Genomic DNA, 72,089 nt, shown 5'->3' on the forward strand with positions numbered 1-72,089 from the left:
CTTATGGGAGTTGGAAGTAGAGCTCAGTGCAAGTGAAAGGATTCATTCAGGTTTTCTTTTCAAGACCTCTATGAAAATTCAAGATGAGCTTATATCTGGTATGTTCTTTTGATCAAAGGAACCAGATGTGTGAATTGTTTTCTTAACCATACAACAGTTAGTGGTGAAAACTGAATACTGTGTATCGTGCATAGTGAAATCTGAGGTATTTTCAGGAGTTATGTCATAAGTGAATTTGTTCCAGAAACCTTGTTGAGGGAATCTCCTCATGGGGTACAGATTGTGGCATCCATTATCTCAAAGTCAGAAGAGAAGTCTGAAGAAAAGCTTATTGAGATATGGCATATATTATCCCTTAATCATGACTGATGTGTAGCTGAGTTGATGGTGTTGGTCGTGCTTTATTTGTCTTTCCCCATGTGTCATACAGGAGATGTTGAATGAGAAATCCAAAGAGTCTAAATGAATGATGTCATAACAGATGTTGTAACATCATTGTCAATGCTTTCATGTATGAAGAAGAGATCATTTAGAAGGACCTGGTGTGAGCAGCAAATTCTATCTGAGTGACTAATAGGTGCTTTGACGGGAGACTTAGTACTTATTGGATGTACAGCCTGAATACAGATTCATATACTCTGTCGGGAGCTAAGTATGTGTATGAAGTGTCCATGGTCCGATTTGAACTATGCATCAATTATAGTTTTGTGTTATCTTCAATTAAGCATTAAGAAAGGCAATGATTGGCTGGTGAGTTGATTCAAGAAGAAGAAACATATAGGAGATGGTGAGTGTCTTGATGGGAGCTGGATATTTACATCAACTATGTGGAAGAAGAAGAAGATGTATGTGATGCTTTGTTTTGTATGTTACATCACAACACTTGAAGACACCGGTAAAGATTAGGTTCAGACCTATCAGTTGAAGACATGTTCAAGAGCTATTTAGAAGTTTCTTCTACTTCAAGGTACATGAAGTGGCAGTCTGGATCTTGTGTAGCAAGCAAACTAAGGATTCCAAATTTGGAAAGTGTGGCAGTTCCAAATGAAGAATGCTTCAGGTTAAGGACAATTATTCAAAACATCCTTATGTTGTAATTCTCAGGGGGAGTATGAAGTATGACAAGACATCAATCAGTGTAGGTGATGGTAACATGTTCTGGCAATTCGTGTTTACTTTCATGATGAAGACTTTAGTAGTGAGTATGACTATGAAGACAGAAGTTTGGTGAGATGATCAACATAGCTGTAGATAAAAAGGATTCTTCTAATTCTAATTCGAGAGTATGTTAATCATTATGAGAAACATCACATTAAGGAGGATTTCAAATTATCTTGGCAGACCATGATCAGAGTGCAACTCGGTAGGGTTATGATCAACAAGTGGAAGAAGTGGCAGTTCTTTATGTTGAGTCTGTGGCAACCTTTCTATGGAAGCATCAAGTGTCAAAAGGTTATTTGTTAATTATTTCAGGTGGAGATAAGGTGGTAGACTTGAATCTGCTGAAGAAAGAGAAGTGGAGTTAGTTGAATGTACTGAGCTGTTCAACTGTATCTTAATGTTATACAAGATGTTATAACATCTAAATTCTGATGTGAGTATATTTTGTAAAGGAGTTACTTTGTAATAGTGAAGTGTGTCAGCTAGTTAGTTGGGCAGAGGGTGCGCTCTTGAAGATATGAAGATGCGTCTTATATTTTCCATTCATCATTACAAGTTTTCCTGTATGAAGCACAAATTATCTCAGATAGGGGGAGTGTCTTCTTAGTTCAAGATATAATTCTAGAAAACTATCTTGGTCTGTTATACTCTATCATCATAAGGAAGGTGGTCCAAGTCAGCAGGAGCTTTTTCAACTTAGTTAGAGGAAGTTTCTTATGAAAAGGTTTATTTAACAAGATGTATCATTACAGTCAGCTTTTCTGGGAATGGTTGAATCTAATCATGTGCGTCTGGTATCCACAAATCTTGAACTCGTCTAGTGGCTGCATGTCAACAAGTGTTGGAAGGCTCTTCACAGTTGCAATATACAGTCTCAAGGTGGTCATGTCATGAAGAGTAACTTTTAAGGGGGAGATGTCCGTTGCTTTGGCAACATTTATGGCCAAACAGGGGGAGAAGAGAGTGTCACCCCAGATCATATTGAACAAGTTGGTTCTGTTCATGTTATGTGATAGTGTAGCTTGTGGAACTTGTTCAGCACGACTGATGTTTTGATGTGCTTTGCATAACTGGTAGTTTGCTAGTTGTTTTTCTACGATGTTTCTCTAATGTGGTGACAGAATGTTTTAGCCAAAAATTTGCCAAAGGGGGAGATTGTAGATGTTTTGATTGGCTGCATTTTGTGGTAAAACATTCATGTGTATTCTGTTGTCTTGACTAAGGTCATGACATGTGGTGTGTAGTGTTAAAGGTTATGCAGGTTCTGGTTGTGTAAGCTAATACATGCTGTGAGTTGGATGTCATGCTCGACGTCATGACATCAGTGTTTGACAGCAGTAGCTGCTACATTTTCTATTCTATTTCTATTATGTTTCCTTATTTATCTCAGTCTTTTTTTTGGGAAACTAAAGATTGTGCTGATTGTACATCAGTAATAGAACAAATCATGGGCTGTCTTTTTGGCACCCTGATATGTGAGAAGTAGAGAATTAAAGTGAAGAATACTGTTTGCTGTGATTTATGCAGAACAGGTACAACATCAAGATGTTCTATGGAACGTCACGACATGCTCTGTGACATCAGTATTTGACAGCAGTTACTGTTATATTTAGCTGTCACGCGCCTGCTGAGCTAGAATATAAAGATTCAGTAAGTACTCAAAAGATGCAGAATATTCTATGGAATATTATGCAATCCTATGTGGCGCAGGTTTAAAGGTCAAGAGAATCAAGATTAGAATATTCGAGAATAATGCAGTTTCTAATTATGAAGATAAATTAGGAAACTTATGATTGAAGACCTTGTTTTTAGCAGAAAGTTTTCTGTGATTTGTAACAGCAAATAATGTTGTGATTGTAAGCCCAAGTCCAGTTGGGAATAGGTTATAAATAGGAAACTTTGTAACCTAGTTTTGTAAGCTAGCCGAGTATTGACAAGATGTAGTTTTTAGGGTTAGCCGTGTAAGTGAACCACCCAGGTTGTGGGATGGTCACTGATTTGTGCCTCGAAGCCTGTAGGTAAGAGGTTTATTATATTCACTCAGAAGCTGTGAAGCAATGAGTGAAGATTGTGTTCTTGGAACTACTCCATTATGTATATTTAAATTGTTGGTGATTAAGCCGTCGATGCAGTGGCTGAGTTGTTGACTGCTAGACATCATTGCTATGATTGGGAGTGGAATGGAGATATTCCATATCTAGGGAGAACCTAGGTAGAAGGGTCATTGGGTAGTGATTAAGTGAGGAGTTTTAAACTGGGAGTTTAGCTCTGAATTGATACTGCTAATAGTGGACTTCATCCCTGGCTTGGTATGCCCCCAGAGTAGGTTGGTTAGACCGAACTGGGTGAACAATTCTGTGTGTTCGTTACTGTTTGTATGTTGTTCTTTATTTTCTGCACTGGTTTATTAATCTGGTATAAGATGTCGTAACATCCAATATGACATCAGGGAATACTTCCAAAGCTTATTCTTTTACAGAACCACCTCAGATCAAAATCTGGTTGTGATAACTGAGTTATCATTATGCATAAATGGTTCCAGTATTATTATGATAGTTTAGCATACAGGTGTTGAACCAAAATTAAAGATCATCCTATCCTACCATTGCTGCGTTTATAACAGACCAGATGTCACGGCATCGTATATGACATCTGGGTTCTGTCATACCAGAATTTCACATTTGATTCTAGATCTTTGACACTGGATGCTACAGTTGAGGTTCATTAGATTATGTAATTCAGCAAGAATTTTTCATTTACGATTAATCTTTTCCATAGACAGCCCCTCTGATTCTTCCTTACTCTCGATGATGTTGAGTTCTTCTTTTACCGATTTAATTTTCCCGTCCAGGTTTCGAGTGTGTGTAACTGCAGTGAGCATATGTAACTGCCTTATTATAATGGAGGAATAGCATAAATTTGAGGAAGCTGATGTGAAAAATTTGGGTGAAAGATGCTGATGTGGCATCCTATATGATGAGAAAACGGATACTTTTCTTATAGGATAGATAGAGCATTCTCATAAACATCCTTCTAATATTATGTAGTTTCTTGATCTAATATCTTTATTAATTTTTCTTCCATTATTATGTACTATTTTCTGAATCTATTATTTTTATTAATTTTTCTCTATTTCTATTCAATATCCTAATCCTAATATTATAGTCTCATTTTCGGCTTAAATGTATTTTTGGTCCCTGTAAGTTAGCGAGTTTTTGATTTCCGTCCCTTTAAGTTATTTTTTTTGGTTTGAGTACCTATATCTTACTTTTTGTTTGAGTTACTTTTTTGGTTTCCTGCGGATTTTTCTGCGAAATTTCCTGCGAATTTTGATTTTAGAGACTAAAACGAACGCGAAAATGAAATATATGGACTCAAACAAAAAAAACTTACAGGGACGAAAATCAAAAACTCGCTAACTTACCGGGACCAAAAATGCATTTAAGTCTTTATTTTCTTATAATTTTGATATTTATTATTAATCTCTATTTTACATTTCCAGTAAACTGATACAACAAACAGGGTGTAAATTTGAGTGGTGGATGTGAAAAAGGCATTTTTATCATCATGAATAATTGTATATGTTAAAAAGTATCAATTGTAAGGTATACTTATTAACCAAAGGATTTCTTATCTTCACATACTTAATAATTGTATATGCTTTTTTTAGAGTGGACACAATATTTTCACTATTCTTTTTATTGACTTTTGTTCATTTTTTTTATTTTAGTTTTTATGATTCTATATCTATCTATAAAGGGAATAGAGGATTCTGGACTCAGTTATGCATTTGAATTTAAAAACAAAATTTACTTACATATGCAGTTATCACTCTTCCTAACTACTTAAAAACCGCCGCAAAAACACCAATGAAAAAGTTTAAGGGAGAATGAAAGCAAATATAATGAATGAATAGGGAATGTTCTTCCCCTTACCATTAATCAAAGATATAAATATGTAATATATTAAAATTATATGTCAGAAATGTTTATCTAATCACCACCACTAAGCATTGACTATCAAAGCATTTGTCTGATAACCTAAAACGGAGATGAATCAATAACAACAGTTATGAAGTTGTGAAAGAGTATGTTATGTTTCTTTATTTTACTAAGAGTCATTTATCTTTCCTTTTTACCATGGACAAAAATATTAATTTCTCACATTATAATATGTGGCATATTGTTATTGTTAAAGAGATTGTTTTCTTTGACAGTTTAATTTTTAGGGAGATTCTACGGTGCATTCGCCCATTTGACTTCAGTGGTGAAGTCACTGCAATTGACCAATAGAATTAAAGCCCTAATCAACCCTAATTAATTCTAAGTTAATTTAAGCCACATCAGCTCTATGGTAAAAATAACTTTACTGTGGGACCCATTTTAAAAAAAACTTTTGATTATTGCATATAAGTCCCCATTCATTTAATAATATTTTAAACACAAATTATATTTTTTTCTTCAAATTCGTTCATCTTGTTCTTTCTCCCAATTTCCCAATTCTTTCTCCCAACTTCCCAATCGAAGAAATCAATTTGAAACCCTAAATCCTTAAATTTCTCCACTGCGATGTCGCTCTCCTACTCCAACTTCTTCCTCGATGATATCTCTATACAACGAGGAAACCTCCAACATCTTATCCGGAGATTTGCCGGCGGAAAGCTTCTCTGATGTCGATTTGTCTCCGCCGTCGGAGGAAGCGTTCGAGCGGCCGAAATCTACGGGCTTAATGTACTTGCAGAAAGTATCCAGGTACCAATCATTTTCATTTTCTCAGAATCTTCAATTGATTGTTAACAAGAATGCATATGAAAGGTAAGTAATAGGACGTAATAACTTTTTCGATGTCTTTTCCAGGACGATTCAGAAATCATCAGTCGTTATCTTGTGCTTGTAAGGGATCCAATAATTCCAACAGCCAATAAGCCTTTTAAGGTGACAACTCATTTTAACCCTTGACTATATACATTCACAGTTGTAGATTCCCTCGAACCATTATCGTTCTCATTCATTATTTTTCAGACAAGCATTGTGTTTACACTGGATCAAGGTCTTAGGGTTGATAAGATATAGGCTGATATTTGTGACTTGACCCTTTATTCCAGCTCAATGGAAGTCTGGTCATTATTGCTGAAAACGTTATAGACTCAATGAAGATTGATGAGAACAGTGAATCCATACTACATCATGGGCAAAGGTACAGTGCTGCCTAGTAATTCTATCAATGCCGTGATTCTGTAATCCCTCCTGATCCTAGCCATCGGTAACAATAATTATAATTTGCGAGCTTCTTGTTCCATTTGCATTTTACTGATGTTTGTTTGTTTACATCTTCTATTTAAATGACTTTTATGGTTCATTGTTAGTTGCTATTGGTTACTGATAATTTATTTGCCAGTTTCTGTTTTTTATCTTTACTTAGTAGAACCATGTCCATGTTGTCCTGAAACACAAGATCTGTTAATTTCTCACTGTGTTACTGCTATGTGATGTTTATAGAAAAAATTTAGAGAAATAGAATCATGCATCTATAGCCGTTTTCATTTGTTTTAACACGTGATTGGCATATGTATATCAGCTCTGGATATACATCTAGTCGATGTTTGTGACTAATTGTCTAAATCTTTTTAAATAGGATGTGTACATAGTGAAACTCAGTTATGGAAATTTTCTTACCTCCTAGTCTGTCATTTCAGGAATTTCCTAATCATGATGTTGGAAAGCAAGTAAGTGATGTATCAGTTGAAAATCCTGTTTCCCAAATATTTTTTGGACTTTAATGTTGATTTTATGCATTGTTGTAGACTTTGAAAAACATGTTGTGGTATTTGTATGTACAAAAATATATATACTGGAATTAAATAAAAAATTCAAGATAGTTATAAGAAATAAAAACATGTTTAACCTTATTTCTCACTCTTTCGGTCTTTCTTTTTATTTTCACTTCTTGTTAACTAAAAGACCTATCTTCTTGCAGAGCTAATGGAATTGAAAACTGGTTATTTCAGTTTGAGACAACTAAAAATTGCAACCAATAACTTTGATCATCAAAATAAGATTGGTGAAGGAGGATTCGGACCCGTTTACAAGGTAAACTTGGATAATCTGTAAGATAAATGTACTTGAGAAATATAAAGCTTTTGAATGGTTGTCCTAAATTATGATACTGAATGCATTGCCTATCCACAGGGGATAATGCCAGATGGTGATGTGATTGCTGTTAAACAACTCTCATCTAATATATATGCCAGTCCTCCTCAAACCGCCACTAAAGAGACCCTTGAAGCTTTTTTTTCTCAGGTAATTTCTATAACTTTGCTTATGATATTTGAGGTTGTTGTTCAAGGTGTTTTTAACATGGTGGTGTTTGGTAATAGGCAAGAGATGCTTATTATAGAGGAGAGACTTTGATAGTTGATAACATGTTTGATATAGTTAAGGTATATCTTTCTCCCCCAACTCACCACTTGTGCTTCTTACTTCTTAACTTGTTGTTATATTACACTGTTCTTAATCTTACTCATATTATGGAAGCAGTTGAAGCTTAAGTGGTATGGTTCCAAATCAGTTGTTAAGTATCCTTGATGCAGTATCGGGAGGAAATCAACTTATGTTGATGTTGAGGTAATTTTTTTATTGTGAGCATATATACCAGATGTTTGTTCTATTTAAATTGGTCTTAGAGTTTCCGGAGGAAATACCTATTGGATTGGGTGTGTTGAATATTCTGTTTGATGGAATATTGAGTGATAGAATGAAAGGTTTTTACAGAAGGTAACTCTTTTTTCTTTTTAGCCTGTGAATAAGTTAATGACCACATGGACTAAGCAGCAAGGATATCCTGTTGTATCTTTTAAAGTCAATAATCAGAATTTGGAGTTTGCTCAGGTACCATTGCATCCAACCTTTTCATTAGTTCCTTGTCCTAGTTATTTTCAGAGAGAAAACCCTTTTTGTGTATTGTAACTTGGGAGCCTTGTATGTTTATTGGCAGTCACAATTCTTGTCGAGTGGTGCTCAAAAGGGAAGGCCAATGGATTGTTCCAACAACACTATGCTTTGGCTCTATCCGCGTCAGTATCTATATTTTCTGTGTATTTGGCTGTGTCAGACCTTCATATATCAATCTAACGTTGCAGTGACGCACAATTTAAAATTGATGCATTGCACCGTGAACAACATTCCGCTGATGGGGTTATTTCAAATTTAGATGCACATCTTTGACTAGTTTGAAACTAATTTATATACAGGAAGAAGTGTTGGATAGAGCCAAAAAAGCAAAGGAAAAAGCAGCACATGAAGCTACAGAGGCACATCCACAGGGTCTTGTTATTCCTTCCTACTCATACATTGGAAATAATGTTCTGATGTTGATTCTGCTGTTGTGATTGCAGATAGTCTTAGGAGAGAGAAGTCCACAAAAGGCTTTTAAATACACAGGAACTACTTGTTTTAATACCGGATCCTTTTCGATGGATAGCACATTTGTAGCGTACCATCCTTGCTCTCAGGAAGTTGAATTGTCATCCTTGTGAACTAAATATGGTTCTTTTTGGTTCTCATCCTCAAAATATCAGCATGTTGAATGTGCCTGCTTCATGTTATTTTATTTATCACATATAAAATCGATGCAATGAATGGAGTGGGGGATCTGGTATTGCTGCTTTTTGGGAGGGTTGAAGTCACTGCTATCTTGTTTTTTTAGTAGGAATGTACCTAGTCTAGTTGAGGAGGTAGTCTATCTTTAATTTAGATAATATTTACAAGGCTATTCATGTAACATAATATCCGAAACTGTTATTTGGATAGTGCAATCTTCATTGTCATATGCAGTTGAGTTTTATATGATCCATTTTGTGTCCTCTCTTTAACAATAAATCTCAAATTCTCATTAATTATCTACTAAATTCAGAAGTGTATTTGATGTTTGAAGAAGAATTTGCACTTTTGCATTAGCATCCTTACTTGCTTCCACTACCAACACATCTTCTAGCCAATGCATGTTTACAATAACTAGGAGTAACATAAATTTAAGGACATATTCTACATCTTCAATTTCTACATAAAAAACAAGAACACAACTAAGATTAAATTAAGGACATATTCTATATCTTCAATTTCTTCAGAAACAAGAACACAACTAAGAGAATTAACTTCATAAATCCTAACATTATTGACGGCAAGAGAATTAACCTCATAAATCCTAACCAAAAATTTGTTTCTAAATAATAATAAGTGAAAACTTAGAAAATAATAATAATAATAATAATAATAATAATAATAATAATAATAATAATAATAATAATAATAATAATAATAATAATAATTATTACTATTATAATAATAATAATACAAATAATATTATTAATAATAATATTAAAATCAGATCAGATTTTAGTGCTCAAGACTTTTACATAATAATCATTTAACACTAATAAAATCAATTTATTTCTAAATATGATCCACAATCATTTAAAATCTAATTCGTTATTACTCTTTAACAAAATATAGAAAATAAAAATCAAATTATTTATTTAAACTAATAAACTACAAATTTTTATTTAAATAACATAATAATGCATAATTAATGCATACATCTAATTATACTAATCTAAGAGACAAAATTAAATGATAGTCCAATATAGCTTAAATAATTAATTTTCGTCCCATAAAAAAAAACTATTTTTTTTCTTAATTATAATTAATTATACTAGAATTCAACTCTATGTTAGTATTTAGTTGCAAATAAAGGAGACTTGAATTTCTCCTAATAAATTTATTATATAAAACTAATTAAAATATCATAAAAAAAGTTGCATATTAAAATAATTTTAATTCAAATTATTATGCATAGTTTCAATAAAAATAGTAATAAAAAAAAAATCTCACTATCAAAATTTATCAAAACAATTCAAAATCACTACAGATCAAAATTTATATAATAGTTCGTAAGTTTTTTTTATTCTTGTTTTGTGACAACTACAAAAGTTTCTATTTTTTTAATAAATTTTCAAGAACAAACATTAAAATCATATAATACGAAATCAAATTACATATTTAATTATATTAATTGTAAAGGAAAGAGGAAAAACATAATGATATAATAATGAGGTGTTATTAATAACAATTATCAACTTAATTAATTTAGAATTAATTCTGTTATGACTAATAAATTTATCATAAAAATTCAATAACTATTGTATCCTATTTATTGCCATAATTTCAAAAGACAAACGAATTTAATTCATTTAAATTCAAATTGATATTCAAACTAACAGTTAAAATTAAATTCTAAATAAAATAATTAAATTATAAATAATTTAATTAAATTAAATACACGTTAATTTTAGGAAATTAACCAGGAACAATCTAGTGCTTAATAAAATTCTAGGAAAAACATAAAGCCCTTGTGATAAATGTGCATTGATATAATTGCTGATAATCACATTGAATACAAAACAATTACATCTGTAAGATGGAAAAAAAGTCAGGGAGACACAATATCATCTCACCTAACAATGCATACCCAGTAAGAGAATAAAATTGGATACATACTGCCTATGACCTTCAGATGATGATATCAATACTTATCTACAAGCCTATAACATATATGAGGGGAAAAATGAATTTCTTTTGAAGAACTATGTGATTATTACCTGTCTACTTTTTCCAACAATAACAGGATCGATCATGATTTCGAGTGTTATTGGGCATAGAAACTCATAAGGGATGACCAAAGAAGTGCTTCTTACAAACATCTTATTAGGCATGGCAGGATCATTATCAAGAACAACACTGGTTACTGTCTCAACAGGAATAACCTACGACGACAGACAATCCATTGAAAAAGGGCTCTTTTCATCCCAAAACAATACATGTCCGGTCACTAAACAACAACTCTCACTGATCATCAAAATCTCGTTATTCTGACACCAAACCACACTCTTCTTAGACTCATTCAAGCTTAGTGCACCATTAACTCTTCCGATGGTGTTGAAAGGATTCCAACTCCAAAACCTCCAAGAAAAAAAATCCTTATAGAGAAACATCTCAAAGAAGCATCTGATTCTTCAGATTCATCTCATTTGCTTATTCAATCTCTTAGAAAGCTCAAAATAATAGCCTCCGACAGCGAAACGAATCGACTGTGTATTGAATCTGCCGGTGCTATAGAGTTCTTAGCATCAATAGTAACAAAAAACAACTTACATGTACACAACTCTAAGTAAGATATGAGCAATGACGAAGAACTAGAGGAAGCTCGAGATTGTTATCAAGTTTTTCTTCAGCAACTAGCATGTTGGAGAGAGCAACAAGGTCGGTAGGCACATCCAATGTGATCTTGAAAGTGGCCTGCAATATTAATTAATCACAATGAATAGTTGGCCAAACCTCAAGGCATTCATCATTAGATACAGTAGCCATAAACCCAAAAGAAACTTATTGTTTGAATATAGTAGCCAAACCTCAGCCAAACCTCAGCCACAACCTCAGCCATTCAGTAGCCAAACCTCAGCCACAAGCATGTTTGAAGTGTTAGCCACAAGTGTTGTACGCTTCATGACAGATTCTTCACGGCCATCAGGTAATGTCATTGTAAGTTGTGGAAAGTCCATCAGAACCTGAACAATCAATAAAATGATTTCACCAGCCGAATACCAGCAAGCACAAATATTTCATAGAAATAACTTAAAAGGAAGCATACCTAAGCCATTTCATTTCCACGTTCTCCCCAACCAACGTAAATAACAACATCAGAATTTGAATACTGTAGAGGCGAAAAGGGAAGAATTAAGAGGTCTGCTGAATTATTGAAAAAATTTATAATTAAATCACCATTGTGCCTTGACATGGTGTGTTAGCTAGCCCACCTTAGAAAGAGCTTGACTAATGACAGTTTTTCCACAACCGAAAGCTCTGGGTATGGCACAAGTCCCACCAAATACTGAGGGGAAAGGGCATCAAGAACACGCTATACAAAACAGAAGTCATTAGGTACAAAACTATCCGAATTTTATCATACACACGGAACAGAATAAAAATTGAGCTTACTTGACCAGTAAGAAGGGGAGTATCAGCTGCAAGTTTTGATGCAACAGGCCTTGGTGTACGTACAGGCAAACTCTGAAATGGTTACAGTATTTTATGTTATAATGAAGGATAAGGAAGACCAATAATTCAATAAAGCAACAAAAAAAAAGAGATGGCCACAAACCTGAAGCATGGTGAACTTCTTTTTTACACCTTGAAACTCAAGCTCCAACACAGTATCCTGCAAATAATGGAAAAATATTATCATATATCGCAAAAGATAAAGAGAAGCTCGAGAATGCAGGAAAAATGTGTATACATACATTTAAGCTCGGGAAAGTTGTCATAATAAATATATAAATATGAAGCACAAAGAAAGAGAGGCTGCAAACATATTCTAAACATAAAAATGAAATAATGGACTTAAGAAAGATCTTTTAATATAAATAGAGCTAAATAAACAATAGAAAATAAATTTAAATGACAAACCTTAAAGGAATATTGGCCAGCCGGTGCTACGTAGGTAACCTTTCCCATGGCATTAGGAGGAAGTGCAACACGGTATTCCATTAAACTGTTCTCGAAAACAGTCTGCAGTAGTAAATAATGCATACAAAGAATCAAAAAACAAATCTACAAATAACAACTTATAAGCTAACCTAATTAGCTAGAAAACATACAGCGTACAAGTCTCCACCAGTTAATAGGTCTCCTTCACCTGTCACGAATAATAAAATAGAATATCAGAATATGTGGACTTGGTAATATTTGTTTTCTGCATAAAACTTCACCATAAAATGGAACAATATGTACCAATTTTCTTAGGCTGAAATTCCCAAAGTGTATCTTTGTCAAGAGCGGGAACAGAAACACCATGGGGAATATAGACATCAGCAGATATTCTTGCAATGGTTTTCAAAGGCCTCTGTCACAAATAGAAAATATTTAAAATTTGAAAGAACAAACCAGGAAGAGAAAACTTTAAACATCTCACTACAACAGAGTTGAAACGAAAAAGAGAAGCAAAACCCCTAATTCCAATCTAATAGCAACTTACCAGTAACCAACATACATACTCTACAATCACAACATTGAAATATAGGTCGTAATAATAATCAAAGTTAAAAAATCGAAACCTCTTAATCATCAGGTGTGCAAACAGTCTCATTTACTTTCTCTATATTCCCAATTGTACATGGAACCTTCTTTTCGGGAAGCTATAAATACACCCAAAAAAACAAAATCAAAACAAGAAGCAAAACAACAACAACAATGTCAATTAAATTCGATTTGTTAAGAGAAAGAGAACGAGACTGACCTTTTCCCAAACTCGATAGCTCTCTTGACAGCCATCGATTAAGCTTCGCATGAACTTCCGCTTTTCACCCGTAGCCATAGTAGGAGTAAGAGATGTATGGGTTTTGGTGAAATTAGAAAGACAAGTATTCTAATTTGTGTTTGAATAGGTATCCAAGAAAGAGAGGGAGATGAAAATTTTTGAGGGAGGGAAATGTTGGAGCGTTCTAAATTTCTTTAGGATTTGTTGGAAAAGTTGAGGGAATATGAAAAAGTGGGAGAAGTTTGAGTTACGAAAATTTACAAAAGTAATTTTGATTAATTTTAATTAGTTATATATTTGCACTATAACTTTTGATTTTATCCATTTTGCAAACTCATTTGTAATATTTATTATCAATTTTAATTTTAAAATTTATTTTTATATAATCAAATAATTTAATAAATATACATATTTTAGTTAATTTAGTCTAAGAAAATAAAACTAAAAAACTTTGAAATATTAAAAAGTCTTGGTAAATTAAAAAGTCTAGTATTTATATTTTGAAAAACTTATAAGTTTATAGAATCAAATTAAAACTAAAATAAATTTTGAATAAATAAATTGTGAATCTAATTTTAAGAAAAATACATTAGAAACCTAAAATTTAAAAATAAATATTTATTCTTTTATTTATTTATTTAATTGTTATTTTCATTTTTAAAACACAATATATAACCGTCTCATTTTTTAAAATAAATATTTATTATTTTATTTTAATTTAATTAATTGTAAATTTTTGTCTCAATGTCCGTCTCTGTTAGACTGGGATAAAAATTCGTCTCTAACATAGTTTACCATCTTGTGTTGACTATCTTCCATGGTTCACACATAGTTGACTATCATCCATGCATCTCAGACACTGTCGTCTATTGACTATCATGTGTTGAATCTCTAACATAGTTCACACATAGTTTACCATCTTCTATTGACTATCTTACAGGGTTCAGACATAGTTGGACGTTTACAGTTGTCTGCCTGACATGGTTCACACATAATCGACCATCATATATCCATCTGTAACATGGTTCACACATAGATCACCATCTTCTATGAATCTCTGACATGGTTCACAATAGTTGACCATCATCTATCCATCTGTAACATGGTTCACACATAGTTGACTATCATCTGTTAGATGTCTGACATGGTTCACACACAGTTGACCATCATCTATTGAATGTCTTACATGGTGCATACATATTTGACCATCATCTGATGAATCCCTGACATACTTCACACATAATTTACCATCATCTTTTCATCTCTGACATAATTCACACATAGTTAACCACATTCTATTGACTACCTATGATTCACATATAGATGACCATCTTCTATTGGTTGTCTTCCATGGTACACACATTTTTTACCATAATTTATGCATCTCTAACATAGTTCAGACATAGTTTACCATCATTTGTTGACTATTTACTATTGTTCACACATAATTGACTGTCATTTATGTATCTCTGACATAATTCACACATAGTTTACCATCTTCTATTGACTATCTTTATGGGTTCACACATAGTTGACTATCATCTCCGACTAATTCACACACAGTTTACCATCTTCTATTGACTATCTTCTAGGGTTCACACATAGTTGGATGTCATCAGTTGACTATTGTTATACCCCAAAATTTGCCCGCATCTTTTTTCAAGAAAACTCCAATCTGAAAATTAAGAGTCTCATATAATCATGGATTTTTATTTCAAATATCCTGACATATGAAATACTTAGTTTTTAGAATTTTTCTTATACAGTAATTTGGCTTGCAGTTGAATTTATTCTTACGCAAACGCCAAATACTGTTTATTACTTCACACATGCTATTTATTTATTTACAGATAAATAGTACTGACACAATTGGTACAGAGTTAAATCTTTTTTGCAGGCGCAAAATCAGGAAGCTCAGACTGTACTGGTAACAGTATATTAGTTATTTACTATGTCTGTGTTTTTTTAACAAGTCATGTAAATAAACTTTCATTTTTTCACATAAAACAAAAACAAAAACAACAAAAAAAGAAAATTAACTTTGACTGTTGATTTTTCACTCTAACTGCTACGTCAATACCTGAACAGTCAGTTGACAGCCAAACTGCTGGCAGTACAATTCTCAGTGATTTGTACCATTAATAAAATCAATCTTTTACAATTCAAAATTCCAAGATTTTTGTTCTAGAAGTCTTCTGAATATCACGCGATTAGCAGAGACTCAACACTGCACAAAAATCAGGTACGCTTAACTGTCTCCTACATAAACAGTCCCTGACTAGGGTTTTCTTGTTTTTACAGGAGAAACAAGTTTTTGAGAGCTCAAATGGATTTCATACACATCCATATATCTCAAAGTACCATCATACAAATTTTCAAACTTCAATTCACTCAGACGCACCGTCAGCAGCTCAAACAGTCAACAGACGACCCGTTTGACCAAAAAGTCAACAGACAGTCAAAAATGAATTTTTTTGTCAAAATCCATATTTTGTCAAAGGATTCATCATTTGATCATTGGATGATCATAATTCATCAAGGAAAGATCAAAAATCAACAAAACCCTAAGATTCAAAATTAGGGTTTTTGCCTGAAAAGTCAACTCAACTTTGACTGATCATAACTCTCTCATCCTTCATCCAAAAAATTCAAACCAAAGCTTATTTTGAAGGAAATTCAATTATCTTTCAAATGCCATTGATCCCATGGTCACTGGATTCACCATTTGAAAAATATGATCAAAGACATTACAGGTCATTTTCAAAGTCAACAAAAAGACACTTTTTTCAAAAGGACACACAAGGAGCATCAAAAATCATTTTGACATGAGACCAAAGACATTGGTTAGAGGACTCTTTGAGGTTTCCAAAAAGTGCAAGATCTCCTTCATATGACAAAAATTGAGGGATTTACACCTTGTTGAAGTTGGCTAAATTTTGGAAAATGCATAAAACCAACATTGCTCAAAAATGCATTTTTTCCAAATGGGGCCAAATTTTCATGGTTCAAACATCATTTCCATAATATTATGGGCCTCCCACGACCAAGACTAAGCCCATAACATTTTTCATCCATTTTTGCTTGATTTTTTCTTATTTTAAGGTTAAATTAAAAGGAAAAATGAAAGGATAATGGATAGCTTGTATTCCAAGCATGACTCATCAATATGACTCATTCAACTCTGTCTCAAAGCAAAGTACAGCAGAGGAAGAGAAGAAAATCAAGCCCTGACATGGTTCACACATAGTTGACTATCTTCTATCCATCTATAACCTGGTTCAAACATAGTCGAACATCATCAGTGCGTCCCTGAAATGGTTCACACACAATTGAACATCATTAATTGACTCTTTGACATGGTTCACACATAGTTGACCATCTCCTACCCATCTGTAACATGGTTCACACATAGTTGAACATCATTTGTGCATCCCTGGCAGGGTTCACATATAGTCGAACATCGTCAGTTGACTCCTTGACATGGTTCACACACAGTAGAACATCATCAATGCATCTCTGACATGGTTCACCATCATTTACTGACTATTTTCCATGGTTCACGCATAATTGACCATCATTTAGGAATCTCTTACATGGTTCACACATAGTTAACCATCATATATTGACTATCTTCCATGGTCACACATAAATGACCATCAAATATGCATCTCTGACATGGTTAACACATAGTCGAACATCATTAGTGCATCCCTGACATGGTTCACACATAGTCGGACATCATCAATTGACTGTCTGACATGGTTCACGCATAGTTGACCATCATCAATGCATCCCTGACATGGTTCTCACATAGTAGGACATCTTTAGTTGACTGTCTCACATGATTCACACATAGTCGACCATCTTCAGTGCATCCCTGATATGGTTCACACATAGTCGACCATCTTCAGTGCATCCCTGATATATTAATATCTAAACTATTAATATCTTAAATATTTTTTTATTAAGTAATCAATTTATTAAATATTTTAACTATTTAATATCCCAACTATTAAACTTTTAATTATATAGTTTATTAAATAATTTATTTATAAATTAATGAAAAACTCAGTTTATTTTTTAGAAATTTAAAAAAAAATCAATTATTTCGATAATATGAAAAATCGATTTTTTTTAGAAAAAACAATTTTTTTTCCAAAATATAAAAAGTTGACTTTCCAAAAAAAATTGATTTTTTATCGAAAATATAAAAAGTAGACTTTTTTGAAAAAAAACAATTTTTTTCGAAAAATACAAAGTCAATTTTTCCGGTAAAAAAAGTAATTTTTTTGTCAAAAACACAAAAAGTCGATTTTTCTGAAAAAATATAAAAAATTGACTTTTTCAAAAAAAAATTAAGCGTGTAATTTTCGAAAATTAAGAAGTCGACTTTAGTCGAAAATCATCAGTGCATCTCTGACATAGTTCACACATAGTCAAACATCATCAATTGACTCTTTGACATGATTCACACATAGTCGGACATCATCGGTGCATCTTTGACATGGTTCACACGTAGAAGACCATCTCTTATCCATCTGTAACGTGGTTCTTATATATTCGACCATCTACTGTCCATCTATAACATGGTTCACACATAGTCGGACATCATCAGCTGACTCCCTAGCATGCTTCACACATTTCAAGGAAAATTGTCAGAAATGCATCTCCTTGACATAGTTCACGCATAGTTGACCATCATCAATGCATCTCTGACATGGTTCACCATCATCTACTGACAATTTTCCATGGTTCACACATAGTTGACCATCATCAGTGCATTCCTGACATGGTTCACACATAGTTGACCATCATTAATGCATCTGTAACACGGTGAACTGACTTTTTATAATCGAAATGTCGCGGTTAAGCATGAGTCGCCATCGACTTTTATTTTATCCAAATTAATAGAAAGGCTAAAAGAAACCAAAAAAAAACCTTTTAAAAGAAAACGGGTTCGGGGGTAATTTATGCAAAGGGAAGGTGTAAGACACCCTTTACATCCTTGGTTATCCATGGACTCTTAATTGCTTTGCTCGTTGTAGGAAAGAAAAGAAGAAAAGAAACTCAGGGCATAAGAGGGCAGAAAGCCTTTCTTTTGGATGTTAGCGGGTCATCGAAGCATCATTCGCCATAAGACTGTCCCATGCCATAGAGGGGCAAGTAGTCTAAAGGGAAGGATCATAATAGCCTTTCGTAGGCAACCAGAAGATACCTCAGCCTTTCGTAGGCAACTTCCGAGGGACGAGATCATATTGGTGTATCGAAGGCAGCATCTTTAGGGACTTATGACCTTTGTATTTATCGAGGGGCATGGCTATTCTGCAAAAATACAAGGCAACAAGGCAACAGGCAACAGACATCGATTAAAAATCGAAACCTCTTAATCATCTGGCGTGCAAACAGTCTCATTTACTTTCTCTATACTCCCAATTGTACATGGAACCTTCTTTTCGGGAAGCTATAATAACACCCAAAAAAACAAAATCAAAACAAGAAGCAAAACAACAACAACAAAGTCAATTAAATTCGATTTGTTAAGAGAAAGAGAACGAGGCTGACCTTTTCCCAAACTCGATAGCTCTCTTGACAACCATCGATTAAGCTTCGCATGAACTTCCGCTTTTCACCCGTAGCCACAGTAGGAGTAAGAGATGTATGGGTTTTGGTGAAATTAGAAAGACAAGTATTCTAATTTGTGTTTGAATAGGTATCCAAGAAAGAGAGGGAGATGAAAATTTTTGAGCTTTCAAAGGATGAAAATGTTGGAGCGTTCTAACTTTTTTTAGGATTTGTTAGAAAAGGTGAGGGAATATGAAAAAGTGGGAGAAGTTTGAGTTAATTTAAAAAAGTAATTTTGATTAATTTTAATTAGTTATATATTTGCACTATAACTTTTGATTTTATCGATTTTGCAAACTCATTTGTAATATTTATTATCAATTTTAATTTTAAAATATATTTTTATTTAATTAATTATAAATTTTTGTCTCAATGTTCGTCTCTGACATAGTTCACACGTAGTTGACCATCAACAGTTGACTCCCTGACATGGTTCACACATAGTCGATCATCATCAGTGCATCCCTGACATGGTTCACACATAGTCGAACATCATCGGTTGATTCCCTGATATGGTTCACACATAGTTGATCATCATCTATGCATCTCTGACATAATTAACACACAGTTGACCATCATCTGTTGACTATCTTCCATGGTTCACACATAGTTGATCATAATTTATGTATCTCAGACATTGTTCACACATAGTTGACCATCCTCTATTGACTATATTCCACGACTCACACATAGTTCACCATTATATATGCACCTCTGACATAGTTCACACATAGTTGACCATCATCTGTTGAATTTCTTCCATAGTTCACACACATTTGACCATCATTTATGCATTTCTGTAATAGTTCACACATAGCTGACCAACATCAGTTGACTCCTTGACATGGTTCACACATAGTCGACCATCATCAGTGCATCCCTGACATGGTTCATACATTGTTGAACATCATCAGTTGATTCCCTAACATGGTTCATACATAATTGATCATCATCCATCTCTTACATAATTCACTCATAGTCGACCATCATCTGTTGACTATCTTCCACGGTTCACACGTAGTGATCATCATCTATGTATTTCAGACATAGTTCACACATAGTTGACCATCCTCTATTGACTATATTCCATGGTTCACACATGGTTGACCATCTGTAGCAACCTGCCCTAAAAATAAAGACTTAGAGTCGCCACCTATTCTGAAGGGCGAATAGGAAACCCTACGCAGTTTAGAGATCGGGGTAAGTTATTATAATCAGGTCGAGGGAAGGTGTTAGGCACCTTCAACCCTTTCCTAAGGTTTTATGTCAAGGAAACAATTTTATGGCTAAAAGTTAAGGTTTAATAGCTAAGGAAATGAACAGGGTGAAAATTGAGATTTATAACTGAATTGAGATTTTAAGGGGGGAGACTCGCCTTGTTACCAAGTGCCTACGTATCTCCTTATGGAGAATCAGAGTCAACGTAGTTCAGGCACAAGGTTGTACGCCATTGAATTTGATTTGATATGGTTTGAAGGCTTTTTGAATGGCCTATCGTAGTTTTTGAAATGCGAAGTTCGAAGGTATTTTGAATTACCTTATCGTAGTTTTGAACATCGCAGTGTTGAAGAGATGAATTTACGTAGTGTCGTGGTTTAGTGTGTTTGATGCTTGGGCGTACAACCCTGATTTAGTATGTCACCGTTAGTTACGATGATCAATAGGTTTGATCATTATAGTTAACGAATTAAATAATGTATTGTTGGTTGCTCTGATCGATAGATTCGATCGTCGCGGGCAGCAAATAAAATGTATTTTAAAGTTTGTATATATTTTTTATTATTTTATCTCTCGTCGTTGCGACTAATAGATTTAGTCGGGTCGAGGAGTGAATTAAGCCAGAATTAGTTAAATCAACAAAAATAAATTAATTCGATTAAATTTATTTCTCGCCAATGCGACTAATAGGTTTAGTCGGATTGAGGAGAAAATTATATTAATCAAGAATCAATTAGATAGGAATTAGTGTTTTTGGGCAGTAGGATTGGGCAAACCTTTAATGCGTTGATGGCCATTCTAGGGTTTTTGTGATTTAATAGTTAAAACTAATTAAATAGATTAAATCAAATATTCGAAATAATCGAGAAAAATCCTAAATCCTAATCATTAACCTAATCCTAATTTTATCACTTAAATCCTAAATTAAATTTATAAAAGAAAACCTTAAATTCAATTCTAAAATAAAAAATTGAAAATACAAAATAAAACAAATTTATAAAACTAATAAAAGAATAATAATAAAAAACCTGGATAGAAATCTTGTGTGGTACTCCCTTGATGATCCATGGTGAACCTTCAGCATTGATGCGTTGGATCCTTGCTTGGTACGGATCTGATGATAGAGAACCAAGGTACATCGTGGAAGCATGAAGGCTCATTGCACTGAATCTGGAAACAACATCCTTTAAAAAAAAGGCACAGAAAAACTGCAGGAAGCTGGGATTGAACCCACGCCCCTGCACTTTATGATCTTAAAGCTCTCCCATTGCCGCTACGCCTTCCATGCTTCGCCGTAAGTAAATGAAAATTATACACTATATATGAAACGAAAGCGCTTAAAAATCTGAAACAAAAAAGCTTCCGCCGGTACTGTTCCTCCATTGTTCTCACCATGCTTTTCCCGGACCTGCAGATTTCATACTCATATAACACAGCAAATAAATATTAAAAAATCACATGGTTCAATTGGAAATTATATTCTGAACACAATAATGTCTTCTTTTTGGTCCAATTTTACTTATTTTGAGGAATACCAATTTGAAGCTTTGATAACCCAACAATGGTGAAAAGCCAAACTCCATCTTCTTCTTCCTCAAGACCACCACCATGGCCAAACTCATATTTTCTCCATTCCTCATCAAATTGAAAAATGTAAAATACCAAATTGCTCAGAATTTCATCACGATTCCAACCATGTAACTTATTAAAGCTATCAACCAAAGATAAATACGAATTTCCAAAAAGTACCAAATAAACCCTAACTGAACAATTCAATCAATTTATGAACACAGTTGATTTTAATCGAAATTGACGACCCAGTTATATTTAACAATATAATATCTACATCTTCCTACAAAAAATTTATGCTAATGATGCTTATATGATGACAGTGTCGATGTCAACGGCGGAGAACCACCGCCGGAAAATTCTCCGAACCAATTCTAATTTCTCACGTTAGTTTTTTTTATATTTATGTTTGTATTGATTTTTTATTTTGAGTAGATTTTGATTTGGTGAAGAGGAGATTGAAGTGAAATTGTTGAAATCAAAGGGTATCTGAAATTATATCTTTACTACTATGAAAAGATGAAGTGTGGAAGATGAATCATAATTTATTTTATTCTTTTATAAACATTAAATTTGGAAGATGAATCATAATTTATTTTATTCTTTTATAAACATTAAAATTTAAAAACAATATTAATATGTTAGGGACTAAGTTGCAATATACAAACTATAAAATTACCACAGTAAGTGTCAATAAGGGTCATTTAATGCTTCAGTCCACTGTGGCACTATTAGGGCTTAGGGCTTAATTCTGATTGGTCAGACAGTGACTTCACCACTGAAGTCAAATGGGCGAATGCACCGTAGAATTTCCCAAATTTTTATCTTAGTACCACTTTATATAGCAAGAAATAATATGTCTGTCAACTGTGTTTAATTTTATTTTATCTATATTTTGATATATGTAATTACGAATTTACTAAGAAATTTTCACATTATTTTTGGCCATCAAGAAAGGATAGTGGGGGAGGAAATGTACAAAAAGATGGGAATGAAAAAGAAAGGAAGGGGAGACAGTGTAAGAGAAATAAACCTTTCAGTAATCTATACCTATACCTGGTTCTTCTCTATTTGTCATTCATTTAATAATTTTTTCTAATGTCAAATTGATTTATCATTTTTTATGTAAATATTTTTTTCCTATGTCAATTTGATTCTCCCCATAATTGAAAAGTACGGAATATACAAATAAATATGTTTCTTAATCTTGCATCCAAACAAATTTACATTAATTTTTCAAAGTAAACCATAAAATGTTGCTCATGTGAATTAAAAGCAATCAATGTTATTTGATGATATTATTTTGTTGCCTTTTTAATTCAATTCAATGATATATTCCTTGAGATCTTTGGTTGTGGTGAAAGATATGAAAATTTGAGAGAGAGATTATATTTTTGATTTTACTTGTAAAAAAAGTCTTAAACAGTATACACGTTAGCACAATAAAAAAGCGGAAAGACGGGTACAGGAGTGCCCATCTAAACATAGGAACCCATCTAGCTTATGTCGACACCATTCAACCTTCATGCTAGCTTTGGGCAGATTCAACTCCTACTCACCATTCTAGAAAGGTGAGTAGGATTCGGAACTAAAGGATTGTACATAAACTTCATATAGTATCTAACAAATACTTTAGATAATATGTAGTTTACGTAGTATACGGATACTTGAGTTGTAATCTACGTATGCATGGCATGGTAGTTTGTTAGAGTTAGTTACAACCAACTCTTAGTGAGCTACATATAAAAGCCACTATGTAACAGATTTCGGTTAAGCACTTTTGCATAACAAGATAGCTTCATCTTCTTCATTCTCTTTTCTTTTGATCCTCTTCACCATTTTTGCTTCACTAATGGAGCTTTGAATATTACTTAGATGGTATCAGAGCAGGTTCGTCCTGCTCTGCTTTCGCTGCGATATCGTAGTTCGTTTTTCTTTGATTGATTGGTTATGGTGGTCTAAGGTTCTTGGAGATTCAGTCTTCTTTCTTGATTCTATTCGCGTTTCTTTTTTTTGTGTTGCGTTGTTAATCGAGTTTTGTGCTCGTAGCTATGGCGAGAAATCAGAACAACAATAATTCACAAAATCAAGTAGATCAACTTGATCCTTACTACGTTCATCCATCTGAGAAATCATCTACAGTCTGCGTTACACCAGCTTTATCTGGTGACAATTATCATGCATGGTCAATGAAGATGAGAAGGGCATTAGCGATGAAGAACAAGTTCAAGTTCGTGGATGGATCCATACAAGTTCCAAGTGAAGGCGATCTGAATTATGCTGCATGGCAGAGATGCAACAACCTGGTTCATACATGGATCATCAACTCTACTACACCATCAATAGCACATAGTGTAGTGTTTATTAATAATGCAATTGATATGTGGAATGATCTCAGAGATCGGTTCATTAGAGGAGATCGAATTAGGGTTGCACAGTTGCACCAAGAAATCTCAAATCTCAAGCAAGGTACCAAGAAGATATCTGATTATTTCACTGAATTGAGAGGATTATGGGAAGAACTAGATCAATATAGACCAGTTCCAAATTGTAGTTGTAGAGTTCCATGCACATGTTTAGCTATGAGGAATGTAAAGACTTTCAAAGCTGAAGATAGAATAATACAGTTCCTGATTGGGCTTAGTGAAGAATATCAGGGAGTGGCATCACAAGTGCTGCTCATGGATCCTATGCCACCAATAAATAGGGTATTCTCTCTGGTTATGCAACAAGAGAGGAAATTGCAATATGGAACAAGCTCTTTCAGCACAAATGTAACTGAAGAGAGTGCTGGATTAGTGAATGCAGTGGATGGACAAAGGCAATATGGAAGAGGAAGAGGCAATGGCAATGGGAACTATAATCAAGGAAGAGGAAGGGGAAATCCGAAGGTATGCACATACTGTGGTAAAATTGGCCACACCATTGATGGATGCTATAAGAAGCATGGATATCCTCCAAACAATGGCAGAGGGAATTCTTATGTGAATCAAGTCGATAGTGAGGAAGCAGAGACCAAATCCACAGTTGGCTCAACCAGTGACAATGGAAGCATGACTTTGACAAAGGATCAGTACCAATATTTGATGGCCTTGCTGGAAAAGAACACTGGATCAGTTAATCTAACTAAAGGAGGTAACCCTTTCATAGCCAGCTTTAATATTCACAGTAGTGTAGATTGGATACTTGATACTGGAGCCACACACCATATATGTTTCTCTTTGGACTGGTTTGATGAATATAATGAGATAAGTCCTATTATGGTTAATCTACCTAATGGGAATTCTATTGTTGCTTCTATATCTGGTAATGTGAAGCTATTAGATGATCTTATAATTTCAAATGTGCTTTATTTGCCACAATTTGAAGTAAATCTAATTTCAGTATCAAATATGTGTAAGGAACAGGATTGTGCTCTAGTATTTGGTACTGATAGTTGCATAATACAGGGAAAGAAGGATTTGAAGAGGATTGGTTTGGCTAAGGAGCACAATGGTCTCTATCATTTGGAAGCAAGAAGAGGCAAAGGCATAGGAATGGTTTCTAGTGTATTTGTAAATAATAGAATTGCAAATAAGAAAAGTATACCACCTAGTGTATTGTGGCATCTTAGGCTAGGGCATTTGTCATATGATAGGATGAATTGTATGAACAAATTGTATAGCTATATTCAAAATGGCATCAATGCTGCATGTGATGTATGTCAGCAAGCCAGGCAGAAAATTCTACCTTTTCCAATTAGCAACAGAAATGCAAATAAAGCTTTTGATCTTCTACATTTAGATATTTGGGGGCCATTCAGTACAACTTCTGTTCATGGATTCAAGTATTTTTTGACTATTCTTGATGATTTTAGTAGGCATGTTTGGGTGGTTATGATAAAGGTCAAATCTGAAGTACCACAGAAAATTAGAGACTTTGTAAGCATGGTAAAAACACAATTTAATTCAACAGTCAAAATAGTTAGAAGTGACAATGGAGTTGAATTAGCCATGCCAATGTATTATGCCTCTAAAGGAACACTACACCAAAAGAGTTATGTGTATACTCCACAACAAAATGGCAGAGTTGAAAGGAGGCACCAGCATATATTGAACATCAGTCGTGCTCTCATGTTTCAGTCAGGCTTGGCAAAAGAGTATTGGTCTTATGCTGTGCTACATGTTGTATTTCTCATGAACATAATCCCTACAAAGATTTTGAAAAACAAATCTTCTTATGAGATGTTATATGGAGATGCACCAGATCTTAGTTCCTTGAAAGTGTTTGGCTGTTTGAGTTATGCTTCAACACTACCAAACAATAGACTCAAGTTTGATGCTAGAGCACGAAAGTGTGCTTTCTTGGGCTACAAGGCAGGTATGAAGGGATTTGTGCTTTTAGATATTACAGATCATACTATCTTTATCTCTAGAAATGTCAAATTCTATGATTTAGAATTTCCATGCAAAGATCATTCCACTGATTGTGTTCCAACTGATGTGTATATTTCTCAACCTGGCCTTGATCAGTCCATCATTACTCCTGCCCCTACCATAAACATTTCTGAGCTTGATCATGATGTCACAATACCATCCGATTCTGACAATAATTCTCCATCTGAACCTAGCTCTATTCAACCAGATACCACTCTTTCAAATAATACCTCATCTGAATTGTCTTTCACATCAGATGACTCAACCACTATTTCTAACCCTACAAAATTTTCACAACCTGAAACAAGTTCTCCTCCACAACCTGAGCCAAGAAAATCTGCTAGGGTTGCAAAACCACCTAGTCATCTCAAGGACTATGTGTGTAACTCTAATGTTTCTCCTTCGTGTCAATATCCCCTTGCTCACTCTATTTCCTACTCTAATCTTTCTGTAGATGTTGTGGATTGGCTGTAATTTTTGGTAAAACTAATTGTGGTTCTATCTTGTCAAAAACAGTGTCATGACATGCTTTCTGTTGTTGTGAAGTCCTTCATTATGCAGGCCTTTACCTGATGTCAGGGCCGATGTCATGACATTCGCAACTGTTCGTTATTTTCTATTACTACTTATGGTTGTAAGATCTGATAAGACCTTATGCGCTATATTTGGTAATAATGGATTCTGATCTGTTTCAAGGACGTCTTGGATGATTACTATTATGAGTTCCTTGTGTAATGGAGATTTGTTTTAATTAGGGCAAAAACTATTTTGTGGATCCAAGGCCCAGTTGCTGTATTGTCTGAAGGCTATTTAATCCATGCAGGTGCTGCTGTTGCAGTTAGGGGTTTTTGATTGAGAAACTGTCAGAGCTCTTTTTTATTTGGTTTTCTCGTTGTAGTCTTCTTGTAAGCCAAACAATCATCATGATGATTGTCTTGGTCTAGGTGTTTTTGTTTTGAGTTGTAAGAAGTACTCGAAGCTTTTAAGCAAGAGTACTATTGTACTTGATCAAAGCTTTTAAGCAAGATCAAGTTGTGTTTTTGAAGAGTGTCTTCTTTTTCATTGGTTAGTTTATCATCACTGCTGTGATTGAGGGGGAGTGAGTAGGATCTCTGGTCTAAGTGGTTTAGATTGAAGTTGCATTGGGTAGATATTAAGTGAAAGGCGTAATATTGAGTTGTATTACCTTGAATTGATATTACTTATAGTGGACTTCCTCCCTGGCTTGGTAGCCCCCAGATGTAGGTGTGTTTGCACCGAACTAGGTTAACAATTTTCCTGTGTTGTTTTCTGTATACACTTTGTTCATTTGTTTAAAAACATTCAGATAGTGATGTCGTGACATCCTGTAAGACATCGCGTGTCTGAGTCCAGAATTTCAATTGGCATCAGAGCAGGCACCCTGCCTGTTTTTACTGGGTGAGATCTAGGGAAAGTATTTTCTGGTTCGATGGACAAAGAAGGTGGTGGATTTATAATGAGACCACCCATTCTGGATGGCTCTAATTATGATTATTGGAAACCTCTCATGGTGGCTTTTCTGAAATCCGTGAACAGCAAAGCATGGAGAGCTGTGAACAAAGGATGGGAACATCCTGTTATTACTGATAAAGATGGCAACAAAACTCTTAAACCAGAGGAAGATTGGGACAAAGATGAAGAGGCATTGGCGCTTGGCAACTCTAAAGCTCTAAATGCTTTATTCAATGGAATTGACAAAAATATATTCAGATTGGTTCACCAGTGTGAACTAGCCAAAGATGTTTGGGATATCCTAAAGACTACTCATGAGGGCACCTCCAAAGTGAAGATGTCAAGACTTCAACTGCTAACTACAAAATTTGAAAATCTAAGGATGAGGGATAATGAAAGTATTAAGGATTTTCATATGAATTTACTCGATATTGCTAATACCTCAGGAGCTTTGGGAGAAAAAATGTCTGATGAAAAGTTGGTGAGGAAAATCCTTAGATCCCTACCTAAGAGATTTGATATGAAAGTTACAGCTATAGAAGAGGCACAGGACATCAGCAAAATGAAGGTAGAAGAGTTAATTGGATCTCTTCAAACCTTTGAGATGGGAATCAGTGAAAATTCTGAAAAGAAGAACAAGAGCATAGCCTTTGTGTCCAACTCTCAAGAGGAAGTAGAGGAAAGTAGAGAAGAGAATCTATCTAAATCTATAGCTATGCTTGGCAAACAATTCAACAAAATTATAAGAAGAATGGATCAGAAGCCAAGACCTAATGTCAAGAACATCTCATCTGACATCAGTAGATCTTATGACTCTGGCAGAGGAGTTAAACCAGAAGAAAAGTACAACCACAACAAAGGGATTCAATGTCATGGATGTGAAGGGTATGGACATATTAGAGTTGAATGCCCTACTTATCTCAAGAAACAAAAGAAAGGATTGTCAGTCTCCTGGTCTGATGAAGATTCTGAGAGTGATTTTGAAGAAGAATCAGCCAAACATGTCACAGCCCTTACTGGAGTTTGCAATTCTGATGAAGATGCTAGTGAAGATGAGCTAACCTTTGAAGAACTGGCAACCTCCTACAGAAAGCTCTGTATCAGAAGTGCTGAAGTATGTCAACAAGGTGAAAAGCAGAAGAAATACATAGCCCAGTTGGAGGCTGATAACAAAGAGCTTAATGAAACTATATCTGAACTGAATGGTGAAATTATCCTGTTACAATCCAAACTTGATCAGATGTCAAAATCAGTAAAAATGTTGAACAGTGGCACGGATATGTTGGAGGAGATCTTGCAGGTTGGAAAAAGTTCAAGAGATATGTCTGGTATAGGATTTGTTGGTGCAAAGAGATATGTCCAAGATAGTAGCAGAACTAAACCTGAAGCTGAGATGTCGAAGCCGATGTCAAAACATGTGACTCAACATCACGAGAAAGGTGAAATGAAGAGAAAGTTTCAAAGATGGAGATGTCATTACTGTGGAAGATTTGGACACATTAAGCCTTTCTGCTTCAGACTATATGGATATCCAGATCAAGCTCCTTCTTACAAACCTAAGCAGATCATGCCCATCCAGAAGCAACAATGGAAACCTAAAAGTATGGCTTTAATAGCCCATACATCTCTTAGAGTTTCAGCCAAAGAAGACTGGTATTTTGATAGTGGATGTTCCAGACACATGACTGGAATCAAAAATCTGCTTGTTGATATCAAGAGACATTCTACTAGTTATGTAACCTTTGGTGATGGAGCTAAAGGAGAAATCAAAGGAGTTGGAAAACTAGATTGTTCAGGAGTGCCAAACTTAGAAGGTGTTTTGTTAGTCAAAGGCCTGACTGCCAATCTCATAAGCATCAGTCAACTCTGTGACCAAGGATACCAAGTCAACTTCACTAAAGCTGAGTGTGTGGTTACTAATGAAGAAAAGGAAGTAGTAATGAGGGGTGTCAGATCCAAAAATAACTGCTACTTGTGGGTGTCTCATGAATCCAGCTATTCTACTATATGCTCTAAAGAAGAAGAAACAAAGCTATGGCACCAAAAACTTGGTCACCTTTATCTAAGAGACTGGGCAGGCAGTGCTGATGACAGAAAAAGTATTTCAGGAGGATGTTCCTTCTTGGGAAGTAGCTGTTCTCAACTTGTTTGGATGAAACAAATGTTAACAGAGTACAATGTCACACAAGATGTCATGACATTATATTGTAACAACTTAAGTGTCATCAACATTTCAAAGAATCCCATTCAGCACAGCAGGACCAAGCATATTGATATTAGACACCTCTACATTAGAGATCTTGTTGAGGACAAAATAATTGACTTGGAACATGTTGCTACAGACCTTCAACCTACTGACATTTTTACAAAAGCCTTAGAGACAAATCAATTTGGAAATCTAAGAAACAAATTAGGCATTTGTCTTTGTGAAGGATTATAGCAATTAATTGGGGGTGGGGCCAGCATTATTTCTCTCTCCAAATCTTGGATATCATTACACATTAAAGTGCATTTTCCCCCCCTTTTGCAAGTTACCCAAACGGTTTTCATTCCTCCAAAACCTCTTTTCCACACTCACGCTATCTCTTTGTGTCTCTGCATTCATCACTCTTTACCCAGCCTCTCATTTTCTCTCACCATGTCTCAGAATTCTTCCTCAAAGAAATCTTCTCCTATCTCTGAAACAGCATCAGGTTCTAGGGCACCAAATGTTGTGAGCGATCAAGATGTCGTGCTGGATGTTGTGCCTTTGAACTCTGTTCCTGCCTCCGATTCTGTTCGCAGTCAACCAAGAAAGATGCATGCAAGAAAATCAACCGGAGGATCTGTTCCAGAAACTTTTTCTGTCCAGGGTAGAGAGGGCTCTTCCTATGTTCATAATTCGATTGCAAATATGGTCACCAGAATCTTGAATGAAGGGCACAAAGTTGAAGGAATTTCTGTTCCTCTAGCCCAAATGCCTGCTTCCGATGTTGATCAAGGTGTGCAAGATGATGAGACCCCTGTTGCTAAAGATGTTGAGACAGCTGTTGATAATGATGAGACATCTGCTGAGAAAAATGATGAGATTCCTGTTACTAAAGATGTTGAGACATCTGTTAATGAGACCCCTGTTGCCAAAGATGTTGAAACATCTGAAGCTATCAATGTTGAAGCATCTGATTCCAAAGATGATGAGACTCTTGCTCCTGAGAAAGATGAAGAGGTTCATGTTGTTCCTGCTAAGAAAGATGAAAACCCTAATGTGCATGATGTGGTGGATCTAGATGAACTTGATGATCCTATTGATATTGCTGATGATGACCTCATCTCCAGCATCTCCAACAGGGTCAAGGCTCGTAAGGGAAAACAAGTCTGTGAGCAACATTCTCTCAAGCCACAGGTTACTCCTCTGAAGACTGTTACTAAAGATAAGATGAAGAAAGTTCCTACTGGACCCTCAAAATCTGGAAGCAAAGTTAGTGTGAAGAAGAGGAAGGAAAGAAGCATTTCTGACTCTGAAGCTGATGTCCCAAGTGATGTCCCTGACATCCCCTCCAAGAAGAAGATTGCTGTTACTAAATCTGCTACAAAGGTTCGTGATGTTCCTTTGGATAACATATATCTGCACTATGCCTCTAATGCAATCCAGTGGAAGTTTGTGTATCAAAGAAGGCTGGCCCTTGAAAGAGAGTTAGCAAATGATGCTCTGGAGAATCAAGAGGTAATGCAGCTCATCAAAACTGCAGGTTTGATTAAGACTGTTTCTCAATTCTCTAAATGTTATGAAATGCTTGCGAAAGAGTTTATTGTCAATTTATCTCAAGACTGTGCTGATGGTAGAACAGATGATTTTCATAAAGTTTATGTTAGAAGAAAATGCATAGAGTTCTCCCCTGCTGTTATCAATCACTATCTAGGTAGAAATGCTGAAGCTCAACCTGAGCTTGAAGTAACTGATAATGAGGTCTGCAACACCATCACTGGGGGTAAGGTTAAAAAGTGGCCCATCAAAAGCAAACTGTCTGCTAGTCTCTTGACTGTTAAGTATGCTCTGCTGCATAAAATTGGCTCTGCCAACTGGGTGCCCACAAATCACACCTCTACCATTGCTGTTGGCTTAGGTAGATTCATTTATGCTATAGGGACCAAGACTGTGTTTGACTATGGGACCTATATTTTTGACCAGACTATGAGACATGCAGGTACCTCTGCCACTAAGCTTCCTATTGCCTTTCCATCCCTAATATGTGGAATCATCCTGAAGCAATACCCTGGCATCTTGAAAGCTAAAGATTCTGTCTGCAAAAGGGAAAGTGCTTTGACTTTTCACTACAAGCTGCTTCAAAGGACTGATGCCTCAACATCTGCTGGGACATCTCAAACTAGCAAGTCTGTGACCAAAGCCTCTCTTATAGCTGAGCTGAAGGAGACCTGCAAAGAGCTGGAAAATAGGAAGATGAAGCTTGAACAGCTTATACTTAGTCTTGAGCAGTCTGCTGATAGTGGTGTTGATGATGTTGCTGGTAGTGATGGTGAGAAGATGGATGCTGATAGTGAGGATGAATATAAGGTTGAGGTTGATGAGGATGCTGATGCCCAGACTGATAGCTCCAGTGATGTGGAGATGAGTGAGGAGGATGATGATGGTACTGCTGGCTCTGAAGATTAAATCTTCATTTGATGTTTGGCTCCTTTTGTGGCTAAAAAGGGGGAGTAGTGTGTGTTTGTTGTTTTGATTGTAATGGTTGTATTGATTGTCTTGATTGTTCTGATGATCTTTTGGTTTTTCTTGGACAATGTTCGGTTTGGTTCCCTTTATTTGGGTGTTCTCTGGTTCTCCCTGACAATGACAAGTGGTTTCTGTAATAATTGATTAAGTAGTTGGTTTTTGGTGATTAATCAAGTTGAATCAAGTTGCTGCTGTTTTTTTACAGAATTTATTTTTCTGTTGTTGGCTGTTGTATGCTCTAATATCTGTTTGCATCTATTATTGTTTTAGCCAAAAATTCGCCAAAGGGGGAGTTTGTAGATGTTGTGGATTGGCTGTAATTTTTGGTAAAACTAATTGTGGTTCTATCTTGTCAAAAACAGTGTCATGACATGCTTTCTGTTGTTGTGAAGTCCTTCATTATGCAGGCCTTTACCTGATGTCAGGGCCGATGTCATGACATTCGCAGCTGTTCGTTATTTTCTATTACTACTTATGGTTGTAAGATCTGATAAGACCTTATGCGCTATATTTGGTAATAATGGATTCTGATCTGTTTCAAGGACGTCTTGGATGATTACTATTATGAGTTCCTTGTGTAATGGAGATTTGTTTTAATTAGGGCAAAAACTATTTTGTGGATCCAAGGCCCAGTTGCTGTATTGTCTGAAGGCTATTTAATCCATGCAGGTGCTGCTGTTGCCGTTAGGGGTTTTTGATTGAGAAACTGTTAGAGCTCTTTTTGATTTGGTTTTCTCGTTGTAGTCTTCTTGTAAGCCAAACAATCATCATGATGATTGTCTTGGTCTAGGTGTTTTTGTTTTGAGTTGTAAGAAGTACTCGAAGCTTTTAAGCAAGAGTACTATTGTACTTGATCAAAGCTTTTAAGCAAGATCAAGTTGTGTTTTTGAAGAGTGTCTTCTTTTTCATTGGTTAGTTTATCATCACTGCTGTGATTGAGGGGGAGTGAGTAGGATCTCTGGTCTAAGTTGTTTAGATTGAAGTTGCATTGGGTAGATATTAAGTGAAAGGCGTAATATTGAGTTGTATTACCTTGAATTGATATTACTTATAGTGGACTTCCTCCCTGGCTTGGTAGCCCCCAGATGTAGGTGTGTTTGCACCGAACTGGGTTAACAATTTTCCTGTGTTGTTTTCTGTATACACTTTGTTCATTTGTTTAAAAACATTCAGATAGTGATGTCGTGACATCCTGTAAGACATCGCGTGTCTGAGTCTAGAATTTCACTTTCACCAAACCATAAAGCTTATATCATGGCATTGTCCACTGAAACTGAACCCTCCAATTTTAGTTTAGCTTCCAAGGATTCTAGATGGGTTGAAGCCATGCATAAAGAAGTTAAGGCTCTTAACACTAACCACACTTGGGAGTTTGTGGATTTAACTCCAAATGCTGTTCCTATTGGGAATAAGTGGGTATTCAAAATTAAACGACATGCTGATAGATCTATTGAACGGTTTAAGGCAAGACTTGTGGCTCAGGGTTTTAACCAAACTGAGGGATTAGATTACTTTGAAACATTTTCCGCCGTGGCAAAACTTTCTACTGTGCGCGTACTCTTGGCTCTTGCTGCTATCCATGGCTGGTATTTACACCAGTTAGACGTCAACAATGCATTTCTCCATGGAGATTTGCATGAAACTGTCTATATGAAGGTACCACAGGGTGTGTCCTCTCCTAAATCAGGCCAAGTTTGTAGATTGCTTAAGTCTTTATACGGTTTAAAGCAAGCGAGTCGTCAGCGGTTTGAAAAGCTCACTGCTTTTTTGCACTCTCAAGGTTTTGTTCCTGCTCATGCTGATCACACCTTGTTTACCAAGTCCACTTCAACATCATTCACAGCTCTTCTCATCTATGTCGATGACATAATCCTGGCAGGTACATCCTTAATTGTGTTTGATGATCTGAAGAGTGCTTTGGAGCAGACCTTTCACATTAAGGACCTGGGTCAGTTAAAATTTTTTCTTGGTCTTGAAGTGGCTTGTTCTTCCAAGGGCATTACACTATGCCAAAGAAAATATTGCTTGGAGCTCCTTCATGATTCAGGCCTCAGTGGTTACAAGCCTTCTTCCACTCCTTTGGATGCTTCAATTCGCCTTCACCAAGACAATACTTCTGCTTATCCTGATGTTACAGCTTATAGACGTCTTGTGGGCAGATTACTATATCTCTCCACGACACGTCCCGATATTTCCTATGCCACTCAACAATTGAGCCAGTTCATGAGTTCTCCCACTGAAGTTCATTATCGTGCTGCTTTACACGTGCTTCGTTACCTCAAACGGTCTCCGGCTCGTGGTATCTTCTTGCCCCAATCTTCAAGCTTGCAAATATTGGGATTCAGTGATGCCGATTGGGGTGGATGTATTGATACGCGTCGATCCATATCGGGTTATTGTTTTTTTATTGGGCAGTCCCTTGTATCTTGGAAATCCAAGAAGCAGGTTACTGTTAGCTGCTCATCTTCTGAGGCAGAATATCGTGCTCTTGCTTCTGCCACACGTGAGCTTCAATGGTTATGCTTCCTCCTTCATGATCTTCAACAACAACCAGCTCGTCTTCCTGTGCTATACTGCGACAATCAAAGTGCGTTACACATCCCAACCAACCATGTCTTCCATGAACACACCAAACACCTTGACATTGATTGCCATTTGGTAAGGGAAAAATTGCAAGCTGGTCTCATGCGTTTACTCCCAGTCACGTCTAAACAGCAAGCTGCCAATGTTTTCACGAAATCTCTTGGCCCGCGACTATTTTTTGATTGCATATCCAAGCATGGTTTGGTTGATATTTACCAGCCTCAAGCTTGTGGCGGGGTAACAAATACTTTAGATAAAACATAGTTTACGTAGTATACGGATACTTGAGTTGTAATCTACGTATGCATGGCATGGTAGTTTGTTAGAGTTAGTTATAACCATCTCTTAGTGAACTACATATAAAAGCCACTATGTAACAGATTTCGGTTAAGCACTTTTGCATAACAAGATAGCTTCATCTTCTTCATTCTCTTTTATTTTGATCCTCTTCACCATTTTTGCTTCACTAATGGAGCTTTAAATATTACTTAGATGGTATCAGAGCAGGTTCGTCCTGCTCTACTTTCGCTGCGATATCGTAGTTCGTTTTTCTTCGATTGATTGGTTATGGTGATCTAGGGTTCTTGGAGATTCAGTCTTCTTTCTTGATTCTATTCGCGTTTCTTTTTTTGCGTTGTGTTGTTAATCGAGTTTTGTGCTCGTAGCTATGGCGAGAAATCAGAACAACAATAATTCACAGTCTGAGAAATCACCTACAGTCTGCGTTACACCAGCTTTATCTGGTGACAATTATCATGCACGGTCAATGAAGATGAGTAGGGCATTGGCGATGAAGAACAAGTTCAAGTTCGTGGATGGATCCATACAAGTTCCAAGTGAAGGCGATCTGAATTATGCTGCATGGCAGAGATGCAACAACCTGGTTCATACATGGATCATCAACTCTACTACACCATCAATAGCACAGAGTGTAGTGTTTATTAATAATGCAATTGATATGTGGAATGATCTCAGAGATCGGTTCATGAGAGGAGTGTTAGAACAAGATTTGTTCTGATCAATATTCTTAGTTTTGATGATAACAAGGATATGAATTTTGGGTGAGATAATGTGGTACTCTAATACATTGCAATTTCCCTTTCAGGAAATATATAAAGAGTATGCACAAATCAGCGCTCAAAAGCTTTGTCTCAGAAGATTCAGCATGCAACATCAGAACATGGTCTGGTAAGACATCAGAAGATGGTCAAGGCAGAATCAGAACATGGGTCTATGGAAGTATTAGAAGAACTTGAGATCAGAAGCAGAAGCACTGAAGTTCTCATGGTATCACGCTCAGAAGCACTTCAAGGTCAGAAGACAAGAAGATGCTATGCACCAAGCTGTTTGACTCTGATGATATTCAAACGTTGTATACACAAACGTCAGATCAGAAGAAAGTACAGGTGGCAGGCTACGCTGACTGACAAAAGGAACGTTGGAAGCTATTAAAGGCAACGTCAGTAGACACAACGTGAACAAGGCTCGAGGTAGTTGACAAAAGCGTGAAACATTAAATGCAATGCTGTACGGAATACGCAAAGCATTAAATGCTCCCAACGGTCATCTTCTCAAAGTGCCTATAAATATGAAGTTCTGATGAGAAGCAACGTTAACGATTTTGAACGAAATTATTCTGAAAAACTTGCTGAAACGCTGTTCAACTAAAAGCTCAGAAACTTCATCTTCATCAAAGCTCACTACATTGCTGTTGTAATATATTAGTGAGATTAAGCTTAAACGTTAAGAGAAATATCACTGTTGTGATTATAGCTTTTCAGAAGCATTGTAATACTCTTAGAATTGATTACATTAATTTGTAAGTAACTAGAGTGATCAAGTGTTTATCAGGATACTCTAGGAAGTCTTATCTTGTGTCTAAGCAGTTGTAATTAGAGTGATCACGTGGTGGTCAGGATACTCTAAGAAAGTCTTAGCTTGTGTCTAAGCATTTGTTCCTAGAGTGATCAGGTTGTGATCAGGATACTCTAGAAGACTTAGTCGTGGGCTAAGTGGAAAACCATTGTAATCTGTTGCGATTAGTGGATTAAATCCTCAGGTGAGGTAAATCACTCCGTGGGGTGGACTAGAGTAGTTTAGTTAACAACGAACCAGGATAAAAATAACTGTGCAAATTGTTTTTATCATTCAAGTTTTTAAACTACACTTATTCAAACCCCCCCTTTCTAAGTGTTTTTCTATCCTTCAATTGGCATCAGAGCGCCGGTTCTAAGGTGCAAGCACTTAACCGTGTTTAGAAAAGATTCAGGAAGAGAAAAACGCTTAAGTTAAAGATGGCTGGTGAAACTCAAACAAATCCAACTGCATCTACATCTGGCTCTGCTGAGCAATACAATGGTAACAATGGTTATACTAGACCACCAGTATTCGATGGTGAAAACTTTGAATATTGGAAAGATAAACTGGAAAGTTACTTTCTTGGTCTGGATGCTGATCTATGGGATCTTCTGTTGGATGGTTACAAACATCCTGTTAAAGCTACTGGTGTAAGGCTCACGAGAAGCGAAATGACTGATGATCAAAAGAAAGATTTCAAAAATCATCACAAATGTAGGACTGTTTTGCTGAATGCTATCTCTCATGCTGAGTATGAGAAGATATCTAACAGGGAAACTGCCCATGATATATATGAGTCATTGAAAATGACCCATGAGGGAAATGCTCAAGTCAAGGAGACTAAAGCTCTTGCTCTAATCCAGAAATATGAAGCCTTCAAGATGGAGGATGATGAAGACATTGAGAAGATGTTTTCAAGATTTCAAACTCTGACTGCTGGATTAAGAGTTCTGGACTAAGGCTACACCAAGGCTGATCATGTAAAGAAGATCATCAGAAGCTTACCCAGAAGATGGGGTCCAATGGTGACTGCATTCAAGATTGCCAAGAATCTGAATGAAGTTTCTTTGGAAGAGCTTATCAGTGCCTTGAGAAGCCATGAAATAGAGATGGATGCAAACGAGCCTCAGAAGAAAGGTAAGTCTATTGCATTAAAATCTAATGTTAAAAAATGCACTAACGCTTTTCAGGCTAGAGAAGAAGATCCTGAAGAATCAGAATCTGAAGAAGAAGATGAACTGTCCATGATCTCCAGAAGGGTAAACCAACTCTGGAAGAGCAAGCAAAGGAAGTTCAGAGGCTTCAGAAGTTCAAAGAGATTTGAACGAGGAGAATCTTCTGGTGACAGAAGATCTGACAAGAAGAAGGTTGTCTGCTATGAGTGCAATGAGCCTGGACATTACAAGAACGAGTGTCCAAAACTTCAGAAGGAGAATCCCAAAAAGAAGTTTCATAAGAAGAAAGGTCTTATGGCAACATGGGATGATTCTGAATCAGAATCAGAATCAGACTCTGAAGGAGAGCAGGCCAACTTCGCGCTGATGGCTACAGAAGATGATGGATCAGAATCTACATCAGAATCAGATTCTGAAGAGGTATTTTTTGAACTATCTAGAGATGAGTTAGTTTCCAGTCTAACAGAGCTTCTTGAATTAAAAGCTCATCTTAGTATCAAATACAAAAAGCTGAAGAAGCAGTTTGAATTTGAAACTAAGAAGCTGGAAGTAGAAAATTCTGAACTGAAGGAAAAAGTTTTAAATCTATCCAAAGATAGTGGATCTCCTTCTGAAACAGAAAAATCCATTCCTAGCATGAATCATATTCTGAAAGAATATGACTCGAGCTTCAGAAAGTTCTTATCTAGAAGTATTGGCAGAAGTCATCTTGCTTCTATGATATATGGTGTTTCTGGAAACAGAAGGTTTGGTTTTGGCTATGAGGGTGATACCTCACATAAATTTGAACCTATTGATGATCTGAAGATCACATACAAGCCATTGTATGATCAGTTCAAATATGGCCATGCACGTGATATTAGGCTCACTTCACATGCACATAAGTTTAACACTGTTCACACCAAGAAGCTTGTGACACATCCTAAGAAATATCATGCTGACAAACCTAAAGAATATCATGCTGTTCCTCCTGTTAAATATTTTGCTAAACCCAAGTTCAATCAGAACTTGAGGAGAACTAACAAGAAAGGACCCAAGAAATTGTCACTACTAGAAAATTCACTTTTAGTGACCGAATTAGAGACCGAAAATCCTTAAAAATCGGTCACTAAAACGTTTAGTGACCGATTTAGTGACCATTATTTTTCGGTTGAAAAAGTGCTAGTCGCTAAGCATTTGTGACGAATTTAGTGACCGAAATTTAGAGACCGAATTTGTGACCGAATTCAGTGACCGATTTAGAGACCGATTTTAGTGTTTTTTTTCTTCATAATATAAAATCAAAAGTTGTGATACCTAGGAATCAAACTTGTGACCTCCACATATTTTAAGAAGAACTTACCACTACACCACTTTACATCTATTGTTATATTTTATATTTAAATATATATACATATAGTTTTGACAAATATATTATATGTTAATACAATAAAAAATATGAAAATTTTATTAAAAATTAAAAATTGAAAGAGAATTAAAATCTTTAAAAAAATGGAAAGGAAATATTAATATAATAAATAGGATTAAAAATAAATAAAAAACAATAAATATTAGTGACCGAAATTTTGGTCTCTAATTTTTATTTATAAATTAAATTGCATAAAAAAAATATTTTTTGTGACCGATTTAGTGACCTCTTAAAATTTGCCCATGAATATCAAATTTTGGTGGCTAATTCGGTCACTACAGTGACTGAAATTTCGGTCACTAAATTTTGGTCTCTAAATCGGTGGCTAATGTATTTTAGTGACCGATTTAGTGACCTATTAAAATTGGCTCATGAATATCATATTTTGGTGGCTAATTCGGTCACTACAGTGACCAAAATTTTTTGGTCACTAAATCGGTCACTAAAAGTGAATTTTCTAGTAGTGTGTGGGTACCTAAGGAGAAGATAATTTCTGTTGCAGATATCCTTGGCGGCAAAGAGGACAAAAAGCAAAATGTCATGGTACCTGGACTCTGGGTGCTCGCGACACATGACGGGAAGAAGGTCTACATTCCAAGACCTGGTGCTTAAACCAGGTGGAGAAGTCAAGTTTGGAGGAGATTAGAAGGGCAAAATCATTGGCTCTGGAACCATAAGTCTTGGTAACTCTCCTTCCATAACTAATGTACTTCTTGTAGAAGGATTAACGCATAACTTATTGTCCATAAGTCAATTAAGTGACAATGGTTATGATATAATCTTCAATCAAAAGTCTTGCAAGGCTGTAAGTCAGATGGATGGGTAAATCCTATTTACAGGCAAGAGAAAGAACAACATGTATAAGATTGATCTTTCTGATCTTGAGAAGCAGAAGGTGACTTGTCTTATGTCTGTTTCTGAGGAGCAATGGGTCTGGCACATAAGATTAGGTCATGCTAGTTTGAGAAAGATTTCTCAGATTAACAAACTAAATCTGGTCAGAGGACTCCCAAATCTGAAATACAAATCAGATGCTCTTTGTGAAGCATGTCAGAAGGGAAAGTTCTCCAGACCTGCATTCAAGTCTAAGAATGTTGTTTCTTCCTCAAGGCCGTTAGAACTCTTGCACATTGATCTGTTTGGCCCAGTCAAAACAGCGTCTGTCAGAGGAAAGAAATATGGATTAGTCATCGTTGATGATTATAGCCGCTGGACATGGGTAAAGTTCTTGAAACACAAGGATGAGTCTCATTCAGTGTTCTTTGAATTCTGCACTCAGATCCAATTTGAGAAGGAGTGCAAGATCATAAAGGTTAGAAGTGATCATGGTGGTGAATTTGAGAACAGATTCTTTGAGGAGTTCTTCAAAGAAAATGGTATTGCCCATGATTTCTCTTGTCCTAGAACTCCAGAGCAAAATGGAGTTGTAGAGCGAAAGAATAAGACTCTACAAGAAATGGCCAGAACCATGATCAATGAAACCAATATGGCTAAGCATTTCTGGGCAGAAGCAATAAACACTGCGTGTTATATTCAGAATAGAATCTCTATCAGACCTATTCTAAATAAGACTCCTTATGAATTGTGGAAGAACAGAAAGCCCAACATTTCATATTTCCATCCTTTTGGATGTGTATGTTTTATTCTGAACACTAAAGATCATCTTGGTAAGTTTGATTCTAAAGCACAAAAGTGTTTCCTTCTTGGATATTCTGAACGCTCTAAAGGCTACAGAGTATACAATACTGAAACATTGATTGTAGAAGAATCAATCAATATCAGGTTTGATGATAAGCTTGGTCTTGAAAAACCAAAGCAGTTTGAGAATTTTGCAGATTTTGATATTGATATATCAGAAGTAGTAGAACCAAGAAGCAAAGCTGCAGAAGCTGGCAGTCTCGGAAGCAATGGATCAGAAAATCAAGTTGCTGCATCTTTAGAGAATCTCAGGATTTCTGAAGAGCCAACAGTCAGAAGATCACCTAGACTTGCTTCAGCTCATTCATAAGATGTTATCCTTGGGAAGAAAGATGATCCCATCAGAACAAGGGCATTCCTTAAGAACAATGCAGAATGTCAATTAGGTCTTGTTTCTTTGATCGAGCCAACTTCTGTTGATCAAGCTCTAGAAGATCCAGACTGGATAATTGCCATGCAAGAAGAACTAAATCAGTTTACAAGGAATGACGTATGGGACTTGGTTCCTAGACCAAAAGGATTTAACATCATCGGCACTAAGTGGGTGTTCAGAAACAAGCTAAGCGAGAAGGGAGAAGTGGTAAGAAACAAAGCCAGACTGGTTGCTCAAGGTTATAGTCAGCAAGAAGGGATTGACTACACAGAAACCTTTGCACCAGTGGCCAGGTTAGAATCTATTCGTCTATTAATTTCTTTTGCCACTCAACATAACATCACTCTTTATCAGATGGATGTCAAGAGTGCCTTCTTAAATGTTTATATAGATGAAGAAGTTTATGTCCATCAACCTCCTGGTTTTGAAGACTCCAAGTCTCCAAATCATGTTTTTAAATTAAAGAAATCATTATACGGATTGAAGCAAGCTCCTAGAGCTTGGTATGAACGTTTAAGTTCTTTCCTTCTGGAAAATGGTTTCACTAGAGGAAAAGTGGACACTACTCTCTTCTGTAAAACATTTAAAAAGGATATTTTAATTTGTCAAATATATGTTGATGATATTATCTTTGGAACATCTAATGCTACACTTGGAAAGGAGTTTGCTGAGTCTATGTAGGCTGAATTTGAAATGAGCATGATGGGAGAACTCAAGTATTTCCTTGGGATTCAAATCAACCAAACTTCTGATGGAACGTATGTTCATCAAACAAAGTATGTGAAAGAACTTCTGAAGAAGTTTAATCTTTTTGAAAGTAAAGAAGCCAAAACTCCTATGCATCCAACATGTGTCCTAGGTATGGATGAGGTAAGTAAGAAGGTAGATCAGAAGTTGTACAGAGGTATGATTGGATCTCTTCTATACCTAACTGCTTCTAGACCTGACATTCTCTTTAGTGTTTGTTTGTGTGCTAGATTCCAATCAGATCCAAGAGAATCTCATTTAACTGCGGTTAAGAGAATTCTGAGGTATCTGAAAGGTACTACTAATGTTGGCTTAGTTTACAGAAGATCCAAAGAATACAACTTAGTAGGATTCTGTGATGCTGACTATGCTGGAGATAGAATTGAAAGGAAAAGCACTTCTGGAAGTTGTCAATTCCTTGGAAGTCATCTGATCTCATGGTACAGCAAGAAGCAAGCTACAATTTCCCTCTCAACAACAGAAGCAGAATATGTTGCTGTTGCTGGTTGTAGCACACAAATGCTCTGGATGAGAAGTCAGCTAGAAGATTATCAGATATATGAGAGTAACATTCCTATTTTCTGTGATAATACTTCTGCTATATGTTTATCTAAGAATCCTATCTTACATTCAAAAGCTAAACATATTGAGATTAAACATCATTTCATAAGGGACTATGTTCAGAAGGGTGTTATATCTTTAAACTTTGTGGATACAGACCATCAATGGGCTGATATCTTTACAAAACCCCTTGCTGAAGATAGGTTTAAGTTCATTCTGAAGAATATCAGTATGGATTTATGCCCAGAATGAGAAGATGAGAAGATCTTATGTATGAGTATCTTTTGAAATGAGATTGGATTAGTCTTTTATAAGAAGTTCTGATTGTAATCAATTAGAAGTAGTGATTCAGTTATTACTAACGTTTCATTGTCTAAGTTGACTCAAAATCTCTTTAAAAGTAAAACAGCTGTAACTGGCTATCCAGATGGTAAACACGTGTTCACTATTTCTGGACAAGCGTGCGTGCAGTTGAGGGGACGCCTACTTAGGTAACTGTGCTAATCACTTCTTTTGTCATTATTATCTCTCCTCACGTCATGTAACATTAAATGCCATTCATCATTTCAGTTTCTCTTTATACCCTTCAAACATTTCGTTTCCCTCTATTTATTTCTCTCTCTCTCTCTCTCTCTCTCTCTCTCTCTCTTTATCTGCATTTTGCATAAATCCTAGTTTATTCATCTTCAACCTAGCATTCACCATGAATCCGTCTTCTAGTTCCTCTCAAGAGGTTTCTCCACTGAAAACTTGCTTCATTCCTCCATCAGTAATGGAAGTTTTGTGCAAATCTCATGTGGACGCTGATGATTTGGGTGCTTATCGTTTCAACCAAGATGCAAAGGCAAAGGCTCAAGGGTGGTCGATATATATGAATAGAACGGTTGGAAGGGTTGTCTGGTTCCAGATTGAGAAACAAATCTCGGGGATCGCTGACATTGATCTCAAGACGGATCTCTCAAGATTTCAAGAAGTCTCAAGTCAGATCTCTTCTGTGATGCTGTTATCAACATTTATCGAAAGGAAGAAGACTTTCTTGCGATATTGGATGAAGTTAAGGATCATGTTCTTGACTTCTATGTTAAGGGAAAGCCCCGTTTGAGACATTAACTCTCTTCCTGTGAACTGTCTCTCACTTCCTCCTTGAATTCATGCATCTCTCCTACAGTGGAGGTTCTAGTCTGGACAGGCATGCAGAGAACGCCGCAGTGATTCATGTTATGCTAGCTAAGATTATGACTAGGCTAGGGTTGTAATCCTTAAGTCTTTGTAGTTTTCTTTCCTTGTTGCATCTGTTTTCTGCATACATCTTTTGTAATCCTGCTTGTTTAAATCAATGAAAAGTTTAATTCTGTTTCTTTCCTTTAACGTTTTCTACATCTGAATCTTTTATATTCTTTTTGATGTTATGACAAAAAGGGGGAGAAAATATATGATAAATGATCTGATTAATATTATCAGTTACCAGGTAAAAAGGCCCCACATTACTAACAGAACTTGAAAAGTTCTACACTTTAAGTTGTGTTGTTGCAGGAATTGAAGATTCTCTTTCAAGATCAACATAAGAAGCAACAAGATGAATCAAGTTCTTGGATTCTTGAAGCAAGCTGAGTGCTATGAAGCTTCAGAATCAGAAGCAAGAAGGAAGAATGTTCAGATATTCTGATGATAGAATATGATCTGAAACATTATGTCTATTTGTTCTGATACATTTTATATGGATCTGATACATTCTATATGGCTTATATGGCTCTGATACATATTATGTGTTCTGAAACATATTTTATGTTCTGATTCATTCATGCTGACTTTTGTCGTTTAGTTTTGTTCTGTAAACATTTCAGGATGTAGAGATGCTCTGATGATGCTCTGGTACATTCAACAATGTTCTGATACATTCTAGCATGAAGTGATGAAAGAAGAAATTCAAGCTCTGAAGCTGTCCAAATGGAAGACAGAATCAGAAGCTGTGGATGTTCTGAAGATCTAAAGAAATTCAAGTTCTGAAGCTGTCCGATGGAAGCAGGAATCAGAAGCTGTGAATGTTCTGAAGATCAAAGAAATTCAAGTTCTGAAGCTGTCCGATGGAAGCAGGAATCAGAAGCTGTGAATGTTCTGAGGATCTAAAGAAATTCAATGTTCTGAAGCTGTCCTATGGAAGCAGAAATAAGAAGTCATGAATGTTCTGAAGATCAAGCACTGTGAACGTCTCTACCGAAATAATCAGGGAAGTCTTTTATTATTAAAATTCTTCTAGTATTAATTTCAGGAGGAGATTATTCATCTCAGGGGGAGATTGTTAATCTCAGGGGGAGACATATTCACATGCTTATGCTATAGCTGTGTAATTGTCTTTAGCTGTCTGCTCTTTCTGATCGCAAATTCATATCATTTATATATGTTTTTGTCATCATCAAAAAGGGGGAGATTGTTAGAACAAGATTTGTTCTGATCAATATTCTTAGTTTTGATGATAACAAGGATATGAATTTTGTGTGAGATAATGTGGTACTCTAATACATTGCAATTTCCCTTTCAGGAAATATATTAAGAGTATGCACAAATCAGCGCTCAGAAGCTTTGTCTCAGAATGTTCAGCATGCAACATCAGAACATGGTCTGGCAAGACATCAGAAGATGGTCAAGGCAAAATCAGAACATGGGTCTATGGAAGCATCAGAAGAACTTGAGATCAGAAGCAGAAGCACTGAAGTTCTCATGGTATCACGCTCAGAAGCACTTCAAGGTCAGAAGACAAGAAGATGCTATGCACCAAGCTGTTTGACTCTGATGATATTCAAACGTTGTATACACAAACGTCAGATCAGAAGAAAGTACAGGTGGCAGGCTACGCTGACTGACAAAAGGAACGTTGGAAGCTATTAAAGGCAACGTCAGTAGACACAGCGTGAACAAGGCTCGAGGTAGTTGACAAAAGCGTGAAACATTAAATGCAATGCTGTACAGAATACGCAAAGCATTAAATGCTCCCAACGGTCATCTTCTCAAAGTGCCTATAAATATGAAGTTCTGATGAGAAGCAAGGTTAACGATTTTGAACGAAATTATTCTGAAAAACTTGCTGAAACGCTGTTCAACTAAAAGCTCAGAAACTTCATCTTCATCAAAGCTCACTACATTGCTGTTGTAATATATTAGTGAGATTAAGCTTAAACGTTAAGAGAAATATCACTGTTGTGATTATAGCTTTTCAGAAGCATTGTAATACTCTTAGAATTGATTACATTAATTTGTAAGTAACTAGAGTGATCAAGTGTTGATCAGGATACTCTAGGAAGTCTTAGCTTGTGTCTAAGCAGTTGTAATTAGAGTGATCACGTGGTGGTCAGGATACTCTAAGAAAGTCTTAGCTTGTGTCTAAGCATTTGTTCCTAGAGTGATCAGGTTGTGATCAGGATACTCTAGAAGACTTAGTCGTGGGCTAAGTGGAAAACCATTGTAATCTGTTGCGATTAGTGGATTAAATCCTCAGGTGAGGTAAATCACTCCGTGGGGGTGGACTGGAGTAGTTTAGTTAACAACGAACTAGGATAAAAATAACTGTGCAAATTGTTTTTATCATTCAAGTTTTTAAACTACACTTATTCAAACCCCCCCCTTTCTAAGTGTTTTTCTATCCTTCAAGGAGATCGAATTAGGGTTGCACAGTTGCACCAAGAAATCTCAAATCTCAAGCAAGGTACCAAAAAGATATCTGATTATTTCACTGAATTGAGAGGATTATGGGAAGAACTAGATCAATATAGACCAGTTCCAAATTGCAGTTGTAGAGTTCCATGCACATGTTTAGCTATGAGGAATGTAAAGACTTTCAAAGCTGAAGATAGAATAATACAGTTCCTGATTGGGCTTAGTGAAGAATATCAGGGAGTGGCATCACAAGTGCTGCTCATGGATCCTATGCCACCAATAAATAGGGTATTCTCTCTGGTTATGCAACAAGAGAGGAAATTGCAATATGGAACAAGCTCTTTCAGCACAAATGTAACTGAAGAGAGTGCTGGATTAGTGAATGAAGTGGATGGACAAAGGAAATATGGAAGAGGAAGAGGCAATGGCAATGGGAACTATAATCAAGGAAGAGGAAGGGGAAATCCGAAGGTATGCACATACTGTGGTAAAATTGGCCACACCATTGATGGATGCTATAAGAAGCATGGATATCCTCCAAACAATGGCAGAGGGAATTCTTATGTGAATCAAGTCGATAGTGAGGAAGCAGAGACCAAATCCACAGTTGGCTCAACCAGTGACAATGGAAGCATGACTTTGACTAAGGATCAGTACCAATATTTGATGGCCTTGCTGGAAAAGAACACTGGATCAGTTAATCTAACTAAAGGAGGTAACCCTTTCATAGCCAGCTTTAATATTCACAGTAGTGTAGACTGGATACTTGATACTGGAGCCACACACCATATATGTTTCTCTTTGGATTGGTTTGATGAATATAATGAGATAAGTCCTATTATGGTTAATCTACCTAATGGGAATTCTATTGTTGCTTCTATATCTGGTAATGTGAAGCTATTAGATGATCTTATAATTTCAAATGTGCTTTATTTGCCACAATTTGAAGTAAATCTAATTTCAGTATCAAAGATGTGTAAGGAACAGGATTGTGCTCTAGTATTTGGTACTGACAGTTGCATAATACAGGGAAAGAAGGATTTGAAGAGGATTGGTTTGGCTAAGGAGCACAATGGTCTCTATCATTTGGAAGGAAGAAGAGGCAAAGGCATAGGAATGGTTTCTAGTGTATTTGTAAATAATAGAATTGCAAATAAGGAAAGTATACCACCTAGTGTATTGTGGCATCTTAGGCTAGGGCATTTGTCATATGATAGGATGAATTGTATGAACAAATTGTATAGCTATATTCCAAATGGCATCAATGCTGCATGTGATGTATGTCAGCAAGCCAGGCAGAAAATTCTACCTTTTCCAATTAGCAACCGAAATGCAAATAAAGCTTTTGATCTTGTACATTTAGATATTTGGGGGCCATTTAGTACAACTTCTGTTCATGGATTCAAGTATTTTTTGACTATTCTTGATGATTTTAGTAGGCATGTTTGGGTGGTTATGATAAAGGTCAAATCTGAAGTACCACAGAAAATTAGAGACTTTGTAAGCATGGTAGAAACACAATTTAATTCAACAGTCAAAACAGTTAGAAGTGACAATGGAGTTGAATTAGCCATGCCAATGTATTATGCCTCTAAAGGAATACTGTGTTAGAACAAGATTTGTTCTTATCAATTATCTTAGTTTTGATGATAACAATAATATGAATTTTGCTTAAGATAATATGGTACTCTAATCCAATGCAATTTCCCTTTCAGGAAATATATATAAAGAGTACGCATAATTCAGCGCTCAGAAGTTGTGTCTCAAATGGTTCAGCATGCAACATCAGAACATGGTCTGGCAAGACATCAGAAGATGGTCGAAGCAGAATCAGAACATGGGTCTATGGAAGCATCAGAAGAACATGAGATCAGAAGCACTGAAGATCAGAAGATGGTATCACGCTCAGAAGCACTTCAAGGTCAGAAGATCAGAAGATGCTATGCACCAAGCTGTTTGACTCTGATGATATTCAAACGTTGTATTCACAAACATCAGATCAGAAGGAAGTACAGGTGGGAGACTACGCTGACTGACAAAAGGAACGTTAAAAGCTACTAAAGGCTACGTCAGTAGACACAGCGTGAACAAGGCTCGAGGTAGTTGACAAAAGCGTATAACATTAAATGCGATGCTGTACGGAACACGCAAAGCATTAAATGCACTCAACGGTCATCTTCTCAACGCCTATAAATATGAAGTTCTGATGAGAAGCAAGGTTACCAATTCTTAACAACTCTGAACGAAAATAAACTTGCTGAAACGCTATTCAATCAAAGCTCAGAATCTTCATCAACTCACTACATTGCTGTTGTAATATCTTAGTGAAATTAAGCTTAAACGATAAGAGAAATATCACAGTTTGTGATTATAGCTTTTAAGAAGCATTTGTAAACTCTTGAATAGATTACATTAAGTTGTAAGGAACTAGAGTGATCGTGTGATCAGTAGACTCTAGGAAGTCTTAGCAGTTGGCTGAGCAGTTTGTAACTAGAGTGATCAGGTTGATCAGTAGACTCTAGAAAAGTCTTAGAAGTTGTCTAAGCAGTTGTTCCTGGAGTGATCAAGTTGTGATCAGAATACTCTAGAAGACTTAGTCGTGGACTAAGTGGAAAACCATTGTAATCCGTGCGATTAGTGGATTAAATCCTCAGGTTGAGGTAAATCATCTCTGCGGGGGTGGACTGGAGTAGCTTCGTTAACAGCGAACCAGGATAAAAATAATTGTGCAATTTATTTTTATCGTCCAAGTTTTTAAAGTCACACTTATTCAATCCCCCCCTTTCTAAGTGTTTTTCTATCCTTCAATTGGCATCAGAGCGCCGGTTCTAAGGTGCAAGCACTTAACCGTGTTTAGAAAAGATTCAGGAAGAGAAAAACGCTTCAGTAAAAGATGGTTGATGAAAGTGAAAAGTCTACACCTACACCTGCATCTACATCTGGCTCTGCTGAGCAATACAACGGTAACAATGGTTATACTAGACCGCCGGTATTTGATGGTGAAAACTTTGAATACTGGAAAGATAAACTGGAAAGTTACTTTCTGGGTCTAGATGGTGATCTATGGGATCTTCTGATGGATGGTTACAAACATCCAGTAAATGCCAGTGGCGCAAAGCTGTCAAGGCAAGAAATGAATGATGATCAAAAGAAGCTTTTCAGGAATCATCATAAATGCAGAACTGTTTTGCTGAATGCTATCTCTCATGCTGAGTATGAGAAGATATCTAACAGGGAAACGGCCTATGACATATATGAGTCCTTGAAAATGACTCATGAAGGAAATGCTCAAGTCAAGGAGACTAAAGCTCTAGCCTTAATCCAGAAGTATGAAGCCTTCAAGATGGAGGATGATGAAGACATTGAAAAGATGTTTTCAAGATTTCAAACTCTTACTGCTGGATTGAGAGTTCTTGACAAGGGATACACCAAGGCTGATCACGTAAAGAAGATCATCAGTAGCTTACCCAGAAGATGGGGTCCTATGGTGACTGCATTCAAGATTGCAAAGAATCTGAATGAAGTTTCTCTGGAAGAGCTTATCAGCGCCTTGAGAAGTCATGAAATAGAGCTGGACGCAAATGAGCCTCAAAAGAAAGGTAAGTCTATTGCATTAAAATCAAATATCAAGAAATGCACTAACGCTTTTCAGGCCAGAGAAGAAGATCCTGAAGAATCAGAATCTGAAGAAGAAGATGAACTGTCCCTGATCTCCAGAAGGCTAAATCAACTCTGGAAGACCAAGCAAAGGAAGTTCAGAGGCTTCAGAAGTTCAAGGAAATTTGAACGTGGAGAATCTTCTGATGAAAGAAGATTTGACAAGAAGAAGGTCATGTGCTATGAATGCAATGAGCCTGGACACTACAAGAATGAATGTCCAAATCTTCAGAAGGAAAGTCCCAAGAAAAAGTTTCATAAGAAGAAAGGTCTTATGGCAACCTGGGATGAGTCAGAAGATGATTCAGAAGATGAGCAGGCCAACTGTGCGCTGATGGCGACAGAAGATGACGGATCAGAATCTACATCAGAATCAGATTCTGAAGAGGTATTTTCTGAACTCACTAGAGATGAGTTAGTTTCCGGTCTAACTGAACTTCTGGAACTCAAGTCTCAGATTAGTCTCAAATACAAAAAGCTGAAAAAGCAATTTGAATTTGAAACAAAGAAGCTTGAGTTGGAGAATTCTGAATTAAAAGAAAAACTTTTAAAATTATCCAATAATGTTGGATCTCCTTCTGATTCAGAAAAATCCACTCCTAGTCTAAACCATATTCTGAAAGAATATGATTTAAGTTTCAGGAAGTTCTTATCTAGAAGTATTGGCAGAAGTCAGCTAGCTTCTATGATATATGCTGTGTCTGGAAACAAAAGAGTTGGCATTGGTTTTGAGGGTGAAACCCCATACAAACTTGAACCTGTTGATGAAATGAAAATTACATACAAGCCATTGTATGATCAGTTCAAGTATGGCCACTCTCATGATATTAGGCACACTTCACATGCTCAAAGTTTTCACATAACACACACCAAAAAGCATGTGACACAACCTAGGAAATATCATGAAACTCACATCAAGAATTATCATGCTGTTCCTCCTATTGCTTATAATGTTAAACCCAAGTTCAATCAGAACTTGAGAAAATCTAACAAGAAAGGACCCAAAAAGATGTGGGTACCTAAGGATAAGATTATTCCTATTGCAGATATCCTTGACTGCAAAAAGGACAATGAAGGATAGAAAAACACTTAGAAAGGGGGGGATTGAATAAGTGTGACTTAAAATCTTGAGCGATAAAAATAAAATGCACAATTATTTTTATCCTGGTTCGCTGTTAACGAAGCTACTCCAGTCCACCCCCGCAGAGATGATTTACCTCAACTGAGGATTTAATCCACTAATCGCACGGATTACAATGGTTTTCCACTTAGCCGCAACTAAGTCTTCCAGAGTCTTCTGATCACAACCTGATCACTCCAGGAACAACTGCTTAGTTCACTCCTAAGACTTTTCTAGAGTCTACTGATCAACACGATCACTCTAGGCTTAGTTCACTCCTAAGACTTTCTGCTCAGCCAACTGCCAAGACTTCCTGCTCAGCCAACTGCCAAGACTTCCTGCTCAGCCAACTGCTAAGACTTCCTAGAGTATACTGATCAACTGATCACTCTAGTTCCTTACAACTTAATGTAATCTATTCAAGAGTTTACAAATGCTTCTTAAAAGCGATAATCACAACTGTGATATTTCTCTTACAATTTAAGCTTAATCTCACTAAGATATTACAACAGCAATGTAGTGAGCTTTGATGAAGATGAAGATTCTGAGTTTAGATTTGAACAGAGTTTCAGCAAGTGAATTTGAATTGTATTGGTGCGAAAATCGTTAACCTTGCTTCTCATCAGAACTTCATATTTATAGGCGTTGAGAAGATGACCGTTGAATGCATTTAATGCTTTGCGTGTTCCGTACAGCTTTGCATTTAATGTTATACGCTTTTGTCAACTACCTCGAGCCTTGTTCACGCTGTGTCTACTGACGTAGCCTTTAGTAGCTTTAACGTTCCTTTTGTCAGTCAGCGTAGTCTGCCACGTGTACTTCCTTCTGATCTGATGTTTGTGAATACGACGTTTGAATATCATCAGAGTCAAACAGCTTGGTGCACAGCATCTTCTGATCTTCTGACCTTGAAGTGCTTCTGAGCGTGATACCATCTTCTGATCTTCAGTGCTTCTGATCTCATGTTCTTCTGATGCTTCCATAGACCCATGTTCTGATTCTGCTTCGACCATCTTCTGATGTCTTGCCAGACCATGTTCTGATGTTGCATGCTGAACCATTTGAGACACATCTTCTGAGCGCTGAATTATGCGTACTCTTTATATATATTTCCTGAAAGGGAAATTGCATTGGATTAGAGTACCATATTATCTTAAGCAAAATTCATATTATTGTTATCATCAAAACTAAGATAATTGATAAGAACAAATCTTGTTCTAACAGACAAGGCACAACATGTCATGGTACCTGGACTCTGGATGCTCGCGACACATGACAGGAAGAAGGTCTATGTTCCAAGACCTGGTGCTTAAGACTGGAGGAGAAGTCAAGTTCGGAGGAGATCAGAAGGGCAAGATAATTGGCTCTGGAACTATAAAGTCTGGTAACTCTCCTTCCATTTCTAATGTACTTCTTGTAGAAGGATTAACTCATAACCTCTTATCTATCAGTTAACTAAGTGACAATGGTTATGATATAATCTTCAATCAAAAGTCTTGCAAGGCTGTAAATCAGAAGGATGGCTCAATCCTATTTACAGGCAAGAGGAAGAACAACATTTATAAGACAGATCTGCAAGATCTTATGAGTCAGAAGGTGACTTGTCTTATGTCTGTTTCTGAAGAGCAGTGGGTCTGGCACAGGAGATTAGGTCATGCTAGTTTGAGAAAGATCTCTCAGATTAACAAACTGAATCTTGTCAGAGGACTCCCTAATCTGAAATTCAAATCAGATGCTCTTTGTGAAGCATGTCAGAAGGGCAAGTTCTCCAAACCTGCATTCAAGTCCAAGAATGTTGTTTCTACCTCAAGGCCATTAGAACTCTTGCACATTGATCTGTTTGGACCAGTCAAAACAGCATCTGTCAGAGGAAAGAAATATGGATTAGTCATCGTAGATGATTATAGTCGCTGGACGTGGGTAAAATTCTTGAAAAACAAGGATGAGACTCATTCAGTGTTCTTTGATTTCTGCATTCAGATTCAATCTGAAAAAGAGTGTAAAATCATAAAGGTCAGAAGTGATCATGGTGGTGAATTTGAGAACAGATCCTTTGAAGAATTCTTCAAAGAAAATGGTATTGCTCATGATTTCTCTTGTCCTAGAACTCCACAGCAAAATGGAGTTGTAGAACGAAAGAATAGGACTCTACAAGAAATGGCCAGAACCATGATCAATGAAACCAATATGGCTAAGCATTTCTGGGCAGAAGCAATAAACACTGCATGCTATATTCAGAATAGAATCTCTATCAGACCTATTCTAAATAAGACTCCTTATGAATTGTGGAAGAATAGAAAGCCCAACATTTCATATTTCCATCCTTTTGGATGTGTATGCTTTATTCTGAACACTAAAGATCATCTTGGTAAGTTTGATTCCAAAGCTCAAAAGTGTTTCCTTCTTGGATATTCTGAACGCTCAAAAGGCTACAGAGTATATAATACTGAAACATTGGTTGTAGAAGAATCAATCAATATCAGGTTTGATGATAAGCTTGGTTCTGAAAAACCAAAGCAGGTTGATAATTTTGCAGGTTATGATATTGACATATCAGAAGTTGTTGAGCCAAAAAGCAATGCATCAGAAGCAGAGCTTCTCAGAAGCAAAGAATCTGAAGATCAAGTATCAGCTTCTCTGGAGGATCTAAGTATTTCTGAAGAACCATCTGTCAGAAGATCATCCAGACTCATCTCTGGTCATTCAGAAGATGTCATTCTTGGAAAGAAGGATGATCCAATCAGAACAAGAGCATTCCTTAAGAACAATGCAGACTGTCAATTAGGTCTTGTATCTTTGATCGAGCCAACTTCTGTTGATCATGCTCTAGAAGATCCAGACTGGATAATTGCTATGCAAGAAGAACTAAACCAGTTTACAAGGAATGATGTTTGGGATCTTGTTCCTAGACCAGATGGATTCAACATAATTGGCACAAAACGGGTCTTCAGAAACAAGCTCAGAATGAGAAGATGAGAAATTCTTACGTATAAGTATCTTCTGAAATGAAATTACTTTTATAAGAAGTTCTGGTTGAAATCAATTAGAAATTGTGATTCAGTTATTACTAACGTTTTATTGTCTAAGTTGATTCAGAATCTCTTTAAAAGCAAGACAGCTATAACTGGCTATCCAGATGGTAAACACGTGTTCACTATTTCTGGACAAGCGTGCGTGCAGTTGAGGGGACGTCTACTTAGGTAACTGTGCAAATCACGTGTTTTGTCATTATTATCTCTCCTCAAGTCACGTAACATTAAATGCTTTTCATCATTTACTCTCTTTCAGTTTTCTTTTTATACTCTTCAAACGTTTCTTTTCCCTCTCATATTTCTCTCTCTCTGCATTCGGTTTCTTTTTCGTCTCTCTCTCTCTTTTCATATCATAAACCCTAGCAGTTTCCAATATCTGAAAATTCATCATGAATCCATCGTCAAGCTCTGGGAATCAAGACAATGATAGGAAACAAAAGAGAAAGGCATCTGCTGAACCAGAAACCAAACCTAAAAGAGTTAGGATCTCCTATGACCCTCTCAAAGTGTATCAACCCCTTGACGGTTCCCCTCAATCAACCCCCTCTTCAAAGACCTCCACCACCTCTTCCTCCTCATTCATCCTCTCAGAACCACCTTCTTCACCATCTGATATCTCCTCTCCTTCAACCCTTCCATCCGATATTTCTTCACCTCTCTCACACCCTTTTCCCACCAGAACACCTAATCCCTATAGTGTTGTTCGTCCAGACTTCAGATTCACCATAATCCCTCCAACCCCTTCTACTCAATCCTCTCTGGAGCGTTTACATTCTGATGTAAACGGCTGGTTGGAGATCCTGGGTGCTGCCTACCTTAACCATCTGGATATGTATGCTATGAGCAACCTCTGGGATACCTTTCTTCAGGACTTTCTGGTGAAGGCTACTGACACTAAGAGAAGGATCCTGTCTGAAGCTCCTGGTCCTCGTGGTCGTCAGTTGGAAGTGGGTGAAAGCAGCCACCACTGTCTCATCAGGAACAGAAGCGTTCTTGAAGAGAAGATACCTGCAGATGAGTTGGAAGAAGAAAATCTCTGCAGAGATATCGTGGTGTGGAAACCCCGGTCTTCTGTGCTCTGGTTTCCTGTGCTGACTGGAGATTTTCAGTGGCTGTTCAACTGGTTCAGAATGAACCCTTCTGAAAAAGCACCTCTCATGGTCTTTCCAGTAGTGGTTTATCGTGCTGATGTTGCTGGTCCTACTCCTCCAACAAACCTAGCAGCTATTCTTCAAGCATTGGAAGATGGAACTTCTGAGCTGCCTGAACCAGAATATGCCAAGGCTCCTTCTGAGTCAGACTCAGATGAGGAAATGGAATATGCACAAGCTGAAGATCTTCCAGAAGATCACCCTGCTGAGATTGCTGTCCCTCTGGGCAGAAATACTGGTGCTTCTTCTTCTGGTGAAACCTCAGCTCTGATGGAGACCTTGGAAACTCTTCATCAGAATCAAGCTATGCTGGCTTCTCGTTTGGACGCGCAAGAAGCAGCCAATGCTGAGTTTCGTTCCTTCATGACAAGGCAAGCTACAAGCACTGACGGGATTCATGATGTTCTGGCGCGGATTTTGCGTAGGCTAGGATCTTAGTCTTTTGGTCTTTGTAGTTTCCTTTCCTTGTTGCATCTGTTTTCCTGCATTCCTGTCTTGTAAACCTTTTTGATTATCAATGAAAAAGTTTCTTTGATTTACATTCCAGTGATTCTATTTGTCGTTTTATGCATCTGAATCTTTTTAAATATTCTTTTTGATGTTATGACAAAAAGGGGGAGAAGATAAATGATAAATGATTTGATTAAATCTATCAGTTGCTGGGTAAAGAGGCTCCCACACATATACTAACAAGAAATGCAAGTTCTATATGGTTTAAGTGTTTTGCAGGTACAGAGAAGTGAAGTGAATCTTCAGAAGCAAACACTAGAAGCAAAACCATAAGAAGCGTTATTCTGTAAAAGGAATAAGCTCTTGGAAACTGAAGCAAGCTGAGTGCTGTCAAGCTTCAGAGATCAGAAGCAAGAAAGAAGAATGAATCAGAAGCACTGATAATAGAATTTGAATATCATTGTCTATCCTGTTCTGACAAAATTCTATTTGCTCTGATACATATAATGTTATGGCTCTGATACATTATTTGCTCTGATACATTATTTCAGCCTATATGGCTCTGATACATATAATGTGTTCAAACATACATTTTATGTTCTAACTCGTTCATGCTGACTTTTGTCGTTTAGTTTTTGTTCTGTAACATTTCAGGATGTAGAGATGCTCTGATGATGCTCTGGTACATTCAACAATGTTCTGATACAAATCTAGCATGAAGTGATGTTGGTAGACATTCAAAGTTCTGAAGCTATCCGAGGGAAGCAGAAATCAGAAGATGTGAATGTTCTAAAAGATCCAGAAAACTCAAGTTCTGAAGCTGTCCTGAATGGAAGCAGAAGTCAGAAGCTGTGAATGTTCTGAAGATCAAAGAAATTCAAGTTCTGAAGCTGTCCATGATGGAAAGCAGGAATCAGAAGCTGTGAGTGTTCTAAGGATCTAAAGAAATTCAAGTTCTGAAGCTGTCCAATGGAAGCAGAAGTCAGAAGCTATGAATTCTCTGAAGGCAGAAGCTTATATGATCGTCTCTACCGAAATAATCAGGGAAGTGTTTTATCAAAGTTCTTCGAGTATTTATTTCAGGGGGAGATTATTTATCTCAGGGGGAGATTGTTAATCTCAGGGGGAGACATATTCATATGCTTATGCTATAGCTGTGTAATTTGTCTTTTGCCGTCTACTCTTTCTGATCGCAAATTCATATCATTTATATATGTTTTTTGTCATCATCAAAAAGGGGGAGATTGTTAGAACAAGATTTGTTCTTATCAATTATCTTAGTTTTGATGATAACAATAATATGAATTTTGCTTAAGATAATATGGTACTCTAATCCAATGCAATTTCCCTTTCAGGAAATATATATAAAGAGTACGCATAATTCAGCGCTCAGAAGTTGTGTCTCAAATGGTTCAGCATGCAACATCAGAACATGGTCTGGCAAGACATCAGAAGATGGTCGAAGCAGAATCAGAACATGGGTCTATGGAAGCATCAGAAGAACATGAGATCAGAAGCACTGAAGATCAGAAGATGGTATCACGCTCAGAAGCACTTCAAGGTCAGAAGATCAGAAGATGCTATGCACCAAGCTGTTTGACTCTGATGATATTCAAACGTTGTATTCACAAACATCAGATCAGAAGGAAGTACAGGTGGCAGACTACGCTGACTGACAAAAGGAACGTTAAAAGCTACTAAAGGCTACGTCAGTAGACACAGCGTGAACAAGGCTCGAGGTAGTTGACAAAAGCGTATAACATTAAATGCGATGCTGTACGGAACACGCAAAGCATTAAATGCACTCAACGGTCATCTTCTCAACGCCTATAAATATGAAGTTCTGATGAGAAGCAAGGTTACCAATTCTTAACAACTCTGAACGAAAATAAACTTGCTGAAACGCTATTCAATCAAAGCTCAGAATCTTCATCAACTCACTACATTGCTGTTGTAATATCTTAGTGAAATTAAGCTTAAACGATAAGAGAAATATCACAGTTTGTGATTATAGCTTTTAAGAAGCATTTGTAAACTCTTGAATAGATTACATTAAGTTGTAAGGAACTAGAGTGATCGTGTGATCAGTAGACTCTAGGAAGTCTTAGCAGTTGGCTGAGCAGTTTGTAACTAGAGTGATCAGGTTGATCAGTAGACTCTAGAAAAGTCTTAGAAGTTGTCTAAGCAGTTGTTCCTGGAGTGATCAAGTTGTGATCAGAATACTCTAGAAGACTTAGTCGTGGACTAAGTGGAAAACCATTGTAATCCGTGCGATTAGTGGATTAAATCCTCAGGTTGAGGTAAATCATCTCTGCGGGGGTGGACTGGAGTAGCTTCGTTAACAGCGAACCAGGATAAAAATAATTGTGCAATTTATTTTTATCGTCCAAGTTTTTAAAGTCACACTTATTCAATCCCCCCCTTTCTAAGTGTTTTTCTATCCTTCATACTGCACCAAAAGAATTGTGTGTATACTCCACAACAAAATGGCAGAGTTGAAAGGAGGTACCAAAAGAGTTGTGCACGATAAAAAAAGATGAGAATGCATATGACAAAGCTTACACAAAAAATATCAATTTATATTTTGACGTCGTGCGTATTAACAAAGAGGACAAACGGGCACGGGAGTGCCCGTTTAAACGCTAGTAATAATAATAAGGTTAAGGTTCAAAATGGTTTTTTAAGGTTGGAGAAAAAAAATTATAAAAAAAAAAAGGTTAAGGTTAAAAAAAATGGTTTTTACAATTAGAGAAAATGTTTTTTATAACAAAAAGGTGACTATAAAAAACATGAATATCACGAACAGAGATTATAAACCATACACAAAACAAATAAAAATCAAGAAATTGAACCAAAACTCAAACAAGAATAAATTGAACCAAAACTCAAACAAGAATAAATTCTAACCACTATAAGTTGCATCATCACTTCTTTTATTTCCTTTTTATGTGCACTTCTCAGAAATCTTCGGACACATGTTTCTCCCCAACTTGGGCTCTGTTTGATTTAAGATAGGCATGCTTCCATCGAGAATGCGTACAACAATCCAGCAAACGGTTGGCAAAACCCACCTTCAACGCATGTTTAATGTATTCGACATATCGCAAAAAATTTCATGCGAGAGATAAGGGATAAGATTCTTCGGAAGACTCTTGTCAATGCTGGATATGCATTAACTCAACCGACGTTCCAATATTATCGACATGAAATCGTATTGTCAAATCCAGATGCAGGCGATGGATAGATAATCTAGCTAGAGAGAATGGACCAGATCCAATGATAATGGGCAACGATGGGGGCACATGACTACAAATCTTGTGGAGTCTATGAACGGAGTATTTAAGGGCATCAGACACCTTTTGATTACTGCCTTGGTGCAAGCAACCTACTATAGGATAGCTTCTCTTTCCACAAGAAGAGGTGAGCGGTGGAGTGCAGTTTTAGAAATCGGACAAGTATTCAGCGAAACATGCGTCAAATTCATGAAAGAACAATCTGCCAAAGCCAACAGCCACCATGTTACATCTTACGACCGATTCAACTGGACCTTCAGTGTCAAAGAAAAAATTGACCATAACGAGGGTCTTCCGAGACAACAATATATGGTTCTTACAAACGAAGGGTGGTGCGACTGCGGAAAGTTTCAAGCCTTTCACATGCCTTTCTCTCATGTAATAGCAGCATGTTAGTATGCGCACCAAGATCCCTTAGCACTTTTATCTCCCATTTACAAGGCGGAGACCTTTCTTGGAGTTTACAACAATGCATTTCAAGTGATGGTAAAGGAGGATTATTGGCCTGCGTATGAGGGGGACGAGGTTTGGAATAATGACAACATGCGGCGAAAGAAAAGAGGTCGACCCAACAACACACGCATCAGAACCAAAATGGATGATCATGAGAAAATGGTAATAAAGTGTGGCATATGTCGTCAAGTCGGGTACAATAAAAATACCTGTCCTAATCGTGGAGCAACCTCCACCAACAATTAATTGTATGTCACGTGTTTGTACTACTTATGTTTTTGTAGTTGTATTTGTACTACTTATGTATTTATATTTGTATTTGTACTACTTATGTATTTGTATTATCTTTTATTAAATTAACTAGTATTTCATGTATTTGTATTATCTTTTATTAAATAAACTAGTTATGTATTTGTACTATCTTTTATTAAATCAACTACTCATGTATTTGTCTTGTAGTGAAGCTGTCTTCATGTCCCATACCATCAGCCTGTATTTTGGACAGTCAAATACGCATGCTTTTGTTTAGTCCCGTCAAGTCAGGTGTTGATAAGTGTGCTTGCATTTATCATACAAGTTAGGCGTGCTTGTAAATAGTACACAACAGTACTCCTTTTCTACCCACTGCTATTATAAATTAGGGGTTCCTAGGGTTGAATACATACACAGAAACACAGACACCAAACACCAAACACAATAATGAAAGTTCACATTAGGCCAGACAAATCGCATTGGAAATCAGAGCCCCCGCCACCAAAGAAGCATCTCGACTATGAACCAGAGTACCCCAGAAGGAACGGGCATGTCATATACTCTCCCGTCAAACCCCCATGCCGGTATTGTTTTGGAATATCAATTTCGTGGCCCAACTCAAGAGGACTCTCTTGAGGTTTTTGGAAGGGGAGTACCAACCCGGCGAAGAGATAAGAAGTATCAAGAGGCTTAGAACAAGGGGTCGTGTTGTGATTGGAGAAAGGGAACATTGGTGGGAGAATGTGGAATATGACGTGAATTGCACTCGAATGATGTATGGAACAGATGACATTGTTTTAACTGTTGTAATTTCTTAGATGTTTTAGTTTTCTTATTTTCTGTTAGTGACTTTCAATGTACATTTTAATTAATGAATGAATGTTTTCTATCAATATCCTTTTTTCCGTGACAACAACCCGGTTAAGTTCATGGAGTGAAAGTTCCAAAACTTCATTTTAATCGGCAATTTCACTGCAGAGAAAACCACACGACCTTCTCTCTTAAAAATCGGCAAGTCATCCATGGCAGCAAAAATGGAAGAAAATGTGAGAAACGGCTGAGAAAATGTCTGGAAAAATATCCTAACACATAGGAGCCACCCCATATGACTCCTATGTACAAAATTTGTACATAGGCGCCACTCACACAAACCCTAATTTGGCCTTACACTATGGCGCCACCCGGGGTGGCACATGCATACAAAACTATACACATTGGCACCATGGGAGGTGGCTCCTATGTGTAGGGCACCTCCCAAACCTGGTTACCCAGGTAATTTCTCCCAAAACCTGGTTTTTTGGGTAATTGTTTTTTAAAGTTGGTTATTTGCATTTTTTTCGCATAAGTGGACTATCACCTACAATGACTTGATGGTAGAAAATGTTGTTTTTCATTTTCCATTATTTTCTTTTCTTTTTACCTATTCAATTTTCTACTAGATTATTTTGATGAAAATTAAGAAAAATTCCTCCATAGAGCGGTAAAAGATCTAAAATCAACACTTAAAATTGACAATGAAAAGATTCTATACACTAAGTTTTAAATTTTCTAGGGTTTATTAACCTAAAATATATCAATATTTGTTTTCAGTCTTCTGGAGCGATAGCAGTCGGTCTATTCACTGGGTGAGTTGGAAATCAGTCTGCTACCCTAAGGAGAAAGGAGCATTAGGTGTTAAGGATGTGAAGATCTTAAATTCAGCTTTGTTGAATAAATGGAAATGGAGAATCGTTAATGAGCACGAGGCAGTGTGGAGCAGTCTTTTAAGAGCTAGATATGGAGATCCGGCTATTAAAGTGTTGATCGGGGATGTTAGCGTGCTGACCAGATATGATTCTATTTGGTGGCGCGATCTAATTTTATCAAATAAATCTGTTTTATGTAATGCCAATTTTTTTTACAGGAGTTGTTTTTAGCATAGTGAACAATGGTAAAGGCTCAACATTTTGGCAATCGAGTTGGTTGGGAGAACAATCCTTAAAGGAAGCTTTTCCCGACATTTTTTACGCTGCTAAGAACAAAATGGGCAACATGGCTGAAGCTGGAACTTCGACAGGTTCTGAATGGAGTTGGAATGTAGAGAATATCATGGATAACACAGTTTTGACACTGCTACCAAATGGTGATCATTTTAAGGAGCTGCTGAACGATTTTCACCGGGGCAGGAAGCTGAGGACAACCATGTTTGGAAGCTGACAATAGAAGGTACATACACTGTTAAATCATGTTATGCTGTAATTTTTGAAGCGGTAAATGTTGTAACCGTTTTCAAGATCACTTCGTGAAAGCTTTGAATATATTGTGGAAGATTGAAGCACCGACTAAGTTATTGTTCTTTGGGTGGCGAGTAATTCTTAATAGGATAGCTACAAAAGATCATCTCTTTAATCGTAGTATTATTACGGATCCGAATGACATTCTCTATGTGTTTTGTGAGCTGCATGAAGAATTAGTTTCTCATCTTTTCGGCTCGTGTACTTTTGCGGACAACATTTGGAGAAGAGTGTTTTCATGGTTAGGGGCTGTCACGGTTTTGACAATGGAGTAGTTTAAGTTATTTTTCTTTCATGCTGACAAAGTCAATCATGCTTTTAACAGGAATGTCTTGGGTGTTATTTGGCTAGTTTCAATTTGGAGTTTGTGGATTATGAGAAACAATTTTATATTCAACCAGGTTGTCCCTTCTTTTGATGTTTGTATGTCAGCCATTGTGTTTAGATCGTTGATTTGGCTCTCTTCTTGTTGTACTCTAAAAGATGGTTGTAATTTTTACACTTGGAATACTCTTCCTCTTTTTTTTGGGAGATAGAGGTTTTCCGTCTTGTTTTTCGGGTTAAGTATCCCTTATACTCCGCTTTTAATAGATTACTTGCCTATTAAAAAAAACTTTGATGTTAATATGACTCATTCTCCTTAATTGTGATTGGTAGAGATCAATGAGAATTAGAAGGGAATTAGTAGCTAACTAATCTAAGTTTCCTAAATATAAACAATGGTGGCATGGTTAGTAATTAAGTTAATAGTGCAAGGACTAATTGGTAATTTTTCTTAGTAAGTGTGTGAGAGAGAAACAGAGAGAGAGTTACTTGATCTAGTGGAGAAACTCTTTGCATGTTAGGGCTTTTGATCCTTAAAGAGGAAGCAAGTTAAAGAGGTTGAATATTCAAAGAGACCATCATCTTCTTCATCTCACCTTCTTCAATTCAGGTTCATCTTAGAAAAGTTGGGGTTTCTTAGAATTTTAATTGGGATTTGTCGCTACCGTGAAAAAAACAACAATAGAGTCACCAATGAACATATTTATCCCAATAGGGGAAAAGGAATGCCAACAAACCTCAAACAAGGAAAAGAATGGTCTCGCAGCCAAGAGAAGGGTACGGTAGTCGATTCCGCAAGGGGAAGGTAATAACACCTCCCGCGTCCGTAATACTCTACGGGATCCACTTGTAACTCCCTAATTTCCCCGGCGTTTATTAATATAAAATCAGAGTAATTTTTTCAAATAATGAATATCCAATTAGGATGTCACACTTCTCAAAACATGTTAAACTTGCTCAATCATTTAAATAGATACATAAAACATTATGCGGATGAACCAAAACAAAACTTCATAATTCTCAACTTCTCATTTTATTACGCATCCGAAAAGATTCACATAATATTATCAAAATAATCTACACCTGGCATAAACAACATTTATTCAAATAATACCACTACAACATTTGTTGTCTATAGCAACACTTTTTTATGCAACATATGAAAATTGTTGCTTAAAACTGTTTTTTGGCGACGATTTGTACTTGTTGCCAACAATATAAAAGCAACATCACATAATTGTCCCCTAAACTCTCTATGGGGATGGTTTTACTGTAAAAAATTATTTGGCAATATTTAATAAATGTCCCCTTAAACATTTGTAGAAACAATTTTTAATTATTGCATGATTTCTAAAAAAAAACTACATTTGTGAAGCGTTGCTTAAAATTTTTACCGACTTCTAAAAAATTTTGGCAGAAATCTTCCCTCCAAACATATAAATATTTTTTGTGGAATTTTTGGCTAAAATCTAATCTTCAAATATATATATATATATATATATATAGAGAGAGAGAGAGAGGGAGAGAGAGAGAGAGAGAGAGAGAGAGAGAGAGGAGAGATCAAATTACATTCGAAGAGTTACACCACGAGTTACACTCGCTCGTAACTTCATTTCGAATAAATTTTTTCAAAATCAACCGTTGGATTGAAACATACTATCATATAGATCATACCTATAAAGTTTGAGATAATTTATAATGATTTACTATGTCATTGAATTACATCAAAATTAATGTTATATAAAAGTTCATTTTAATGTTAATCTTTGGATATCTAGATGATATAGTAAATTATTATAGATTAAGCTCAAACTTTATAGGTATGATCTATATGATATTATGTTTCAATCAAACAATTGATTTTAAAAAAATCTATTCGAAATGAAGTTACGAGCGAGTGTAACTCGTGGTGTATCTCATCGAGTGTAATTTGATCCCTCCTTTTATATATATATATATATATATATATATAATAAAATTAATTATTTGAATTTACTATCATATCTATTGAATAAACATAATTAGTAAAAAATCACAAAATAGATTACTAAATTTTAAAATAACAAATTATGTTCTCCTGACACAATCACATTAAAGCCAAAATACAAAAAAACTTAAAAAAAATCAAGTATTGTTTCTTAAGACAATCTTATTTTATTTTTATTAGAATAATCAATACTTTTTTATTTTATAGAAGAAACCCTTCTTTCTGGGTACTCGTTTGAAGCCGTCACTCACATAATTATGGAAGATCAAACTCTTTGCATGTTAGGGCTTTTGATCCTTAAAGAGGAAGCAAGTTAAAGAGGTTGAATATTCAAAGAGACATCATCTTCATCATCTCACCTTCTTCAATTCAGGTTCATCTTAGAAAAGTTGGGGTTTCTTAGAATTTTAATTGGGATCTGTCGCTACCGCGAAAAAAACAACAATAGAGTCACCACTGAACATATTTATCCTAATAAGGTAAAAGGAATGCCAACAAACCTCAAACAAGGAGAAGAATGGTATCGCAACCAAGAGAAGGGTACGGTAGTCGATTCCGCAAGGCGAAGGTAATAACACCTCCCGCGTCCGTAATACTCTACGAGATCCACTTGTAACTCCCTAATTTCCCCGGCGTTTATTAATATAAAATCAGACTAATTTTTTCAAATAATAAATATGCAATTAGGATGTCACCCTTCTAAAAACATGTTAAACTTGCTCAATCATTTAAATAGATACATAAAACATTACGCGGATGAACCAAAACAAAACTTCATAATTCTCAACTTATCATTTTATTACGCATCCGAAAAGATTCACATAATATTATCAAAATAATCTACATCTGGCATAAACAGCATTTATTCAAATAATACCACTACAACATTTGTTGTCTATAGCAACACTTTTTTATGCAACATATGAAAATTGTTGCCTAAAACTGTTTTTTGGCGACGATTTGTACTTGTTGCCAACAATATAAAAGCAACATCACATAATTGTCCCCTAAACTCTCTATCGAGACGGTTTTACTGTAAACAATTATTTGGCAATATTTAGTAAATGTCCCCTTAAACATTTGTAGAAACAATTTTTAATTATTGCATGATTTCTAACAAAAAAACTACATTTGTGAAGCGTTGCTTAAAATCACAAAATAATTACTAAATTTTAAAATAACAAATTATGTTCTCCTGACTCAATCACATTAAAGCCAAAATACAAAAAACTTTAAAAAAATCAAGTATTGTTTCTTAAGACAATCTTTTTTAATTTTTATTTGAATAATTAATACTTTTTTATTTTATAGAAGAAACCCTTCTTTCTGGGTACTCGTTTGAAGCCGTCACTCACATAATTATGCAACCACAAGGCATAAGCCTTCAACAAACGTCAATATAGGCCATCACTTCATCTTCATAACAATATCAATTCATCATGTTAATCATACCTCATCACAAACTTTATATTACACTTATCATTATAACATAATCTTTTCATCGTATTCATCATAATAACAACAAACATCATAGTACACAAGTCAAGTAACGACATAACACAGTTAATTCAACTTCTTAATAAAAGCACAGTTAATTCATCATAAGGCATCATTATCTCATCATAAGGAAAATACACATCATCATATCAATAACATTGTATCGTCATAAGGAAAACACAATTCAAGTTGCACTATGACATGGTTACGTTAAATCGTAACAAAGGGCACACCTCCTATGTTAACACTACATAGTTCATCACTTAATCCTAATACAAGAAATAGAAGATTACATCCTATGAATCATTTTATTCCATCCTGGTATAATTCATCACATTAGCTTTCTAAGGCTTCGAACGACAATTAAATCGGAGTTACGATCGCGAAGATATGTCCAAAACAATTTCTATAAAAATATGTTTCAGCTTCGTAACAGTATGTGTTGACACGAAACCTCATGTGTCGCCTCATAATTCAAAATTTTGATTTTTCAAGACAACAAGTATTGACACATGCTCATACATGTCGACCTGAATATATTCCAGTCTTTATTTTTAGAAAAATGCATGGTATGTGTCGACACATACTGCTTTCTGTCGACTCATAACATAATTTTTCAAGACATGTATCGACACATCAATTTACGTATCGACACATACAACTTTAAAACTCCTGTTTTTATAAACCTACACAGTATGTATCGACCGTAACTAACATGTGTCGACTCATGTTACGAAAAGTTTCCCAAATTACGTTCAGAAACCCTGTTCATACTATGGGATCCCAATCAAACATCAACATTAGTCCATGGAAACATAATACATGTTATTTAACATATAATTCACATCAATTTCACATCATATAATGAAACCATATCAACAATTCATCAATTGCAACAAACATCATTCAATCTATTACACCACCATAACATAATCATGAACAACATTCGACAAAGAAAACTATGACAATCTAAACCACATTCCTATCTACTATTCATCATACCCAACCTTATAGTGTTAGAACCCAACCCTTACCTTGGATTGGTGATTCCCTACTCTTCAATGGTTTCCTTGCCCTAGCCTCTTTGTGCCTGTTCCCCTCTTTCATGATAAACTTCTCTTTTCACGTTCTTTCCAAATTTTCCCAATTCTATTTTTATCTCTTATTTTTATTTAACCCTTACTAACTTCTAAATTTAATATTGGGCTTTGTAACATCTCATATTTTTCCAATTTTAATTTAATTGAGATTTAAGTTAATTATTGGAATTAATTAATTAATGAGATTATTGAGAAATTGTGAAGGAAATAATTGGGCTTGATGTGGTGTTAGTAATGAGGGGGTGCTAAGTGTGAGGCCTATTGAAGTTATTTCTATTTTGTTTTAATAAGGGAAAATTGTGGAAATAAGGAAAATAGAAGGCAAAAGAGAAAAAGAAGAGAAAGAAGCAGAGAACATGAAACGGAAGAGGAGCGAAAGTACGAAGAAGCGGAATTCCAAGAATCTTTAACCAAGGTAAGGGGGGACTCTTCCGGTTAATTTCTATTATACGATTATAGGTGATAGAATGGATTAAGATATGATTCGATTGAGTATATTGGGATTGGGAATGTTAGGATTAGGGAAATTGATGAGATTGCATGAATTGTTGATTGATAAATGTATTTTACTTATGTTTGATGATGTTTGTGATGATTTCATACCTGTAAATGATGTTTAGAAATGGTTTGTAGTGGTGGATGTGTGGAATCGCAGGTCTGTCACAGACCTGAGAATCTGTAGAATCGCACGTCCGCTAAGCGGCCCCTGGCTCGCTAAGCGGATGCTGTTCGATTTTCAAAAAAATAAAAGGGCTCTCTAAGCGGAGCTAGTCCGGTAAGCTGAGGTCCCAACGTAGTTCGCTACTTCCACAGGCCGCTGGTGGGTCGCTGAGCGGACCCTAGTGTGCAGAAATTTTCTAAACTTTGAAAAATCATAACTTTTGATCCGTATATCCGTTCTTAGTGTCATTTTGGGTGTTGTAAAGCAAATTAAACATTTTATAAGATGAATGGGTGGGAGGGGCAGCGGCCCTACTAAATTTTTAAAATTAATTTAATTGCCTTGTGAAATGAAATATTGTGCATATGTGTGATTGTGTGAATATGGCAATGTTTCGGTGTGATGATAGATGAGTTGTGGTTATTGTTATGGTTATCATGATGAATGTGTAAGTAATTGAATGATTGTGCAAACATGTTGTCATACCCCAATTTTTGACCTAAGATACCACCTCATATCATTGCATATGCATCATTTGCATCTCTAACAAATTGCATAGTTTGTGTTTGCTACTTGTGATTCAGCAGGGATTTAATCAAGAAATCACTCATCAGTACAAGCAACAATCAACTAGGGTTTTGTTCTCCCTTCATCTCAAATGAATCATCTTCATCAATAATCAACATTTGGTCCTCAGAGATTCATTTCAACAAGCTCAACAGCTTTGAATCGACTGAATTAGGGTTTTGACTGAAGACAGCACACTCCTGACTTCTGCTCAGGATTTGACCTAATGACTTGGGACATGACCTCAAGACCCCAAGTACATCATTTTGGCCTAATCTATTGGCTCAGAACATCTCTTACACAAGCATTAATCAACAGTGAAATTTCAAGTCATCAGAATTAGGGTTTTTGAACTATCAGGGACTGAAATCAGGGATCATATTTGGGAAACCCTAAAAATCCCCAGGAAGTCAATCAAAGGTTTCAATCATCCTCAAATAATCCCTATGACAATATCCAATGGAAATTACATCTCAATTCAAGATCCACAGTCATCAATTTCATCAGGTCGACAATTAGGGTTTTTGACCTAATTCACTAAACCATTGACTTTTTAATCAGGACATGGTGCCACAACTCAAACCATGGCTCAATATCCTCTAATGCTTCAATATGATTCATTCATACCATTCATTTGGTGAGGATAGCTTGTTTCATTTGAAATCTCCAGAAACGCGATTCGTCTGAAAAAGTCAACTGTACAAGATCACCATTGACTTTTGGGGAATTTTGGTCAATCATGACTTTTGAAGTTTTGAATCATCAATATATGATATGAGAAGTCATTTGATCAAGAAAAATCAAGAAAATCAATCAAGAATCAAAAAGTCAAAGTTTGACTTTCATACTTAGAAAATTTTTCTAAGTGTTTTTCATGGTTTTTTCCAAACTTTGGAGGGGAATAACTCAAAATTTCACCTACAAACTGAAAAAAACTTCCAACATGAAAGTTGTAGATTTTGATCCAATAAACAACTTTGACACATATAAATTTTTTCCATAAGATCAACCATTTAAGAGATATGGAGCTTCAAAGTTGGCATCTTTGGAAAATTTCACTTGAAACTTCATTTTTCTCAAAGTTCATGGATCTTTTTCACCCATTTCCTTAAAGATCTTGAAGAAACTTCCAACTAGGGTTTTGAAGTACATAACATGAGCTTTCCAAAATGTCCAAGAGCATGAAAAAATATGGAGTGTAGCCATGGTTTTGAATTTTGCAATTAGAAGCCATTATGCATAAAATTATAAGCCATTTTCACTAAGTTCAAATACTATATGGCCTATAATTCAAGTGATGACACACCAGAGCAATGATTGAATGATATTTTTCTGATTTGAGATCAAAATGGAAAGAGATAAGAAGCTTAGAGAAATAACCATGGTTAAGTCACTTTAACCATTTTGCATTAAATGGTAAGATTCCTTTCTATCTCCAAATGCCAAATCACCAAACTTTGAAGCAAGTTGCAAAGCTCTGCATTCAGAACTCTTGGCCTATAAATAGAGGTCCAAACTTCATTGCAAATCACACCAAAACCTCACAATTATAGGTTTTCTCTCTTCTTTCTTGAATTACAAGTCATGTGTTTCAAAGTGAGGTAGAATTCTCAACCTCTAAACCTTTGAATTTCTAAGCAAAGTGATGCTTCTAACACTTCCCAAATATCATATGGAAGTTGTTTGAACCTTTGAAACCTTCCAAAAACATCAAAAACTCAGAATCACTACCTCACTTCCCAAATATGCATAACCTTAGCCTCATCATGCCAAAATCAATTCCAGGCCAATTCTGCTCAAGCTAATCATCCAAACACATTCCATATACCATATGTGAACTATCCAAACACTCACACATGACCTGAAACATCTCCATCATCAAATTCGATTCACTCTTGAAGCTTCTGCAGATCGGGTACCATGGCCATGCTCAGATGAATTTTGGAAGTTCCAAGCATCCAGACACCTTCAATAATCATCATTGAAGCTATCCAGATCGATACAAAGCATCTGTAACACCTATATTGAAGAATCAAATCTCCAGTTTTGTCGTTTTTGAGGTAAGAACACTTGAACTTCAAACTCTATGAATCATGCATCATAAATGAAATATTGCTTTGCCATCTTGTTTCTGCACTATCACTGATCATTAGCCCTCAATCAATTTCATAATTCATCAATCATACACGATTTCATGTTCAAATTCAGAATTAGGGTTCTTCAGGTTCATCCCAAAATTGATCACCTTAGAGTAAAAATAAATGAATTGTGAGGGTACCATCATGTTCTTCGTGAAAAACCGAGTGAGATAGACCCATCACTTGATCAAAACAACACAGTTTTAGAGATTTTCAAATTTCAGTTGGGATTGTGTTCTTGGCGCGTTTTTTGGTTCAGAAGTTTCAAATATCAATTTCAAAATATAATTAAATGGAAGCGTATGTATTACAAGCGACAAGCGTGGCTCAGTTGGCAAGTGTTTTGGTTGGTGAGAGAGAGGGCGTGAGTTCAAACCCTGGCAGGACCAAACCATTTTTTTTAACACTATTTTTCTTCATTTTTTTTTTACAAACTTCACTCAATTATTTAACCAATCAAATTAACTCATTTTTTATTCATTTTTTACACACTTCTTATTTTATATATGTATTTTATGAATACCAAAAAAAATCATCAAAAAATATTTATTTGATACATTTTTAAATAGGTTTAAAATGATACATTTTTAAGTATTTTTAAATACTTTAAATATTGTTTTTTATCTAATTTTCAAACTTAATCACTTGTAAATATTTTTTATGATCAAACCCTAATCACTTAGGTCTTAATTGAGTATTAAAACTTGTTTTAACTTAATTAAGTTGACTTTTGTCAAATTCAAATCGTTTTAAGACGAGCGATCGCAATTCTTTTTCAAAACGATGAACCATTTCTTTTTGATTTTCAAAAGAAACCATTGATTAGATCTTTTTGATTGATCAATTAATTTTCAAAACGAAGTGGGGCCTCTCGAATATTAGAGAGTGTAAGTCCCATTTCTTTTCTTTTTGTACAGTTTTCAAAACAATAAAACTTCCAAACAAAAATCTTTTAAAACAATTTTCAAATCATTTTCAAAACTATAAAACTTCAAAGAAACAAAACTTTTCAATATACCATGGGCCTCCATGTAGGTATAAGCCCCAAGCCCCTTTTGTACATACCCACTCCAGTACATGAAATTAGGTATTTCATTGTACGCCTTTTGTACATATCTCGATCAGTTTGATTTTTAACTTTGAATAACAAACCAAAAATGAAGGTTTTCTTTAAATCTTCCCAAAAATACCACGGGCCTCCATGTAGGTATAAGTCCCAAGCCTTTTGTGAATACCTGTTTACATAGCTTTGAATAAACTCAAGTGGACTTCTCCCCGAGTATAAGTCCCGAGCCCCCGTGTATACAAATGGATCATGCTTACAGGTATATTTCCTTCATAAACTCCATTATATACACACACTTTGTCATATATATGTGCTTGTTCATACTTGTTCATGTTTGTTCATACTTGTTCATGTTTGTTCATATGTGTGATATGTGTGCTTATTCAACTTAGTACAACAATAGGTTCCCCATAGCCTCCTATTGGGCTTCGTGCAAAGAATCTCCCTAGTTTAGGTTAGGACATAGAGTATGGTTTC

The 72,089-nt window shown here is 36.0% G+C and overlaps 1 protein-coding gene and 1 pseudogene across 11 annotated transcripts; one reads left to right on the top strand and one right to left on the bottom strand.

Annotated features, from left to right (window-relative positions):
- The first annotated feature begins 5,617 nt into the window (after positions 1-5,617).
- LOC131644891 (probable receptor-like protein kinase At1g11050) lies at positions 5,618-9,342 on the top strand. 11 transcript variants are annotated; one of them, XR_009296751.1, is made up of 12 exons: positions 5,618-5,912; positions 6,018-6,095; positions 6,183-6,357; positions 6,857-6,886; positions 7,138-7,250; positions 7,350-7,460; positions 7,538-7,600; positions 7,698-7,784; positions 7,956-8,048; positions 8,155-8,233; positions 8,411-8,483; positions 8,555-9,339. XR_009296751.1 is itself a non-coding variant. In XM_058915503.1 (8 exons), exons 3-7 carry the CDS (start codon positions 6,321-6,323, stop codon positions 7,743-7,745), a joined length of 372 nt encoding a protein of 123 aa, XP_058771486.1. In that variant the 5' UTR covers positions 5,618-5,912; positions 6,018-6,095; positions 6,183-6,320; the 3' UTR covers positions 7,746-7,784; positions 7,956-9,340. The 11 variants fall into 11 exon arrangements, 1 of the variants encoding a protein (XP_058771486.1); XR_009296749.1 differs by having other exon boundaries at positions 8,155-8,483; positions 8,555-9,337; XR_009296748.1 differs by having other exon boundaries at positions 8,411-9,336.
- Positions 9,343-10,525: 1,183 nt separating this feature from the next.
- LOC131622925 (V-type proton ATPase catalytic subunit A-like) lies at positions 10,526-13,760 on the bottom strand (annotated as a pseudogene).
- Positions 13,761-72,089: the final 58,329 nt, after the last annotated feature.

The sequence above is a fragment of the Vicia villosa genome, linkage group LG1 (genome assembly GCF_029867415.1).
Source record: "Vicia villosa cultivar HV-30 ecotype Madison, WI linkage group LG1, Vvil1.0, whole genome shotgun sequence".
Taxonomy (NCBI): Eukaryota; Viridiplantae; Streptophyta; class Magnoliopsida; order Fabales; family Fabaceae; genus Vicia; species Vicia villosa.

Excerpts from the sequence above, each read along its gene's own strand:
- LOC131644891 (XM_058915503.1), top strand. The coding sequence starts at position 6,321 with ATGAGAACAGTGAATCCATACTACATCATGGGCAAAG. Across the intron at positions 7,251-7,349 it reads GATTCGGACCCGTTTACAAG|GGGATAATGCCAGATGGTGA; the intron begins GTAAACTTGGAT and ends GCCTATCCACAG. Across the intron at positions 7,461-7,537 it reads TTGAAGCTTTTTTTTCTCAG|GCAAGAGATGCTTATTATAG; the intron begins GTAATTTCTATA and ends GTTTGGTAATAG.